This window comes from Lichenostomus cassidix, chromosome 2 (genome assembly GCF_008360975.1).
Source record: "Lichenostomus cassidix isolate B80296 chromosome 2, HeHo_3.0, whole genome shotgun sequence".
NCBI lineage: Eukaryota > Metazoa > Chordata > Aves > Passeriformes > Meliphagidae > Lichenostomus > Lichenostomus cassidix.
Window position 1 is genome coordinate 65,586,433 of NC_139482.1, and position 72,089 is coordinate 65,658,521.

Sequence of the window (72,089 nt, forward strand, 5' to 3'; positions counted from 1 at the left end):
TCTCATTGAATCTTGGAAGTGATTTTATGTGCTTTAAGCATTTGATCACATAATCAGCTTCTGCATAGCAATGCAAAGGATCCTGAGCATTGTCCTGGCAGATAGTCAAGTCAAACCTGACACAGAAACAAACATAAGGGAACAATTGTTGTCAAAACACATTGCATCACTTTGCATGCTAAAGCATTTGCTCTGGTAATCCACCATGCTGACGTGTCCCTCTGCTGATGCCATCTGAGCAGGGACTGTATCCTTAAAGTTGACATGTGCATCACATTACAGCAGTGATTTTGTTATACATCATCGGCATAATGGATATTCAGAAGAGATTCATAATCTTGGAAGGTGGCTTGAATCCACAGATCTCATCCATGTTCTGGTGACTCAGAGCATTTTGGAAACTCATTTTATAACATCTCACGCTGGCTTGGGCAAAGGCAAAGTAAACAGTCGCCTAGGGCAGCAGACTTGGGAGAGAGGCAGTCCAGGTCTCCTTTCCTACTCGCTCTCTGCTGACAACGGCAGGAATACAATCCTTTAACCTGCTTCTCCACTGTCCCTCCCAGTACCCTTTCCAATTTAATTCTTATGGAAATCTAAAGACATCTTTTGGCCTTCTCCCTGTCTCTTTTTCTTATTCACTCTCTCTAAAACTCTTGCTGGTTTCTCCTAGCTTTTCTCCTCCAGGGAGATTCTACTGCTTCCTATTCAGGCTGTTCCAGGACTGTGAGAGGATTCCTTGTACCTTCCAAGCCTCGCATTTCTTTCTGCAAACAGCTATTTATTACTTATTATTTTCCACCTTTGCTAAACAGTCTCAGCCATCCTTAGCTTCATGGTAGAATGATATACGTAATACAATCCTGTGAAAAATTATACCAGATTATTTGCCTGTTGATAGCCACTGCTATAAAAGAGATTTTTGATATTGGGGAAAAATCTGGATAGCTGTAGAAGACTTTTTTGTGTTGCTTATGACTCATGAGATTAAATGAGACAAAAGTAAGATGGTGTCAGCATGTTACTGAATCCCTGGAAAGGTGCGGCTTGCTCTGTCAGTAATGCTAGTCATGCAACATAAAACTAGATTGCAGAATTCATCGCCATGGGAAGATTCTATTTTAGATTCTATGCCATAGAAGCTAAAAGGCATAATCATCTTCAAAAGGGAATTAGGAAAATTGTTCCATCAACGACTGTCAAATGCAGTTATTTAGATGCAGCATCAAGCTCAGGAAACCCCTAAACACAGGTTGCTGGAAACTATTTGGCTAGTGCAAGGACCTCCCTCTCCATGGTTGAGAACAGTTTCTGTTCTAACTGTGTTAAGACTGAGCTTTCAGTCTGTCTCATTAATACTTGCCTCATGGTTAAGGTGAACTGCTCTGGACTTAGTCATCTGAAAGTTAACGTCATTTGAAAGTGAAGTTGAAGGAAGCCTATTCCAAGTGGCAGTTACTCCCGTCTGTGTTGAAAACACAGGATGAGATAAATTACCTAGATTAAGTGTCCTGTACTTATGACTTGTACTTTTGTCCATTGAGCTGGATGGCTTTGTGTGTAAAAATGAACAGAGTTCAGAAAGGAGTTTGTTTTTCCAAGAAAGAAAGCAAGACCTCAGATGGTCTGTGTGGGTGTTGTTTATGCCTGTACTATGTCCTTCCACATGGATTAATTTTTCCCCTGTTTCAAAGCTTTGGATTGCCTTAACTTGCTCGACTTGGCCAATTCCACCTCCTTCTGGCATTCATAATTCATAATTCATAATGCACTCATTCCTTCAACTTACACTGAAAGAAGCTCAGAGGTGTGCCACCTTTCTAAAATGACAAAACAGCAACCTTCCTTTGGGAGTAGTGCAAGGTTCTGAAATCAGTAATTTGACAATCTATGGCAATTTGACAGAAGTCTCTGGAAGCTTCTTGCACATCAGTGTATGCACAACTTCCATACATAAGAGAGCAGCAGATCCTTCACTCATTTGACTTGTTATTTTTGCCTGAGGGAGTGGAGCTCACATATGTAGGTATGTATTTGTTAGGGTGTTTTTGCTGCACTCGTTGCCTCAGATCCCTACTGGCAATGGTTGTTATCGATACAATCTTGTGAAGGGAAGCAAGGAACTGTGAGTAATTTGCCAAGTGTGAGGCCTGACATGATGTTTTTTGCTTACTGCCCTTAAAATCTTAATTAGTACAATACTTCCACTAAATGTTGGGATCTCTTCAGGAGTCAAAAAGGTGGAGCTGATGGTGCTTTGGCAGATGGTTTAGAAAGGATGGGGGAAAGCTTGCAAGGTGACAAATAAGACACTGACAGTTGGCAGTGACCATGCTCTGTGTTCTTTTGATGTTCTTCAGGTAGATCTCAAGGAGGCTCAGTAAAAGCACAAGTGTGGATGAAATTGTGCCCTGGTGTCACTGGAGTTAATAAAAGCTTGATAGTGCCTTCTAGGCACAAGGAGGATTTGGAACCACACCTGCCAGTGGGGTTCTAGCAGGACCTTTGCTTGGGGCTCAGGGCTGTTCAGCTGTTGTTCAAGGTTCAAGCAGACAAGGCTGCAGGCTACTTAAGTGGTACAAGAAAGCATTACCTATTTTTGACATCCAGAACCTAACTGTGCTCACCGTTTCTGGGAAGGATGCATTATTTTTTCTGTTCAATCTGAGACTTCAGTGGGGTTGGTACCTCACATTTTTCTTTCTTAGCCTGTTCTCTATTCAATCAAATAGAAATCAGACTTTGTTTTTATTCTTCCTTTAAGAAATGAGTATCTGTGAATATACATCTCTAAAATAGACCTCCAAACATTTGAAAGCTTATCTTTCATTAATTGTATATATATCTCTATATCTGTATCTATATATATCTATATATATATATATTATTTTTTTCTGTTGCTTTCTAATCTTTTTAAAAAATCTCATAGAAAAGTGATAGGGTTTTGCCTGATAATTCAGCAGGTAATGAACTGGACTTTCACAGAGATTCAACAAAGAGACTGTGGATGTAAAAATGAAACTGCTGATGTGAAAATATTATTGGTACTAACCACTGAAAGCAGGCTGCAAAAATCCAGGTTGCTGAGCAATGTCTATGCTGCAAAGTAAGAACATAGCCAAGGATTACAAGCCCTGTGGTCCAAGTGCCTTCTCTCCCTCTTGGAGTCTGCTAACTGCTGTAGCTGAGATTTAGATCAATTACCCTGCATATTGCTGAGATCGTGTGCTTTGCTGACAGACAGCCTTGTATCCTACTCACTCTCATCCGTCTCAGTCACATTAGCAGCTTCAAAGGTATTAAGGAGTGAGCAAGCCTGACCTTCTTCTCAGCCCCAAATGACCTTGGGGAATTTTCTACTTTTTTTTTTATTGTGTTTGTGTATGGACAACACAGACAGCAGGTGAGTCTATGTAGACACTATTAGTAAAGCTGTATGTCTCTGCAATAAGGCATTCTGAACAAGAAAGTAGAATTTCTGAGAAGGTGTTTGTAGGTGCACACTTTTCAGTCCTTAATATTGACCTGTAGAGTTAAGCTTCTCGTGAGCCAATTTAGGATTCGTGGAAACGGTAAGGCTCGAACAGCATGAATGCATCCATTCTTTATTTTCTTTTTAGGTACTTCATCTGAAACTGTTTTTTAACAAAACTTTTTGTATTACATGTAATTTTCATAATATTCTCTCCATGTAACATTTTGGTTTAACAGCTAAGGCCGAAAATTTACACACTTTTTAAAGCATTTAATGATGTTACTTCGGAAAAAAAAAATGTACTTGGCTTCTGGAAATGTCTCTACATTCATTATAAGTTGTAGAAACACCAAAAAATTATTTTTCTATCCATTTATGGCTTAGCCCCATTTCCTGAATCTTTCCTCCCTTGTATGTTGGGGGTTTTTTCCCATCTCTAACCATGCCCTGTTTATTATCCTTACAGCTTAGAGTTTTCTTCTTCCTTAGCCACCGGTTTGTCAGTTATGATCAAGTGTCAAAAATGAAAGCAAACACAAGAATCAATTACCAAAAATTACATAGTCTGTTTACGTATTCATTAGAAGAAAGGATTTTTGTCTCAATGCATACAAGATGTGAACTGTAAGTAGACACGTGAGTTGTCTACACACTCATTTTCACAGCTGAAATCTAACAGCAAGGTTGGGTAATCCAGTATTCACCTGCCAGGCATGGAGTTCTTGCAGTATATGAGCAATACCTCTAAATCTTTTAATACTGGAGGTTATTCAAAATATTTCAAGTACCATCTTTTTCTCAGGGACAAATTTTTAGTCTTTTCTCCATAGGAAGACTGTAATCTCAGGTTTTGTGAACTTCTACTTTAAATTCTTTTGGATTTTCTTCTCTCCCCCTACCTCACTTTACTTTTTCCTGAACAAAATGAAGGGCATTCTGCAGAATGAAGGTTTAAAAAATAGAAACAGGAGCATCACACCGTAGAAAGTTACTTTTAATTTTGCTACCATGAAACAAAATCTTTTCTTTATTATGGGGAAAAAATAATGAACATTTTATGATTTAGAATTTTCTTTTCACCTAACAGTTAAGGGGAATTATTTTTTGCAATTCCTAATTTTTTTCACTGTATTATCAGATTTTCCTTTTTGGTATGAAAATGAATTACAGACAAACATATACTCTCTATAAGAAGTGGAAAGAGCAAATGGGGTACACTGGCAGTTTTCAAGGTTTTTTAAGTCACTATGAAGATTTCTATTTGCACCCCCACTATTTTGTAGGGTATATGCTGCAGACATCTTTGTTGCAAAGTGTTGTTAACCCACTCTAGAAACGTGAAGTTTCCTTCATGTTGAAATGTCCTGGAATTTTTAAGAACTATATTTGAAGTGCTTCTTTTGCAGACTGTTTGGCCCATTTGATGCCAATTGGACCTGCCTAGTACAGATTGGTCTGCTGAGATGGGAGAAAAATCAAGCAAAATCCCAGATTTCCGTACCCATGGATTGTCCATTCCCACCTTGGCCTCTGTGACAATCTTCAGCTGCTTCTTGTGCCAGCTGAAGTAGATCCCTAAGTCCATCACATCTTTGTGGCTGCTTCAGCATAAAAACACAGCTCTGTGGATCTGATGGCAGGAATGTGGATTTAGACCAGTTTGGGCAATGATGCTGTTATTCTTTCACTTGGTGAGCAGTGATTGAAATCATAAACTAATGCTTTCCACATAGATGATAGGGAGAACAGCTGCCGCCTTGAGGAAAAATCAAAACATTTCACTTCTAAAATATCTTTATAGACCCATATAAATATATTTTTCATTTTGTGTCCCTGGGAATAGCTAAGCCCAAGCAGCCAGGAGTAGAGCTGCTGAAATATTGCAGTGAAAGTTGTTATCAATCCCTTCCTAATATTTGGGTCACTTTGGCACCCGCAGTCTTGAGATTCCAGAGCTTGCAAATTCAACTCATACTTAGTCTGAAGGCAGCATGAGTCTACTCCGTCAGAGATTTGCACCTCTGACAGGCAGCTCTGTTGAGACTGGCAGCAAGCCTGCTAATTTTTCCCAGTTGTGGCAGATTGTTTCCATGTCTTTACCCTTAAAAAAAAGATGGTCTGCTCAAATGCCTGTATTTTCGTGTTTAAAGCCATTGAACCTTTCCTCACTGGTGAAATCATGTATTCACTCTACTTCTCTTAAATGTTTCCAGAACACAATTGTACTGCAGCTCTGTACATATTCTGTATCTGTACATATTCCTAAATTCCTTCTGTCTGACACTCCTGGAGATGTCCTGTGATGCTTTCCCCTGCCCCTGGAATACCTAGAGCACTTCTTGATGTCATTGGTAAGCTTCACATGGAGCTGGGCTCCATTTCTTATTTTTCTGTTTGTAAAAGGATTGGAGAAACTCCTGGGTGTGGACAAGCATGAGAGCAGAAGGATTGCAATCCCTGGCTGACCACTGGCCCCTTGGAATACTGTTACCATCCAGTTTAGTGCAGAACAGCCTGTAAAAACTCCTGCCTGTTTTGGGTATGAAGGAAGAAGAAAGGGAACATATGACTTTCTTCTATGACTTACTGCCCTGTAAAAGGATTTTAAAGAATCTTTGGGGAAAAATGTAGGCCTCAGATGCACACATGTGGATCTCATTGAGTTCATAGAAGGCCATGCAAGTGTGTACATTAACAGACAAAATATGGCTATTGATCTTCAAGAGCAATTAATGCAAAATATGTAATTACACTACTGTGCAATAGGATATTTTTTACTACTTTGTTAAAAGGACTCACCAAACTGAAATACAAAATAACATAGCATCCCAGGCCATGAGCCTATCTTCACCAAAGCTTATATAACCTTTGATGCTCTTTGTAAATGTATTTGGCTGTTATGCTTTGAAATTCAGTAAAGCATTTGTACTTAATGAAATAACAAGTCCAAGCACCTTCCTGTCCTCACATCTGTCCATGCTTGAGAATGGCATTATAATTGGAAGGGAAAGGAGAAATAGTTGTTCTGTCTACCTGCAGAGACTTCCCTGTGATCAGGCCTTTTCTGCTACCACACAAGACCCACCTGTGATGGCTCAGTGCTCATTCCACTAAGCCTGCAAATGCAGAGAATTTCAGCACATGCCTACACTTATGAGCCTGTAGGTTGCCCAGCACCTTTTGTAGCTATTACCTGAAAGAGAGTGACGGATTAAAAATCTCTGCTGGCATAGATCTTGTAGGGGTGTGCAAGACTGACACTTGAAGGTGGCTCCTCAGGGACTATTGACACCTTGAAACTGCTGCAGTTGCATCAACCTGTGAGTGGGTGGTAATGAAAGGCAACGGACCTCAAACAGAGGCATCATAGCTTTCATTTTATCTACCTGAAATTCCCAGTGTGTTGGACTGACCTAAATGTTCACTGTGAATTCTGAAGCAGCTTCTGCCTGGAAAGGTTCCCACAAACAGAGAAACAAGTCCAGGGGTGAGCAAGTGGCGTTGAGCAGAGTCTGCCTAAGACAGGTTCTTAAGACCAGCAGCAAAATTCTATTTCTTCACCAAGGAAATAACACAACGTGCCTTCTGAAGAAAAAAAGTAACATAAAGTCTTTTCAGGTCTCTATTTGTCTGTCAAATTGCAAATAAAAGGGAGATAAACTGTAGGAGTCACTTTGTCAGGATAACAGTCTTGTTATATGATTGTTGTGTCATCTCAGAACAAGAATTTATATGTTTCCATTGAAATGAGCTGTGGTCTCGTTCTCTGTTCCCCAGTTTGTCAGTTACACAAGAGACCTTTCTCCTGGAAGGTTTCCTTAAATCTTCCCAGCTGTAAGACTGGTTTTGTTCCCACTTTTGTACTGGAGCATCTCTATTTTTTGGCTGAAGTGTTTAGCATATAATCACCTTCAGGCAGAAACTGAATCTAGAACCTTTCCATCTCATCCTTTAGCTGAGATTTCATGAAGTCATGAACAATGAAGGGAAGGGTAATAATATAAAGGAATGCAGCCCCAGCCATAAATGGCAATTTTATATTGCAATAAACATGTATTTTTTAAAGTATTTCTCTTTTGCTGATTCTCTAAGTCCAATGGACTGAATATTCTTTTTATATTAAGCTTCATAGATTACAGCTGAAGTAATAATACTCTATGAAAAACCATCTAGCTCAATGAGTTCTGACTGAAGTTTTATTGTTTAGTTGATTGTATCAGGTGCTATTCATTCCATCCAGATTCACATCTATAAACATTTCTTGTTATTTTTGGTGATAATAATTTGGTGTGCAAAATGACTTTTTTGTCCCCCTCCCTATCTCTTTAAACAATACTGACTATAAAATTTTACTGGAAAAGTTAAAACATCAGAGAAAAATCAAACAAAAAACCAGGACCCCCACTCAAACAAAAAATCCCAAAATCACAAAAAACACCCCGGAATACAAAACTCTGTTTTTTCATGTCTTGCAAGACTATTAGAAAATATTTATTTTGCAGCAAATTGCTACAAAGGTAGGAGTGGGGAACAGAATACTGTTGCTGATGGAAAAGTATTGACATAGCTGGAGATCAGGTACACTGCCTAGCACCCATTCCCTGTCTTCTTTGTAGTGGGAGATATGCCTGCAGTGCTTTGGAGGCAAGAGAAGCTGAAACCAATAGACTCTCTACATAATGCTATATTACAATGAACATTTTCAATGTGATAATACAGTAAAATCCCTGTTATCTGAATTCCATATTCTTCAATTACCGTAGCTTGTGATTCAGATAAATGGGAATCACCAAGATATAAACTTGCACTGTATATTAACTCACTGGATATTAATCTCTTCCCAGTATTATTTATATAATCTGCAGTATGATTTGGCACATAAACACAGCAGGTTTAGTTTATTTTACAAGTTCAGTGCAAATTATCTCTTGCACCAAAAAATGCATTCAAGTTGTACCTCGGGGTACAAATCTGAATTAATGTTAACCAGGTTTTGTGTGTTCAAGTTCTTAAGCATATCCTAGCAGATCCATCAGAAAGAAGGCTAGTCAGTGCAGAAGAAAAATAAGAAATTATTATCGTGTTGCAGCACATGTAGAAGTGGAGATAGGATGGAGATAGGATCTACTTTCATTCTTTTCCAGATGCAGAAAGATTTTAGATAGTATTTTGGGTTGCTTCTTTCTTCTATTTATATTAGAAGAATGGAGCAGAGAAAGTCTTGGGGCAACTGGAGCTCTATGGCAAATTGATTGAAGTAGATGCAGGTAGATTATTTGTGAATTTTGTTCCTGGCACTACAACAAGAGATGATGCCGAAGGTAGGTTTTCTCAACATCAGAAGTGCAGATAAAGTTTATTGTTTTGTGGGATGGTTTAGTTGGATGAAGTGCTGCTCTTTCAAGATTAGGCCAGCCTCATTAAACATGGGTGCACATTAAACACTTCGATCTACAGCTTCTGCCTCTCTTTATGTTTAACATTTGGTTGGTGCTGAATACTTGCTTAATTTTTAGGTTTAGCTTGTTCATGCAGCTAAAGTTTATCTAAGCTTATATTTTCTGTAGGAAAACATACACACTGGAGTCCAGAATGCCTCACCCTCTTTTTGGTGCTGTGCTACCTCCTTGCTGATTTTCAGGGATGGGAAGGGCCATAGGTATTGTCCCCTGTAGAATGGGTGAATCAGGCATGTTTGGTTTAGAGGTGGGAAAAAAGTGTCATCCAATCCTGGTATTCATTTTGATGCTCAAAGATGACATAAGAGCTGCATGCCAGGAAGGAATGCCCATTGAGGAGGAAGAAAGCAGCCCTGCACTCCTCTGTGATTGGGACTGACTGTGTTGTTGCTGGGTGGAACAGCATAATGCTGTTGCTGCTCCTGCTCCAGCACTGTGATGTTTCTGCTCCAGATTGTGCTGACTCACATTCAAGAAAACATGATACACAGACACAATGCACTGTAAGTCTTTTCCTTCCCCCCAGTAACCTCGGTAAGTGTTTGGTTTCTTTTTCTTCTCTTTGCCTAGAGTGGTGCTAATATAGCTTTACTGTTAGAATTAATAGGAGGGGGGAAGGCAACCTTGTAAACAACCTGGTAGCAGACACATTAATCTTGGAGAGGGCATTTAAATGCAACCTGCTCTTTGTGGTACCTCCACCTCCCTTTAAAGCTGATCAATCCTGATAACGCGCCCATCTCTACAAACTACACTTGTTAGAGCAGTGTTCTTAAATGGGAGAAGTGCTTACAATGCCCATTTACAACTGTATTCTGTTTAATTACTCAGCACAGCCAGTGCTGCAGGGATAGATCACTTGCCTTTAAAGATTTGAGAATGTTAATAGTACAGTATATCATTTTAATTATTATTGGATTAATGTTGTGTCTCGAAGAACATCTAATGCAAATCACAAGAAATGGCCTGAAGTGACCCAAGGGTTGTGCTTTATTAGAAAAGTAATAGGTCCATTGCTTAAATATAAAAAGAGGTTCTTTCTTCAAATGTCACTCTGCGCTGGGCTTCTCCCTGTGTGTATGTGGAAACGAAATCCTTTTACTTCCACTTTGTCCACAGAAAGTTTCTGTAGCTCATGCATTAAATGGCTGAGACAGCAGCTGTAATATCAAGAGATGAAGAGGAGATCCAAAATAGCAGTGATGATGAAGACCGATTTCCGACTCATGATGCTGTAACAACATCCCCTGGTTGCTCTGCCAGCCCTTTGCTCGACAGCCTTAATGAAGGCAAGGGAATCTCAGCAGTGCCAGAAAGACTGTCTGTCCTCTCCAGCAGGGCAGTGGCCCAGGTGAAAGCCCTGACTGGCCCAGAGAGGGTTAGTGGTGGCCAGGTGCAGAGGACAGCCCCTGGGCTGGCTGAGCATCCTCTGGCAGCTGTAGATGCATCGTTAGGTGGCTCCTCATCCCCCGTAGCAGCTGACAACCTGCTGCCTGAGGACATTGCCTCCCTGAGCTCCAAAAGCCCCTGCTGTGACGGCGAATTGAGCTCAGAGGAGCTGCAGGCCCCAGGGGTGCCTGGTGAGGCCAGCGAGGCTCTGCAGGCCGGGACTGACCGCGGAGGCTGCCATGCACAGCAGGCAGGGAGCAGCAGCCAGGGCAACACGGCCTCTTGCAGTTTGGGCCCTGTGATTTGGATGAAGACTACACAAGTAATGGAGACCTTAGAAAAGAAGAAAAAGGAGGAAAAGGAGAAGTACCGGCTCCAGCTAGCTATGTACCGACGGCTCCTGCTGTTGCGTTCCATCAGGAGTTTGCATAGGCAGCTGGAGCAGCAGCAGGCCAGGCTGCAGAAATGCTATGGCAGCGTGATAAATACAAAAAAAGAAGTGTTGAAACACATTTGCTCAACCTCGCCCTCACCTTCACCATAATCATGTTGCTGCCTGCAGAAATGAGCTTTACAACGCCACCAGAGCTGCCAGTAAGCTTGCGTGCCATAGGGGTGGTGTCCTCATGTGCGCCCAGAGTGCAGAGGAAACAGCAGCAGAGCAAGAAGAGAGGAGAGAAGTGCTGGCCCCTGAATTTATCTGGAGGAAAAAAAAGCAAGAGTGAACCTGTGCAAGAAGCTGAGTCCTGATGCCCTGACTCAAATCCTCAAGGTGAAAAAGGATTTTTTTGGCATATAGGTTTGTAAAAAGAAAAAATCAGCACAAACTGGGAACCTAGTCTGTCACCTGATCCTTAAAGGTGGCTAGATTAAAGCTGAATATGTGATATGGCACATCTGCCTTCTAATTTCAGTGCCAACAGCATTTGAACAGAATTAGGGTTTGTTTGGCTGCAAGAATACCTGAATCTAAAAAGCCCAGATATTTGAAACACTTAAGCTCAGGCTTGGTTATATCTACCTAGCTGTCTGTTTTTCACAAAACTGCTAAGGACACTGTACATCTGCAACCTCTACTTTCCTTTAAAATTTTCTCTGATTAACCAGAAATTATTGTGGGATGGTAGGCTAGTCAAACACATGCAAGGAAAGAGTGCAAATGCCTAAGCCTGATTTCCTCAGGAAAGTAAGCTAATAACAAAGGCCTTGTAGTCTGATGTTGCACTGTAAAGTCAGGCTGGCAGTGCCAGGGGAATGTTCAAGGTCTGCACAATTATTAATCTGCTGCTAATTCCCAGTGGCACTAGCATCTGCAAATCAAGCATATTTTGTGCCTTACTGCTGTCATTTAATGGAAGTTGGTGACAATTAACACTTTTTATCCAGGTGTATTAGACATGTGGAAAACCCTGGAGCGCTGTTTCTCCAATTGCAAGGTTAGGATGCCTGCAGGGAATTTGATGTCAGTATGCAACAAACACACAGGGAAAATGAAAACAAAAAGATGCAACTTTTTTGTATGCATTTTAAAGGCAATGTGAGTCACTATTATTGAACAGCAAATTGAATAGTAGAATGTGCTGTTTTAGGACCGGAAACAAAATATGATTCAAGAAGAAAAGGTACAGAAAAGTTTCATGTTTTAGAATTTCAAGAGATGTGGAAAAATCTTTTTTTTTCAGATTTTTTTTCTGATCATGACAGCTTTCCTTTCCCCCTGTTGTTTTTGGTTTGCTTTTCTTATATAATTGATTAACTAGATGAACAATCAAACAGGCATTGGTATGGGGTTTTGCTGCCTAAAAAGGCATGTCTGTTTTTAATCATCCCATCTTTATAAGAATAATGTGCTATATATAGGAAAATTTTGATTCTCACTTTTTTTTGTGTGCATATAGAGAGAGGGGTATGTGTGTGTTGATATATACATGCACACACACCTTCCTGGATTCAAGATATTATGAAAGGCTGGTGCTTCTTTTTCTGTAGCAGAAGCAGGAATAATCTCTCAAAATAATCTCTGCTGTCTATGAGGAGTTTGGTTGATTAGATTCACATGCACACATCTGTGAGCAAGGTATTGAAGTAATTCAACAAATGAAGTGCAGCACAACATTGTCATTATTCCGTCTTTGTATTTCTGTGCACCCAAAATTATGGAAGCCCCCTGGGTATGCACAACCTTAGATAGGTTCATTCATTTCCTTGGGCTCTTGTGTAGCCTCTCATGCAGCACGAACCAGTAACTTTGAATGCAGAATTACCATAGAAACATCCTTGGCATCAAGGAGATATTTGAAGGAGCATCCTCTACTGCCTCATTTGGGGAATTCAGGTTGCCAGAGGCCTTTAGTGGGCTACAGAAGAGAGCTGGTGGTCGCATGTGACTGGGAAACATTACTCCTGAGCTCTGATCCCATCTAGCTCTCTGCTCAGCCTTGGGAAAGCTGTTCTCTCTCAGCAGGTTTCCCAAAAAATGCATAAATACTAAACTTGCATCAAAGGTAACCTGTTCTTTCTTCATGTGCCTCTCAAGAAAGGGTCAAGGAGTTGATCATGGCCAATAGGGCTTTGTAAAGATTTTAAAATTTTTTTACCCCCTGTACTTCTTGAACTAGAAAAGCCTTTTTGTCATTGGTTAAGAGTAAGTGTTATATGAAGAAAGCACAAGCAAACCACTATGATGTCACCTCCTTTGGGGGAGAAGGGTCACACCTCAAAAATATTGCTGCATTTTGAAACCAAATGTCAAATAGGAAGACAGTCAAAATGAATATTGTTAATGTTAGCCAACTCTTCTTTTAGACTGAAAAAGAATTATCTTTTAAAGTGCATTCTGGTTGACTAACGCTATCATGTAAATTCCCACTGAAATAATATAGATCAATGAAAATATAAAACCCTGCGAACCACAAAAAACCCCTGTTAAAACAAAGTGACAGTTTTGCCTCAGTAGCTGCTGAAGTACAGCCTTGTCCTGCCTTTGCTGCAAGAGTGCCCTACATTACTGTGTAGAGCTACCTATAGTGTCATATTTGCATTTAAGAGTGATTAGAATAGGATTAAAAAATACTTCTCACATAAAAACCAGTTCAGAAATAGTCTGTCAATCTGTTCAGCTGTGAATTCTTTGTGGCAGAACAATGATAATTTTTGTTTTGTACAGCATCTTATAAAATTTCTTGATCCTAACTGGGATCAGTAGATGCTTCTACATTATGAATATTAAACACCTAAAGATTTGTGCATGAGCAATGCTGTCTGATAGCTGGCATGAAAATGAAGCCAAGAGTTATTCTATGTGTGCACCCTCTTTCCATGTAGTACTTCTATGGATACATGCAAAATACATATTAACTGAGGAAATAACATCAGTCTTAGCAAGAATTTGCTTTTTAGCTGCTTCTTGTGTGGTTATAAATAAGCAGAGTTGGAGAGACCAGTTAAAAGAAATATGATTTTTAAAATGAGTTTGTTTCAGAAGCTTGGAAAATGTGACTTAACAACTATGATTTTTTTCCTTCGATGTTTTAGTGTGTTATGGGAGTTGAAGGCCAGTGAGAAAGTGCCAGAATGCCATGGGTAACTCATGGAGGTGTTTTCAGGCATAGCAGACTGAGCAACCATCTCAGGTTTAATAAAAGTGGTTCCTCTCCTATTATTTCACCTCCTAATGTGCTTAAGAGGTTTGGTAATTTGGATGAGGTCCAATGAAATTTCTTAAAATTTGTATTTTTATCTAAACTTAACTAATGACTCTCACAGGAACTGGAGTAATGATGACAAAACAAGCAGTTTCAGTAGGGCCTTTCTCCCCATTATCTCTACTGACTTCCAGAGCTGGCCAAACTAATGATCTCCAGGAGAAATCTTCCCTGCAACCTGACAACTTGTGTACTTTTACAGCAAATGCTGAAGTTAAATGATGCTGCCTGAGCCTTAAGGTCCTGCTGCTCACCTTTTTCTGAAATGGCAGAAAATAATTATAGGCTCACTGTGAAAGAGTGGAATATTTAAAAGGTGTCATCCCTCGTGGAATAGTTGCTAGCTGTCGTGGGTTTGAGACAGGACCCTTGCCAGGAGGACGCACGAAAAAGGGCAAACAGGCTTCAAGCTTAAAGTTGCAAAAAGTTTTAATTACCTAACAGAATTGGAGGATAAATGCAAGGCAAAAATATACTTTTCATACATTATTTTGTTCACTCCCCCCCTCCCTCTTACGAACCTATAGTATTCACCCCCTTTCCTCCTCTACAATCCACAAGCCAGGTGGGGGGGGCAGGGTGTGGGGTCTCTTTTCAGTCCACAGAGCAGATTCTCAAATTTACTCATCACCACAATTCTTCTACTACAAATACTCTTTATCTCTACTTGTTTCTCTCTCTCTTCAGACAGTTTTCTGCTCTCACCCCCACCCTCTTAAGAAGCAGTCTCTGCACTCACCCCCCCCCCTTTTTTCCCTCTTTGCAAACTAGCAACACAGACAGGGGCAGGTTGAGGGGTCTTCTGGTCCGTCCAATCAGGAAAAGAGGTTCTCTACTTAGCCAGGGGTCCTTCCCACAAGAGACAGTCCTCTAGGAACTTCTTTGGCGTGGGTCCAATCTCATGAGCAACATCCCGCCCGAATTCTGCTGCAACATGAGTCTTTTGTCCATAAGGTGCTGTGCAGACTCTCCCGAGCTGAGGCCAGGCTGCTTCCATGCCAGGAGCAAGGCCTATCTCTCTCAGTCAAGGCCTTTTGCAGTTTTAACTCTTAGATGAGACTCCCACTGGTTCACAGTCTTTTCCAGGCATCCACCTCCTCCTCTGGAGAGAGCTGTGGGTGTATTTCTGCATCCTTATGGACTCCATGGGCTGCAGGAGGAATTTCTGGCTCCCCCATAGCTTCCACCACGGCTAGCAGAAAGTTTCAGCTCTGGTGCCGGAAGCACTGGAGCACCTCTTTCTCCCCCCTTCTTCACTGACCTTGGCACTCTCCATGCTGTTCTCCCTCACATATTTTCACCTGCACCTCCTCCTCCTCCAACTACAAAGTGAAAGAAGTGCGCGCCTGCTTTGTTTTGACTTTTTCTTAAATATGTTTTCACAGAGGCGTAACCAGCACCTCCAATTGGCCCAAACTTGGCCAGCAGCATGTCCATCACCTTCAGAGCCATCAGAGATTGGCTCTGCTGGACTTGATGTAAAAACTTCCAGAACTTGCACTCAGGACACACAGGAGCCATCTTTGTGCCACACCCCACCCCTCAGACACCTCCCTAGGCCTACTAGAACAGCTTCTGAGGGGCCCAAATTTCTCCTAGATGTTAAAAACACTTCGCTGATGTTTTGGGCCAATCAAAACCACCACACTAGCACTAAAAAAAATTGTAGGTTGTGCCTACCTAAAACCAAGAATATTCGAGAACAGAACGGAGTTATACACACTTAAGTGACAAAATGCATTACTGAGATGTTCTTTAACACAAGTGCTTTTCTTCTGCATCTCCAGCATTCCAGTTAGCTAAACTGCTGCCTTGGAGACTGGTCAGAACCGTGTTTTTGCTCTTTCTGTTGTTGATGGAGATGAGTCAGCCAAGATAAACAGCCCACCTTAGCATGTTCACTCACTACCTTTTTTGATGTAGCTATGAGAAGGATTTGTTCAGTTCCTCCTTCCTGAGATTTTCTTATGTGTCTATCACATTTTTTAATTAGGGCAGTGAAGATTTTATGGATTCATAGTAAATTAGTGGTGTTGTGGTAAACTTAGGAGCCATGTGCTATTAAATGCAGATCACCCTGCATTGTTCTTGGAACTGTGAAAATTATGGACTCTGGCCATAGCATAAGCATACAAAACATAGATTAAAGGTGAGGTTTTTTTAATCATCTCTGGATGATGAGTAGATGTGGAGAAACTCTTTAGAGTCCTTGTTGCAGTTTATTTCTATAAATGTTATGAATCCAGAATATAAATGCATTGGAGAGGCCCTTTTGCTTATGATTGTTGTAAGCAGTGCAGTAATGCAAAGATGGGTTTGGGATATGCTCGAGTGGGACCCTACTCTAAATGCACTGGGCAAGGAGTAAATGTTCCTCCTTTTTAAAGATCAGATATTCAAAGTGTGATAGCCAAAATCCTGGATGGTGGATGGAGAATAAGAGTGGAACTACAAGGACAAGATGTTTCAGGGTTTGATTTTTAATGCAGCATGGAGAATGTCACACTGGACAGTTTCTTTTCTCAGTTAAAGATAATCTTTTACTTCTTGCTCCTGAAAAACTCTTTTGGGTGATTAGGGTAGATGAGTGGTAAGGGTTGTTTGTGCAATGTGGGAGTTGATACCTATGACTGAAGTTGAGTGACAGTAGCTATTGTTGCCAAAATTTATACATACAGCTCACTCCCTAAACCTGGCTTCTACCAAAATTGTAATATATTGAAGTCAAGTGTCCTGAAGACTTTCAACGACATTTGAATCCATGCCAGGACTTTGAGGTATGCCTTGTTCAAGTTCTTTCTCAATTTTGATGCATTTCTATCTCCTGGTGTCTTCAAACAATATACAAATGTCTTGTATGGCACTAATCTGTTGTCTTTCTGGCTTTTCTACGTTTGGAGAAGGCCTTCCTATTAGTGCCTTGTGCTACTGAAGAAAAGGGAGGTAGTTTGCTTTTTTTTTAATTTAGTGAAAACTTGAACAGGGGAGAGGGTCCAGTGAAAACATTTTGGGAGGTTTTACTTAAATGTCTTGAAAATAACAAAGGTCCTTACAGCTGAAAATTAGTTTCCTTAATTGTATTGATCATCTTCTCACACAATTTTAGCCAAGTCTACAAAAGCAAACAATAAAGTTGCCTTTATCTCTGACAAATGAAGTCTCTAAATCCACAGACTAAAGTGACTTCTGTGTGTATGAGAGGCAAGGAATTCTTGAGAGTCTCAATAAAAGTTACATTTTCCCTTTGATGAGTGGGGGTTGGAAAGGAAAGGGAATGTGTGACCATTCATCACAGCACCATGCTCGTTAGTACCCAGGAACTTTCTGCTCTAAATGACAAAGAGTTTCACTGTCACCAAAGAGAAATTGCTGCTGACCTTAGACCTCTTTTTGGAAAGTAAAATAATGGAGCACAGGAGCAGAGTTTGATATTTGACCGAATTCTACACAATTATCATGCATGTGTATATAATAAAATTAATTCTGTGTCTCTGCATTGTAGCCTCAGGCAAGCAGCGTACAATCAGTTTTGTATGTATAATAGATCACAGAGTTGTTCATGAATAATACAAATGCATCGAGCAGATACTAGTGAGTGAGGATGTTTGTCTTTGCATGGAATCGAAGTGAACATGTAATATTGTGATAATATATATTTGATGAATTCAGGTCTGACTTGCCTTTGCCATAGCCTGCTAATTCCCCGACAAGGGTTGCCACAATAATTGAGTTTCCAATAACATTATGATTATTTCCACATGATAATTTAATTGTAGGTATTTTTTAATATTGTAATAATGTAGATTTGTGATTATTATGCATTTGCATGCAGATTTTCATGGTGTCTTGGAGCACATCCCTACATTTATAACTTAATTTCCTCTATTATTGCATATATATTTTGGGATGAACTCATTAATGCAAACTAAAAAAAAAGTACGTCTTTTTGGTCATTTTGCCTTTATTATAAATGGTTGTAAGCTTTGCTCATTTTTTTAGACCAGCCTAAACAAGTGAATAAACAAAAGACAACTGTAATTCATGGATGGATTAATTTGAAATAATAATGTAATTACAAATCATGGCAGATTTGTCTGGGGTAATTGGGATGTAGACTGGTACAAATTTTGCTTTACTGAAACAAAGCTTGTTTAAATGAATCACCAAGTTTTGTAGAAGCTGTTTTCCATTCTTCCAATTCCCCTATATAACATGATGGCAAAGTAACACTGGCTCAAAATTCAGTGGTGCCTGTACAAATGGGTAAAGCAACATAGAACCTGGAACTTCTGTACCTACCTAGATACTATTTTGGTAAACAAAAGTAAGAATAGAATTGCATATACAGAATTATGACACTAGCAGGGGTTTCAATCAGTTAATCCGTCCACTCTGGAAAGAGGCTGCTTGCTTGCCTTATAGCAACTTTCAAAGTGCACTAGAAAACCTGGCCTGAAACTTAGTGGGACCAAGGGAGGTAGAAATAAACTCTGTTCCCATTAATTGGAGCAGACATTTGTGCAATCCTGTGAGCATTCTTCTTCAAATAGGAGAGCTCTCTTCCAGGCCTATCAGAAATTCAAAGAGGAGAAAATGTCTTTAGCTAAATACTTCTGTTTTGAAAAGATATTTCCCAGAGAAAATGACACAGGTTTTAGGTGTTCAGTTTTCTGGTATGTGTAGTTGGAGGACTGTCCTCTTTTCATCTGTAAAATCTCAGCTCTGCAAGTTGAACTGGGTTCACAACAGAGTTCTTGGTCTCCTGCAGGTTATCCATAGCTGATTTGTCTATTTTCCATTGCTTGCATGGCAGGAACATGAAACATGAACTAGGAGAATAGAGTTGAACAGAAAAGCAAAACCCTGATTTAGGCCGTGAAGAGAACAGTCATGATTCTGCATGGTCTCACTAGGTTTTGCAGCAGAGCTACTTGTATGGGTAAATTAGATTCTTTCCCGAAACCCATGAAGCCTTTTGTAAACTCCACATCTCACTAGGAAGCATATTGGTAGCTGACTTTACTTGAGGTTGCAAAAGTGTCAAAACATGAAGGTCGTCCCATTGACAGAATACAAATCTGTACCCATGCCTTGTGGAGATCAAGAGACAGCTCAACATGGGATCTGGAAGGTCAGTCTTACTGTTATTTTGTTTTATGATGGGCCACCAGCATAGAATTAGGGATGTCTTTTACTCTGTGGCATTAGATCTGGAATGAGCTCAGGTGTTATTTGTCACATATGAAGTATCACGGGATATAAACATATAATTCTCTCTATACGTCTTGGATGCATTTTATAATTCCTGCTTGTTGCAAAGAAACTTGAGATTGTGTCAGATAACAAATTATTTTAAATTGGATTATTGTATTCATTACTATATGTTTCTGATGTTACTTATATAGATATGATAGGTGGGTGTACATAAAATTAAAAGAAAGCCTGCTGAAAAGCACTGATTTGTGTCATATTCATGAGTCATTTTCTCTGATGAAAGAAATTGCGACTAAAATTTTATAATGCAGAGTATGTAGCTGCCCTGGCCTCTCAACCATTTCAACATCACAGAGGTTAGGACTTGGAAGAGCTTAGTTCCTTTTCTACCTTTACCTGATGGGTTTTGAACTTAAGTCACCCATTTGCTCAGAGACGTCAGAATTGCACTAATATTTTAAATTGGGGGAAGTGGAATGGAGCCCCTCAGCCTTTCCTATTTGTGCTGCTTCTCATTGTGCAAAAAAAGTTGAATGATCTTTAAGGTCCCTTCCAGCCAAAATCATTCTATGAATCTGTGTCCCTTACTTTTCTCACAATATGTGACAAGGAAACACTTTATTTCAGGTGACTTGGAAGGAAAGCTTCTTTTGATGCAAAATCATTTGTTGTTGTTGCTTTGTTCCTTCAGTTGAATAAAGAAAAACCCAACAAAACACCTTCAGTTTCCTTGCAATAATTTTTTTCCTCTTGTAGTTATCTCTGAAGCAGTGAGACTATGTCATTTCTGCATGAGGCAGGGATATGTTTTCTTCTGCACGGACCCAGACATCCCCACTTATTGTTAAGGAAAGCATTCCTCAAAAATAAGGAGGTGTTTATGTATTGCCCATCTTCTCTAGTGCTTGAAAAATGCATGATTCATGGCCACTGGTTGTTCTTCTCATAGTGGGGAAGGTTTATTGGCCATAATCCTGGAAGCCTGAAAGTCCCTTGTGTGTCAAATGATCACTGATTGTATTGGAAAAGGATGCTTCAGTGACAGCTGGCAGCCCCTGGGCAGAAAGAGGTGTCCCTTGTCCCTAAGCAATAACCTGTATGGATGATTGAGACTTGTTGATAGACCTCCATGGAAGTCTTACCTAGTAGTCAGGGCTTAGCAGTGTCTGGCTAGTGAAGGATCCCTCAGTACAGGATGCTTGAACTTGATTTGTAACTCTCATCAAGGAGGGCATAAAGGTAGGCAAGAACTGAACATGCCTTGAGGCCCAGGCAGATGCAGTTTTACCACAGCCTCTGTCATACGGGAGAGAGAGAAAGAAAGAAAAGGCTGCTAGAATTTACAAAATATAGTTATTGACTAATTTCTTCATCAACAAGAGCAGTAAGAAATCAGTGAGGTCTCTCCTGAGAGATAGGTGGTGTCACCTCACATGTCCTCAGGGTGCCAAATGGTATGAAACACTCACTTTGAAAGTACTGCACCGTGATAAGCTTCAGCTCTCAAGGGATGCATTGTGTGTACATTTTGTTATATGTAATGACACACTGAAAGGGCAGCGAAGCTGTTAAGGGAATGCTGCATATCTAAAAAGCACTTATTTTTCTTTCAGCCAATAAAAGAAAGAAAGAGTCTTTTAAAAAAACAGCTAAAATAATATAATTTAAATGCAAGAAGTGATAAAATACTAGAGAGAATTCACCTGTCAGATGAAGAAATTTAAAACATGAGGTCTTCTGTGTAACATACACATTTCAAATTGGACCATTTTCCTGGTAAAGCATGACACCTCTGCAAAAACCTTTTAAAATAGTTGATATATATACAAAATTTTAAGGCTGAAACAACCAGCATATTGGCAACAATTATTTAAAACAGTTGACTTGAAGAATAAAGAACAAATTGGAGTAATTTCATGTAGTCATTCTAGACAATATATGAGAGGCTGCAAGTTTCAACAAGACCAAAGTTGGATGTGAGACTCTGGGAGTTTTTCAGCAAAGGTGATTTTGTGGAAAAACAGTTCAGTGCATATAAAAAATACCCCTAGAGATGACTACAATGCTAACAACAATATTTTGAAATGAAGCTAACAAAGACTTATGTTCCCTTCAACATAATTCCACTTGGACACATTCAAAAATTCTGTATCGTCTCAGTGTGCCGGGGCCCATTTTCCAGCAGAAATACTTTTGCCTACAAGATATATGGAAATGTACGTGTATGTTTTCATGTATTTCCAAGGCAAAAGTAGTTGCCCTCCTTAAACCTGACACTGAATGAAATCTGAATATTTGAAAACCCAGTCAGCAAAGTGACAGAACAATTGGGCAAATGCATTTCTGATGAACTTTACATGTGAAATTATAATTGGACAAATAATTCATTTGATATTATTCAGAAATAAACAAGGACTCGTAAAAAATAGAAGAGTGAATTGGATACAATTGTGCAGTTGTATCTACTATTACTTCTGTACTGGCCATCAATCAATGTCAGTTAATTATCATTAAGATTGCATAAAAAAAGGCCCCTGTGGGAGTTGGATAGGCTGTGAGTTTCATTCTTTCATTAAAAACAAGATAAACAATATAAGCCTTGTTTTAATTTTTGGTTTTATTTGTTTTGGTTTGGTTTGGTTTGGTTTTATTCATTTGGATCTTTTGTATTCAAGGAAATTATGTGAAAAGGTGAATCTTGAATAATTCTGAGAGTCACCACATGGATTGCAGAGACAAGGAAATAGAACAAGGGATTCAAAATAAAAATTGTTATTTGTCAGGAAAAGTTTGAAGATTTTTAATTTCTTTCTTTTTTCCTTCCTTCCAAAATCCAATTAAATTGCCCTTTCTAAATTGCAAAACTTAGTGGATTTTTAAAAGAAATGCTTGCTTTTTAATTAACTGTACAGTTCTTAAGTCTCTAGGGTTTATACACCCAGTTTGGAAACCTTCTTTTTAAAAAAAGAGTCTAAAAGCTAAAGTTATATTACTCCAAAAACTGGTTCTTCAGCAGAACACAAACCATTGTGAAACCCTATAAAGATATAACCCACACAAATTTTTGGAGCTTCTGAGCTAATCTGTGGGGCTCCTGAACACTTAGGTAAGGACAGAAACAGGAATGCGGTCGTGGGCAGGAGCATCTACTGTTATTTCCAGGGTGCATCCCTGCACTGCTGAGCAGCCATTCACACTCTTAAAAGTGTCAAGGTTTATTGATAGTGCTCACCAGCATCGCAAACAGCGGCTGGTACCTGAGCTCTGTGTAATTTCTGCCTTGGATATAAAATTGGTTCTGTCAGCTGGTGCTTGCTCAGCATGAGGATCACAAGGCTGTCCTAGCCAAGCACTCTCTCTGCAGAAGGAGGCTACAGGGATTAAACTAAGCTAAAATAACTATGATTTTATTTGTTTATATAAATTTATATAGCTGTAATCCTTAGATAACTTGTAACTTATAAATTATATATTTGTTTATAACGGTTTTATAAATTTATATAGCTATATAAATCTATACAATTTTATAAAAATTTATATAACTAAACTAAACTAAACTAAACTAACATGCATTTTTCACATCTTTAAGTAATTGCTTTTCATGGGAAAATGTTTGTATTATAGGCAGAATCTTTTGTTTGTTGGGATTTCAGTCTGTTTTTTTTTAAGTGAGGTTTCTTTGTTAACTTTTTTCCCCCTCAAATGACAGAAGTGCCTTATGAACAAGAACAATTTAAAGTCTGTAACCTTCAGGGCTGAAGGCCTCTCTGTTCAGCAAAATACCCAATCCCTTGCACTTGGAATTACGCATGTTTTGGTCAATTGCTGAAATAAACCTCAGAGCTGGAGTCTTCAATGCAAGTGTTCCCATACAGACATCAAGGAAGCAAAAGGCCTGTAAACGACACAACTTCAAACCAAAATGAAGTCTATAACACTGCTGAGCAATGGTTTCTAATGAGGACAGATGACTGACTTAAACTAGAGCAGAGTTGTCCTATTTAGGGCTCTTCAGGCTGAATGCAGCCCATCAGGACAATTCATCTGCTCCTTGTCGACCTCTTCCTCCTGGGAAAGCCTCTTTGCCCATTCCCAGACTGCAAGCAGCACTTAGGGTGTGATGGTCAGCCAGATGGTCACAAGACAAAGATCAGTGTTTGGATCAGGTCAGCTAACTCTCATTGTCCATGCATCCCATTTTGTTTTATTTGGCATATTCTGATGTGTCAGAAGAGGTTATACTTTGGATAAAACCTCATCATGTAAGTTCATTTCTATTCTCCTATCTTTGCTCCATCATGTGTGGAGTTTCTTCATTCTTATTTAGCTATTGGTGAAGGAAGATACTCCAGTGCCAATTTTATTTTGCAAGGTTGGGTCAATGTTAGCATGTCTGTAAACCAGTAGAAAGGGGAATTAGGCCATAGCAGAAAGGGACAGTGCATCTTGAAAGAAAACTAAGACGGAAACCCTAACCTCTTCTAATTTACATATGGTGACATTTTGCAGAAATATTGTAACATTAGCAGTGGCATAATGAAATTCTGCCTATCAGCCGTGGAAGGAATAATGTTACTGTAAAGGTAACCTGTCCACAGTTTGTTATCAAGAAAATATTCATGGCAAGAAACATACATTTACCAATGAGTGTTAAGAATAGTAGTTTTCCCTTATAGTTTTTCCTCATGGGCTATCCATCTTCCCCTCCAGATTTACTGCATGATCACTCCCTTTACATGCTAATTATGTGCTGCTCTGGTGAATTTGTTAGTAGTGACACTTCGGGCACCCAGTGGGACTGCAACTCATTATGTGGCAATGTCCAGATATATCAGATATTATTAGCTGTCATTAATCTGCTGTGGAAGCACTGAGTGCACAGCGAGGAGAGAAACCAGGAAATAGAGTAAAAATGAAGTCTGCAGCCACCCTGGCCCCCAGAAGGTCAGAGGGCAAATCAGCAGGGGAGAAGAATACACCTTAAAATGGCCAGTGCTTAGCAGCAGACTTTTAACCCATTATAAACCAGGAAAGGCAAAACAAGGAAAGGCAAAACGAGGAAAGGCAAAATGAAACTGTGTTATCTGTCTGACTATGCCTTACTGGAGGAAACAGGAATACATCTTCTCAAACTATCTTTTTTATAAGCTATTTTGTAAACAGAATCAAGGCAATAAAAGTATGTGAATAAGAAGAGTGAGCAACATGCAGTGCTCATCTGAATGTGGATAGCACTCTAGGAATAAAGCTTTGAAACTAGGCACATGTCACTTGGAATAGGATTAGTCCCCCTCCTCCATTTGAAGGTCGTATTTTATAGAACTGGACCTGGCAGTAAAGAAAATCCTGCAGAAATGAAGAGGTTGCTCTTGCTGTTCATCCAGTCCTGTAATTTGCCTGTGTAAAGGGTCTGCCTCTAGACTGAATGCAGCACTGATCAGACTCTGCTATGCAGCTTAAGAACACAAATCACAATAGGTTGCATTTTTGCTATTGATTCTGAAAACTAGTCACTTATAAGAGTTACGCATATCTGTGTTTGTGCAGCCTTTATTACATCTGTTTGAAGAGCAGGAATAACAGCTAAAGAAAGATTCTTCCCAGAAAGCTCCACAGTCTTTCCAGTCTCCAAGATGACTTGCAGAGTACTGTCCAGGACTGTAAGAAGAAGCATATTCTTTCTTTACATCATCTGCTAAGGCTAGAAGAAACCAGTCAGGCTTTAAGGCAAACAGGGTCTTCTCTGGTCTGAAATTAAACACAAAACACCAAAGTAGAGGTTAGGAATCTTTGAGTTTAGTGGTGATGTATTACCTAGACAATTTTCAGAGCAGGGGAAAGGTAGTAAGTCAGTTAGTCTCTGTGCATTGGTAACTTACAGGTGCTTTTGCCTACTGTCAAAGGGCAACCCAAAAACTTAGTGACCTTAAAATAAAAGTAAAGGATGAGACAGAGGGATTTAAAATAGGAAAAACATTATTGTATCAAGAAAATTAAAAATAATCTTTTGTTTCCAATGCTGCAAGACCCTACTCTCCCTTATCTAGAAGCAGCAGTGCTTCAGATAGATGGTTTATACAAAAAACAGAGGAAAGAAATCACCCCAAAATCTCTTCAACAAATGACAGCTTATACTTTTTCAGGAAGCTGGAGCGAAGTTCTTCATCTAGTTGCTTGGATATTTCCCAGTGAGCCACCCATCTAAGTTTCCTGAAGGAATTTGGGAAGTACTGGTTTTATTCCCACGTAAGGGGTCTAATCTAATGCTTCACAATTTTTCACATACTCTGACCTTTGTGTGTTCTAATCCTATCTTAATGAGGGTAATAACAGGAAGAAAAAAAAAGGCCTTATGTTTTATTTATAGAACTGTCTTCAATTAGACAGACTCTGATAAACTCCTGCATAAACAACCACCATGGGCTAAGTTTTAGATTGTCTTGAATTCTGCTCAATGCCATGAAATAGAAAGTATTTATGTTAGTATTTGATGAAATAGCTCCCATTAAGACTTCCTAAACCAACAACCATTCATGAACTCAGGTTCTGGGAAATCCTTTAAAAGTGATTTTGCTGTAATTTTGGGGTTTCAGAAATAACTTGAAATGTTGGAGAGTGCAGTGTTAGCAATGGGGCAGGTGGCAAGTACTCAGGGAAAAAACAAAGTAGTTTTATCATTGGTCTTGAACATTTGCAGTTTTGATGTTCAGGAGGATTGATTTACATTTATATGAAAACAATGAAATATGACAGTAGAGTTACAGTAAAATGGCGCTAATGTGGACAAAAAAATATTAAAACTGAGTGCTATATTTACACATTCAATAAGTCCTTCATAGTTTCATTTTAGTCTTTTTCATAAGTTTATGAAATTTTACACATATGGCATGGTTTGTCCTTTATCCAGGGAAGTGGAATAAAAATTCATTCCAGTTTCTTTTCCTTTGAGTTCTTCGAATAACTGAATATGAGGTGAATACTGTTTTAGTGGCAGGTTAATGAGTTACAGGTCAGACTTACAGTGGAAAAACTGCAGTCACCCTCCATGGTTCTGCTTGCCAAATTTGCACTGATGAAGCTATTATGGCAGGCTCACTTTTTTTTTCCCGTCATGGAGGAACATGTCTGTGATTTGCCCACCAAGATTATGCTGTCTTTTCAGTGCCTGTGTTGTTCCTTAAGATCCTGCAGGCACTTTTTTCACATTAAACATGATATGCATGAGTAACCCTCTTGCAACTCGTGGAACTAGTCAGGTGTAAAACTCTGATGAATGTACTCTTTAGCGCTGCGGCCAGAGCAAACTCCACACCACGCAAAAGTTTGTTACATTTTACAAATGTCTGCATCGTTTCATATCCCATTGTTTGTAATATGATGAATAGTTAGATGTTTGTAATAAGATGAATAAGATTAATAAGATGCATAAGATGAATAGAGAAACCTGTAGCAGCAAGGCTATTAGATATCTGCACAGCTGTCTCTGATATTTATTTTACTAAAAAAGGTAAGTTAGGTATTAAGTCTTTAAAAAGATGATCAGTATTTGTACTCTTCAACATACATGCACAGAATGGTTTCTAAAGTAAAATCCTAGGGACAGATTTTAAATTATTGGAAGTTGTAAGATAATGGCAGGAGAAGCCCATCATCTTGAATTTGGATTGTGCAGAATGCTTGAATGCTCTCTTCCTTGTGGCTCAGAAAATGAGAGTGTATTTTAAGACCCCTAGCAACAATTTTACCTTCCTGGACAAGCATGAATACTTTTAGGACTATCCCACTGCACTTAATTTTATTTTCTTGATGATCTGCTTTGTAAAAGCTAATAATAGTTAGAGATTTATAGTGTTTAAAGTGTGCAAAGTTAGTTGCAATTAAGACTATATTCATCTTTTTGAAAGTTAAAAGCAGTATCAGCTCTGAACTCACATATTGTATTTGCCCAGGCATTACTTTGTCCTGTGAGCTGTTAGACCAATGGCAAATACTCTCAGAGGCGGTCGGAGGGTCTTTCCTCCTGAATTTTAATATCATAACATGAGCATCTGATTCTGCAACTCCTCTGCAAATGTCTGCAAGTGGCAGGGCTCTGTCACAACTCTGCTCTTCTTACCTCATGCAGCATTTTATTAGCATGCAACACTGCCTGCACTGTAAGTGGTGTCATAAATTACCCCACCTCAAGTAAAGGGCAGTTGATATTTAGGGTGATTCACTGTTTTTGTGATGTTTGCTAGAAAGAAATGTAAGGAGAAATGAGTTAAAGTTTAGAGTCACTGCAGCTTGCCTGATATACCTAGTCATTTACACATTATCATTGATATACACTCATTTGGGTGACTTAGGCTCTTGCAGAATGAGGTACTGGTTAGCCTGACTGAAGAGGGGTGAATCTAACCTGAAATTACCAGGCTGTGAATTGTCATTACCATTTTCTTTTAAAGGACTCTGATACAACTGAGACAGGAATGAGAAAATGCAACCAGAGCAGTAATGCAACCACCAAAGCTCAGGGCAATGTTTCATGACTATTTCTTGAAAAATCTAAAGACTTTTACCGTATTTTCCAAAGTCACAGATGTTTTTTATAATTGCCAGTACTTTCATTTTATTAGCACAAAAATAATGGAAATCAGAGCCCTTTTGCTATTCTTCTATCTAGAAAAATGGAGTGTTTTGAATCACAGAAAAATAAAATTTAAATGGATAAAACAGTTTAAAGAGAGACTGTTTAAAGTGCATAGAATGATGAACATTTGAGAAGTCATGTTTTGCTGCCACAAATCATTGCAGAAATTTTGTTGCACATGTCTATGCATGTGTCTGTATGTTTACATGAGCTGAAAATACATATCACTGGATCAAGAGTGAATAACAATTCAATAATATCATGACTCCACCAGACAGTTGTAACTGTTCCTTTCAGATAAGAACAAATTATTTCACAACCAAATACTGAAAAACACACCTTAAATTCCCTCAAATTTCTTTTAGTGAGGAGTTACATTATGCAGTACTAAAACACAATAATTTCTTAGATTTATTGTATTATGTTTCTAAACACATCAGGTGTTTACTGAGGTTTTGTATGCTTAGAAGCTTTGTGGCTATGCATTCAACTTTTGAACCTTGTTCTGCAATGTTGTAGAATCAACTGCCTCTGGAAAAAAAATAAAGGAACAAACAAATTCCCCCAAAGCAACAGCAAACAAACACAAACCAGAAACTCCAAAACAAATAAACAAAAAACACTGCTGAAATTTTGCCAGGAGAAAAAGATTTAGAGGTTTGCAGGGAATATTTCTACTCCCCTTAACAAAGCCAAGGTTCTGCCCTGGTGGTCTGGACTTGGATGTAGCATAATGCTACATTAGATGGATGCCTCTTCTGGATGTGTTAAGGATCCTAGTGATCTCTCTCACTTTCTTCTTCCTCTATGCACCCAAACCTACCCTTGTTTTGACGGTGTCCCCTTTTGAACAGCTTTATATGATTGCTTCCATCCACAGGTTACTTTATTCAAGTCGATTTGCCACAGAACACTCGCCCATTAGCAATCTCCTCTGTAGCCTGCTTTAAAATCTGCTTATGGTTATGGCCAGATAAAAGCATGTGAGGTCAGTTTGGTAGAGCAGAGACAAAATACTTTAACATAAGGTTTTCTACTCTATGCAGGCAGCTAATAAAAGTGCCCGCAGGTGTTGAGAATTATCCTTCTCTCGGAGATTTCTTTACAATCTGAACCTAATCTTGGCGAAAGCTTTGGCAAGGATATCTGGCATATTAATTAAATGACTTTCCCTCCCCCCCAGGTCTCATGCTGTAACTTTGATTAACCACCTCTGTGCCCAGGAAACAAACTGCTGCATAGGCACTATCAGTTTTGCAGGTGTATGGATGTTAGAGATAACATGGGATTCCTCCTTTATAGATGGATAGATGCTCCTTACTCTTTCAACACTATACAGCTTTTCCCTTAGCTACGGCTACAGGGATCCTGCAGGCATATTATGAGATTTTGGTATGAAGACCTTTTTCTTCAATGTGTATCTCTGGATGGCCTCTGCTGAGAAGTTTCAGATCCTTAAGGGAAAATGCCTGACTACTCCAAAGCTCCCCCTCTATCTAAATGGCTTTTCCTTGCTGCAGTATCACAGCTGTGACACATCAAAGCTAGTAGCTGGTGTGGCAGGACATGCATTCCCAAATCAGCCTCAGTGACGAAAGGTGATTTGCAGTGACAGGTTTCATATCTTACGGTGTCATTTTCATGAATGGCTTGTTTAATTAAATTTAATGTGGAACAAGAGCTTGCTTACATTCTGCCAGGCTTAAGATGTTCTTACTCACACCTTACTTAAAGAACAATTCCTACTGTTGAATAAGGGCTCCAGGATTTAGCCCTCTGTTAGCAGTCTTCCATAAACCCTTTGTTTTCCTAACATGTTAAAAACCAAGGCTTAATGGGTTCATGATGACATCAGTTATCAAGATTTGTGTGGTGTTGGCAGATGTTGAATTTTCAGTGGAAAACCATTAAAAAGATTTGAGTCAGGGCAAGTTTCACAACATGCACGTATTATACCGGTGGTTACATGTGTTGACTTCAGCTTTATTTATTACAAAGGAAAACAGGCCTGTACTTATACAACAACAGCAATGAGAAATTAATCTTCCCAATAGGAAAATCAGTCTTGTCTTGTTAAAGGTACTCAAAGTTACTTATTGAGCATGCTGAGCTTGCAAAAACTATGTCTGCAACTTTCAGGTTTAATAAATCTAAAATTAAATATTAAAAATAAATATAAGAATAAAAGGTTATTGGATACCTGGACCTCTTTTTGGTATCAAGTGTAAAGAAGGCACTATTTCAGAGACTGTTGAATGTCCATTCTTGAAAACCTTTCTTTCCAAAATAACTTAAATTAAATACTCCTTTATTTTCCTCTCTGATTAGATTTGTTACTTTTGGATGCTCATTGCCTATCAGCTCAGCACATACCAATTCTGGACTAGTTCTAATAGTCTTCAACATTAAAAAGTTGCTTTTTGTCTTATGAGTACAAAGTTTGCCCAGTGTTATTGTCTAGACCAGTGATGGTGTCCAGGCCCACATGTGGTATGATATGGGCCTAAGAAACATATGCCAAACATTGAAACCAAACACACGAGGAGAAATGATTCTTCAAATAAAAGCAAAATCCAATGTAGAAAAAAAAAAAATCCCACAACAAACCAAGGTGATAACAGCAATAAAAAGCAAAGGAGAGCACTTTCCATTTTGTGTATATAGTAATTTGGAAGGAGAAGGATTTAGTTGCTGCAATGTTTGGTTCATACATTAATTAGGACTTCAGTTTGGGGATTTACTGGTGGAGTGTACTGAAACAAAAATGTATTGTGTATCACTTTCTATTCACCTGTAAACATGTTGAAGACTATTTTCTTGGAAAGTAAACTTCACACAGTTGTTGTGAATTACTTAATATTCTGCTTATGCATCAGGAGGCATCGAATCTTAATATTTTTGTTTTACCAGTACAGTTGCTCTTATATAATACACCTTTTTCTCACCTGAAGTATTTCTTGAGTGTGTCATGCCAAAATTCATACTGACAGTAACGTTTCGAGGGGTACATAATTTTTTTTTCAGTCTTTTGGTGCACTGCATAGAGAGTCATTAGAATGTCAAGAGGATATATTTAGTTTCTGTGTGTTTAAAAGTAAGTAATTAAAAAAGAAAAGAAGAACCTAACATTCTGTCTTCTGAAGAAGGACTTAATTTTCTATTTTTTAGACACTTTGAGGAAACTTTGCTTTTCAATATGTTGATTTATAAAAATTGAAACTCTTTCCAATATGGCTTTTATTTAGAAAATCTTAAAAATAATTTCATATTGAAATATTGCTTTGATATTGTGGGATTCAAAAGGATTTTAAATTTTTGTCACCTTTTCTGTTTATTTTCTTCCCATTCATCTTATTCAACATTATAGCTGCACAAAATAAGATCAATGTGTTTTGAACAAGTAATGGAATTTTCCTTCACTATTCTTTCCACTATTTTAGGTTTAGCTCCAGGTTGGAATCGAGTCAATTTTTTCTATCTTGCAGTCCTGTATAAAATGAAACTTTGACTTCAATGGAGGACTATTTTTCATCAGGCAAACAAACAAACACAAAAGTCTTTTATTTGGTCCATGTAAAACCATAGATTATTCATCAACACAACTTTTCCAGTATATGCAACCAGTCAACTGATAAAAAGGTTATGGTGGATAAGCTTTGAATAAGAACCTCAGTTTTCACCAGCTAAAGAACAAAGGATCATCCACATATGCGAGTATGCAAAAGAAAAACATTCTTTCCCAAACTCTTCAAGTAAAACATAAATGATTAAATGTTGGATAATTATAATTTCGTGAGTTACGTGATCTCCTATTTATTACAAATGGGTAAATAGAAAGACTCTAATTATTTACACTGGTGACCTGCCCCAGGTTTATAGCATTTATTACAGTCAGCAATGTTTATAGCAAATTTTTTCTTAGCAATAACATTTATAATATTTTAATGAGTGTGTATGGTGGGAAATAGTACATGAAAGAATTTCAATGCAAATAAACCTAGACCATTTCACCTTTGGAACTCCTCTGTGTTATCTTAGGACCCCAGTTCTCAAAACAGTTATGGTTAACTTTATTCACACAATTCCAATGGGACAACTCATATGTATAAAGCTAAATCTTCTCTTAAGTGTTTTTTTGTATCCTTTCCCATACCACCCTTTACTTCCTGATGTGCATGGAGTGGGGTAGGTATGTCTAAACAGATTCCAGAACACACTGACCTGTCTCTTCATTCTCTGGAGCATATGATTTTAATTAATTAATTAAATAAATAAATAATAGTATATATGTATTTATTAAATAAACATGTATGTGCAGATATTTGCACAAGTATTAATTAATTTATTCTGTGGGTATCACATGATTATCTCTTTCGCTGCAAGGGCAATTGCTGCCATACTAAGCAGAAGATATTCTTTTCCCAAACAAAACAAACATAGCACCACTTTCAGCTATGTGCTGAAATGTGTGATCAGTATTATAATGTGTTAAGCATGGCATCATTTTTATAAAACCAGCCACAGAGATATAAAATGCACTGTGAGACTGTAAACTGAGCACTGTTTGATTGTAGGGCACCCTGGTAGAGGGGTTTTATATTAGAATATACATTGCATTTATAATGCCTTCTTCTCGAAAATGTAATTAGTTTTTTTTATGAACTGGTAAAATATAGTAAATAAAAGACTCAGGGGATTTCCATATAGCCACATTTATTCCCACATGTCTTTCCAAATCATAAATGGTTGTCTTCCTTAGAAATGGATTAGGACAAATTGCATTAGGACACGATTGTGAATCTGATTAAGGTGGAACCATGATCAGGTTTTTTCTTTTGGGCAACCATGTTTTCTTATAACAACCAGAAGACAAAAAAGCCTTTGGCAAGACGTTTCAAAAGGCCTTTCTCATATGCACATAAAAGCAGTTTTCATGCTAATTCAAAAATTGGTCCACACCTATAATTTCTTTATATAGCCAAGACAAAGCTTTGGGCAAAATTTTTCAGTAGTATATATTTCAGATACAGACTTGTGGTTTCAGTGAAAGCTCCTAAAAAGGAATTTCCATGCATAATTTCCTTAAGAAGAACACTCTGAAGGCAAGCTGCAAGAGAGGCAGAAGATCAGGCATTGATTCCAAATTGGTTCAGGGAGAGGAATAGTGAGAACAAAACCATCCCCAGTGGAAAACTGATGTAAGATACAGAATAAACACCTTTTCAAATTAACATACTCTCAGAAAGGCTCCAGTCCCTTCTCTTCCTGTGTTAGCAAGCGATCCAAACTGAGAACACAGCTTGACATTATTTGATACAGAAGGAAACTCTCATGGATGTGTCCATTGATGCACTGAAACGCGAGTGTTTGGAAAATTCTTACCTTGGCCAAAAAAAAGGCTGTTACTTTCTTCTCCCCCCACTTTGTTTTTTTTTTTTTTAACAGTAGTCTCAACCCCATATAGCTAAAGGGAACTTAATTGCAGTGTTGCTATCTCTGTGTCATAGTCAAATCTGTTGGTGACTGGAAGAGCCTGGAGACAAAGGCATCTTTGTCCACCTCCTTGCGGCTTCATGACATATGAGCATTTTGGTCTCTCAAACCAACACGTTGGATTCAGCTGAGAGCTCCACTACAAGTCCATAAAAGTCTACATAAAGAAAGAAGTTTCCTGTTGGCAAGGACTAGTGTTTGGCATTTGAAAATCAAGAGAATAGGTGGGTCTAATGCATAAATTCTGGAAGCTAAAGGCAGTCCATAATCTTTGTGCTTAGTATTGTAAGTATTAATGATGTTGCACTGCACTTTGTGCTTAGTATTGTAAGTATCGATGATGGCTAGCCATCTGCTTCATGGCTAGCATTACTAGTTTTCACTTGTTTGGGAGTTTTTTCCAGTTTAGACCAAGATTCAGTAATGTTTATTTTATATTGTTCATGTTTGACTTGATACTAGCATAGTTTTGGCAAATGTAAGTAAGAATCTGAATTCTTCATGCGTTTCACTCAGGCAGAGACCATACAAAAAAAAACCAGACCTGCACTGTGGTACAAATTTCAGTGTACCCATCTGAACTAGATTTTTCCTGAGGCTGGAAAACATCTAGCTATGTCTTGTATGTTGTTGTTGGCAACTTGCGCTGGTTTCATCCAGAAGCTGAGGGCCTGACACGAATGTGGGTAGAAGCTGGAGCTAGTGACCCAGCAAGCAAAACCTCACCATTTTTTCAGGCTGACAATCCTTAGGTACTCCACCAGACTTTGCATGTTTATATAAACTGAGTGTCTGAAAGCAGCTTGAATCAGTAACATTAGTTCATAGTCTGGTGTAATAATGACCAGACAAATGCAAAACCCCTTTTTTTCCTTTTACTTCCCCTGGCATTTCCAAATGGATTTGCTCACAGCTGGGACTTCCAACACAGGTAGAGGAAGATCCGTTTCAGAGAGACTGAAACCAGCAGTGATGGGGCACACTTCTGGATTTCTTAACCAAGCTGGGTTTGAGTTCTGGGGGAAAAAAAAAAGCATATTCTCCCTTTGGCTCTTCAAAACAGCAGCAATTTTCAGTTGAAGGAGGGAAGGTGAAAAAACCCCTAACCTGATGATCTCCAAACCTTTGGTTTGACAATACCTTTATGAGAGAACATGTTGGCTCACGTTCATAGAGTCATGACTTGTTGTACAGTTCAGGCCTTACCAAAATTTTTAGAAAACACAAGGTCAAAAATAATTACGGTGAATTTGGAAATAATAGTGTTAAACAGAGTTAAAATAAGCTAAAATGAGAGAAAGAAAAGTCAGCCAAAACTGTCACAAAGTTTTATTATCTGTTGAAGTTTGTGTCAGGTTTGTTCCTCTAGTTTATATAAATATGTGAAAAAAGATTGAATGAGACACAGATACACACACACATATGTATGTGTATATAAAGAAGAAAATGTTGAGATGAAAAATCCAAAATCCAAAATTAAATTATTACAAGACATAACCTCTTCAGTAAATTAGTTAGATGGATAATCTGCCTATAATACCAGGTTATTATTTTCAGAAAATTTAGTCCTCTTTTTCTCAGTAATAATCGACCTCTTCAGTGGAAATTTTACCTCGTAGAATATCTACTTGCTAGAAACTTAAGCATTTCTGTGAAATGTTGAACTGGTTGGGAAGTCAGATAAATTTCCATGAAAAAAATTTGTTTACATGTATTTAGAACTATATCCAGACTTTTTCAGGATCTTCCCAGCTCAAAAGCTGACTGAGCTATGTACTGAAATGGGGAAAAATTTTGCATGGTCTTTGTTCCATTTATTTTTCTTGACCATTCAAGCTTTTGTTTTAAATTGACAATGGACCGTTCCAATAGAATCAAGCTGGGTTTTTTTATAAAATGGAATTTTATGTCTAAAATGTTAAATGAAAAGATTTCAATTACATGTCATATAAACAGTGTTCATATTTGATTTTCCCACAGATTCTCTGCTTGGAAAGTTCCTTTGAAAATTAAATAATTCATAAAATCAGAGCAGTTATCTCAATCATGCAGTTTTCTTATTTTCTCTGATTGAGTAAGGTTTTATAAACTGCTTTCCGTTCAGCCTGAAGAAAGGTTTATTTGTTTCACAAAATTATTTTCATTTCATGAATGAATTAATCTCAGCTGTAGACATAAAAATTCATTCTCTTGACACAGTGTTCACATTAATACTTGTGAGAAGTAACAAAGATTAAGCAAAATTCAATGCTTCTTAAGTGTCATGTTTGAGTATTTTTGTTGTTCATTCACTGGTACCTTGCATCTTGACCATCACTGCAAATCTGTTCCTAAATATCTCAAGAAAAAGAGGTAAATTAGTCACCAGAAGGCCCTGCAATTCAAAGTATGTATGGAAAGTGAGTGGAAAACCTGGGCTCCTGACTGTAATTATTCATATGATTTACCTCCAGTCACATTACTTTTATGACACTTAAAGATATGTTATATCTATTTATTCAGCTAATTGTTACAATCAATTTCTGTGACAAATGTACTTAAATCAAATAGGGTTGGGTGCTAGATTCTTAGCTAGCTTAAAGCTTCATGGAGTTATGTCAGATGGAAAATCTGGCCAAGGAAAAGGTAGAAATGGAATAGACCAGAATAATCCCTGGGACCTTTCTTATCTCTATATTTGTCTGTTTATATTTCAAATAATTTTAAAGAAGATATATACTGGGAAGACTATCAGAGTAATAGAATAATGGTGGCTGGAAGGAGTTTGAGGAGGTTATCCAGTCCAACTCCTGTGCAGAGCTCCAATCTTTGGCCCATCCAAATGGTCTTCAGCAAGACCCTCTCCAGTTTGTCCCTGTGTTTTCTGTACTGAAGGGCCTAAAAGTAGAGACAGTAAGAGTCCTTTTTTTACAAAATTATTATTTGCCATCTCTGACAGCTACTGTAACTTAAAGTTATTTTGGTGAAAAACATCTTGGAGCAAGGCAATTAGGATAGCAGTGTCTCTTCTGCTCAGAATGAGTGGTGGGTATGGCCTGTTCTGGCCTGATACACAGCCAATGCATAAATTCATGAATGCATCACCCACCCTTCCCTCCTGCTACCACATCAGCCTCACTGCTAAGAAATTCTTACACTCTCAGCATCTAAAGCTCTCAGTTCTGTGGCAATGTCTGAATGCATAACTGCGGATCTAGTACATCCGCTGAAATCAGGAATAAACTCAGAGAAAACATCTTGGAAAGAAAACCAAGGGCGTGACAGAAGAGCTACAGATAGTTGATCTACAGACTTTGAAAGTGACTGGGAAGAAGTCATTCTGCTAAATGACTAAGTGAAGTGACACACAAGTGCATATTAAATTGTGTGTATACATTGTGTGTATGCATGTCCATGCAGAAGTAAGACTTCTTTTTTTTCCCCGCTATTTCAGCAGTTTGTTTCAAAAACCACAGAAATTTAGATTACCGGGTACACTTTATTTAATCATCTTGCAATTACTAAGTCATATATATTAAAATGTAAAACTCACTAATGCAGGTCAGGTTGGTAACATGAATACGTGAAGGGGTTCACATGATATTTTACAGCTATGCATGGTTAGAAACGAGTTTTCTGACAATACTGTTATGGAATAATTATGGGATTAAAAAGCTGGAATAAGGTTATTTAAAAAAATGGTGTAAGGTAATGTGAGCCAGAACTCTCAAAGTCCCTTAATAGGTGTTCTTAACTCAGTGTTAATACTTTATTTAACATAATGCGCTGTGCACTCTTTAAATTGTTAGCCTGGAACAGATGATTTATGTTGCTCTTGCATCCAAACAAGAATTAATGCCCTGATCCGATTTGACTGGAATTGTTAAGCACTTTTGTTCTCAGGCTTGTATCAGAATGATAAAAAAGAAAACATAAAATCAGCAAGCTTTTTAATGAACTTGGGGTTAATTTGAAGTGCCCTGATTTACAGATATTAGAGTAATGCTCTCTTTCAAGCATTTACTGAGGTGTTAGAAAGTTTGTGTTAACATTTTTGTCAAACAGTTGGTGTACTGCAGTTTCTTTGTTTCCAAAATATTAGGAGGTTGCAGTTAAAAAAGCTATTGGAACCAAGTAACTTTTTTTTTTTTTTTTTACAAACAGTGATATTTTTCATATTTTGAGGGAATCTCATGAGAATGCCAGAGGTAATTTTTCTGATCCTATTCAAAGCTTGGTTTTGTAGGTTTCTGTTGTTTTCCACGTGTTGGGTTTTTCCCCCCTCCTATATTTTGGTTTAATTTCATGTATTTCATACCTACATCGTGGCTTACTAATCTGCTTTAATGAATTTTATTGACTAATCTTGGTACAATTGGATTTTGCAAGTGAAAAAGGTAGTCAGTGCAAGCACAGTGACTGATGCAGTTACTTGCCAGCATTTCACTACAGGTGTGCAATATTATAGTCTACTCTACAGAGGATTTTCACTCCAGTTCCTTTTGGTTTAACTATTGGAACAAATGTGTGCATTTTCCTTTCTTTGCTGATTATTGTCCCTGTGGAGTTTCCCTGTGGAGTGGGAGACAGTCCCCTGTCCTGCTGCTGGTGGTTAGAGCTGTTCAAAGAAACTAAAGAATAAGTTCATCAGAAGTTTGGTACCATTTTCAACTTTTATGAGAAAACCTTAGGACCAGAATGTTCAGAAAAGTTAAGCTATTTTTGTGATCTGGCATGTAAAGAGAGGGATATTTTCACCTTGGCATAGTTTTGACTTAACAGAACATCTAACAAGAGCTATATAGAACATTTCAGTGATAACATGCTTACATATATTCCTAAAAAAAAAAAAAAAGAAAGAAAAAGAAGGGAAGGAATATTACCTAGTAAATGCTTGATGTGCACACAAATGAAAGGCAGAAATAAAAGTTCAAGCCATGGCAATGAGAAATGACATTTCCTATGGGCACAGTAAGATGAACTTCAGTGAGAACCCTGAGTGGTATATCTGGAATTGTCCTGAGATAATAAGAGAACATCTAAAATCTGGTGGGATGAACACCAACAGAGTCTGTTGTTTTTCCAAGCCCTCTTAGAGCACTTCAACTTCCCATGCTCTCCCAGACTTGCCTGAATATTCACCAAAATGTGATTTCTGATGATTATGAAGGTTGATAGCCCACCTCAGCTTGAACATGAGCAGGAGAGAGATTGGTGACAATAAAGAGGATGTATTCACTCTAATTAAACACTCTACAATAGCTAATTTAGCAGATTAGCAGAGCTTTGGTCTGTTTGTGTTTATAGTCTGACATAGTTCTTCCTTTCTGGATTGATTTGTTCAGTCCTAAAATATGTACTACTTATTTAACACTGCAGGAGAGTGAGATTGTAGTTGCCAATTTAACCTTAATATCTGGCTTTGAGAGGATGTTTCTTATAAATCAATGCAAGTTGCCAGCAAATATACAAAGCCCTTCATACATAAAGCATATGTATAAAACATGTCACTTCCTCCAAGTATGACGGTCTTCAACTTGTTCAGTGGTTGTTGCCTTACTTCTTCTGCCTCAACCATTTAAAAATAGCTAGAGCCCTGATTTGAGAGCTGAGAAATAAGGAGGAATGAATCACCCACTTTTCAGTTTTGTGTCCTTAAGTCATGAAATGCTTCATGTCATGTGATAGGAAGAACTAAGTTGGAAAAAGATCAGATATTTTAACACTACTATGTCTCTCACTGACTTCATCTGGATGACTTAACTGTCTCAAACTGGGCTTCGAAAACTCTGGCAGTCCATAAACCCAATGTTTTCTAAGAGAAGTCCTGGAACAGCTAACAAATCATGCTGTATGTATGTTACATCAAACAGCTCTGAAGCTCTGAAAGGATCAAAATCCAGAGACTCCATAAAGTCCCTTGAGACTTTTACTTTTCCTATTGGTTGTACATGCAAAACAGTCATATACTCTGGAGATGCGAAGTAGAATGAAAGCCTGAGGAAATAGCATCCATTTCTGAAAATGTTACAATAAGTGACTTTACCAAGGTCGTGTGGAAAATGGGAGTCAGACTATATAAACCTAAACTTTTTAGTAATGGTTGTCCAAAAGCAGCCTTTCTCTTTTTTCTTTTTTCTCTTTCAACTGGAGCTGCCACAAACCACATTTATATTCGAGATGTTGTCCAAAAGAAAGGAGAAATGAGTTTTCAAATTTTCTTTCTGTTGCATTGTCTGTTTATTACGCACAATGTTGTTGTACACAATGCCAGGATGTAAAATGATTCAGGGACTAATGTCTTCAGTCATAACGTGGGAAAACAGAGAAGCAGTTGGATAGTAATTTCTCACACTGTTCTGCCATGGCAGTTCTTTCTGCTGTGATTTAAGAAAGTGCAGGCAGTGGAAAAGGTTCCCTTTGAAAGTGTTTTAAATGTCAAATATAAGATTCATTTCTATACTGCTTTAATCCAAATGCCAGAGCTCTGAGCTAATCTATCAATCTGACCAGGACTTCATGTGTTTTACCTATCCAAACAGCTATCTCTTGAACTGGAAGTCCTGCTAACACCAATGCATAATATCAGCATATTTTTTAAGAACAGACAACTTTAATTTCTTTGTGAATGTGTGCTGTGGCATTCTTAGGCTCATTTAGTAGGGCTGTTTGTGACAGGGCCTTGGATATGTAGTAGCTGCATTGTACCTGGTTGTTACACACTGGAGCAATAGGCTGGGCAGCCAAGAATATGGGAGGGAAGAAACCCCAGAATTATTCAGGCAGGGGAAGAAAATCAGTTGTGTTATGGATATTTCCTACAGAGATGCTATGTCTAGATCTGATCACTGCTGTCATCAGATAAGGCCTCTGCCACAGGGACCCTAGAGCTGGCTCTGGTGCATTATCATCTGCTGATGCTCTGCTTGAAAAGAGCAACTCTCAGAAAATTGTCCAGCTCTGCCTGTGAGAGTGAATCAGCTGTTATTGAACAGTCTCTGTTCAGTCATTGCAAAGGAATATAGGCCCTCCTTCAGCTCAAAGTACAACTATTCCCAGCTTTTAGCCAGGAGGTCCTAGTTTCCCTTTTGTACTAGATCTTTTCCTCCAGGAGAAATTTCCAGTCTTCTCCCTTTTTTTTTTGGTTTATTTTTCAGTCCTTTGGTTGTGTGATTCTTCTAAATTTTTCCAACTATTTGGCCCATTTTTTATGTATGTACATAAAGTACATTCCAGTAGCACTTTTCTTACTACCAGATGCAGAGTTAATATCACCTGCTTGTTCCTCCACCATCCTGTCTGGGCCATCAAGCTGGCACAGTTAGCCACTAAAGAACACTGAATTTCTCCTGCCCAGGGTGTTCAGCATCTTTTTTTTATGGGCCACTTTTGTCCCATATCATGTAAGATCTACCTTCTTTGATAGAAATTCCCTTAAAGAGGTTTCTGTCAATTTTTTTACTGACTTGGATTTTTTTTTCTGTTTTACAAGACAGATGATGGTGCACTTTTTTAGATTTCAATAAAGTGGAAATTTCCACTAGAGGACAAGACATTTCTGACCTGTGAAGAGATCTGGGGCAAAGAACTCAACAGCATGGCATGGCTCAACCATAGAAATTGCTGACAATTAATTCTACTAAAGCTTAAAGGCTGACCTACAGAGAGTCCATGTTTTCTAATGTAAAATAGAAAGATCTCAAATCTCCAGAAAAGCTGTTCAGACAAACAGGGATCACTTACCTGATTTTTTTTTAACCAAAAAATTACATGACCTTATAATTCACCTAAATCTTAATGAGCAGATTAAGATTATTAAGAGCTTACTGGTTTTCTGTTGCAGAAAGGTAATGAGGTTCCACAGGAACCAAATTTTGAGTCATCAGCATGGCGATGGTAAGGAAACATCTCAGCCGTATCTCACTGCACCAGCCTGCCTCAGTGCCTTTACAGTGTCTTCTGTTTCTTAGAACCCATCTTCTAGCAGGAATACCCGTGTGGGATTGTTTCCAAAATGCTGTCAGGTAACAGGTATTCTCTAAGGCTACATTTGTTAGAGCAGGCTGTGTAAAGCAAGCATTGACACTGATTTCAGAAGTGACCTCGACAGTGCTCACTTTCTCCCATTTTCTTCACAGATATGCTCTATCTCCCAAATTGTTCATCAACCCCATAAGTCTTGCAGCTGGTGTAGGGATTATTTCCACACGGGCCAGTTTGTTTCAGGTAAGCCAAGCTGTTAAGGTACTGGTTAATGAAAACTGAGGTGAATCACTCAGACTGAAATTGTGTTGACCATTAATGGGCTGTGCCTTAGTTAAATTAAAACATTTTAAAACCCAAACTAGTGAAGTTAAAGTAGCTACAATTCAAAATGGGGTCTACAGGGACTTCCACCCAAATATCAAGATCAAGTTCTCTTTTTGAAGAATACAGTGGGACCAGAGACCAAATAGCACTCTAGTCAGGAGCAGATGTGCTTTGTAGGAACCTGCAGAGGTAAAATGAAAGAACTTTTGTTTTTCTTGAACAGGACCATGCATGTAAAGCTACTCTTGGACAACTAATACCATAGGTATTTGTTGTTTTCCTCTAGTGAAATCAAATAAAAAATTAATTAAAGGTTTCCATCGTGTTCAAGCTTTTTTTAATAAGCAAACCAAGTGCTTCAGCAAAAGCTCTATGTAGACAAGGTTGGAAGAGGAAGGGAGGGATCAGATTATTGCACAAGCTGTTTGAAGTTTTCTTTTGACCACAATTAAAGTCAACAGGCCAATCTGAGTTTTATGTAGTAATTTTTCTTCATGGGAGATGTGTCATCCTTAAAAATTAGGATGTGAAATACTGATCCTGTAACATAACATGGAACATTTCAGATAACTCAAAAAGGTCAAATATTCATCTTGAGCACCTAGCTTTTTATTACATTGTCTTTAGTACAAAATTCAAGATTAGGCGTTTGTTAAAGCTCTTAATTTTTGCCAATTTAGGTTTAGCACTTGGTTTTGGAAGGGGGTGTAAGACAGAGAGTGACTTTTATGTATGTTTTGGAGTAGGAATAGGAGATCTGGGAGTTGTTTTCTTTTTGTTGTCTTTGTTATTTTTTAATCCATGTTGATTAAAGAGAACAGGGAGTTTTCAAAGTTCTGCATTCATTTTCCCTTGCTGCTAAGCAATGATCTCTTATAGAAATGCTAAGCATGATCTCTTATAGAAACGCTTACCCTCGTATGAAACAAACCCACAAGCAATCCAAAGATTCTCACTGCAGAGCAAGCAAGACAGTACATTTACGTTGCATTGAGATTTGTCTACTATCCTAGCTATCTAGTTTGAAAAGTTTCTTTTTTTACCCTATTTTAAACAGGAAGTTCTGTAAAACTAAGTTCTATAAAACTAAATAAATGTAATTCTTGTGGTGAACAGCAATTAGGACTTGAAATGTGAAACCTGGCAAGATGCAAAGTTTGGTTGCCTTGTTTTTGGTTTTTTTTTTTTTTTTGGGGGGGGGGGAGGGAGGTTCTTGTTGTTATTTTGATTTAATGTGTAGTTTATATGCACTATGATGTTTGGAGAGCCAGCTCCTCCTCTGGGAAATCCATTCAAGTAGAAGAATAGCCACATCTAAAATGGGACTTTTGGAAAAAGAAAGGTAATCCATTTCATGACTTTAGAAAGGAGAAGAAGCAATCTGAAATACTTGTTTTTTTATTTAACAGAGAAATTCTTTCAATCAAAAGCTAAACTAAATATAATGGGCAGCTTAAAGGGCCCAGGCCCTACCCTGTTGATTTTACTCACATAAATAGTTACATTGAGTAGGGCAAATATACTGTGTCTAAATGGGCTCCTTTAAGGGGAGAGGTCCTATTAGAAAGCAGTGTAATCTTTGGCAATGGCAGAAGGAGTCCAAATTTCCTTTTTAACAGACAAGCTAATCAGTAGCAATTAAGAGGCAAAGTAGCAGACCAATAAAGTACACTTGTCACCAGTTGTCATCTTAGTGATCAATTCACACCTCCACGACAGTAACATCGACCCTTCAATGCTCTAATGACCCTGAATCCCCAAAGTGACAGAAGGATTAGGGCAAAGATAATGTCCTGGAAAGGTGCTAATGAAGTGGTGGGATTACGAGATGAGTTTCATCCTTGATAGACAGCAAAAGGGAGTGTTCAGTCCCTCTCCAGCTAGGAGATTTACATGGATAAACTCTCATTGACTTCCAGTCAGGATCAGGCCCTTAATTCAATTAATTAGGGCTTTTAATTTCTTAGTTAAATCTGCAACCTGCAGCTCTGTGTTTTCTGAAAGTAGCAGATAATTCTTAGGTAATTAAGTTTACTCTCTTTTATTGTTTTTTAACTTATCTCTGCAAGTTGTATGTTGTAGACATTTGTGTTCATATAATTTTAATTTTGTGCAATTTGTTTCAGAGAGATTTAATTTTTTGCATAGAATGTACACAACTGCTTTTCCATGGACTGCTTTAAAAAATGAGAAACAGAGTATGTAATTTGAGTGTAATGTCGTGTGCTCAGCAAAAAAATGGTGTCACCTTCTTGCTCAGAATTACAAGTGTTTAGATAGATAGATAAATAGATAGATGATAGATAGATAGATAGATAGATGATAGATAGACAGATGATAGATAGATAGATAGATAGATAGATAGATAGATAGATAGATAGATGATAAATACTCTATGGCAGTAGCATTTTGAGGTGCTAATACAGAAATGGTGTTCTTGCACATGTTATTGAAAATACATATTTTAAAATATCCACTATGTTTAACATATAATCAAAATAATCCTGTTCATTAAATGCCACCTGTCTCTTGTTAAATTATACTTGAACTATACCTGTAACCCATTTCAAAAGAATGTGTTGATATTAAAGACAGGGGAAAAGGTACAACAAGCCATTTCTGCTATTTTAAGCCCTGGTCTTCATTAGATGTTACTCTGCTGCTTCATTGTAGCTAATTAACTTGTATATTGAAAACCCTTTAGAATGATTTGATACAGGGAGATGTGGGAATACATCGTGCTGGGATTAACACATTTATATTGCTGTAGCTGTAGTGTCCCTGCTGTTTGGGTGCAGGGGGAGGTAACCATTTGCAAATTTAGCTGTATTAGGATCATTTTCAAGTGGTATAAATTCTACTGCTAGCAATTCGAACAAAATCTGCTTGACTTCAATGGGAGATGTATGGATAGATAGTTTGCTGCTGCACACTCTAGTGCCAGAGTCTGCCTTGAAAGATTAGTCTTGAGAAGCTTTATTTGTTTTAGTTATTTTGTGATTTGTGTGGGGGGGGGGGAGAGAAATAAAGAGGTTTCAAAATTGCAACATTAAAAAGTTGTATTTTGAAAAAAGATATTGACACTTCTTTGAAAATCAAAATGAAATTCTAAATATGTCTGTGTCATGCCTCCTGTTTCCCTCAAGATTTTGAATTTCCTGATTTCTAACTTTACAGTTAAGCACTCAAAAAACTAGCTGACCATGCTGTACAAATTTTTCCTATTGTGTACTTTACACCATACAGTACTATTTATAATTCTGTAAAATATTGCACGTGTGCTAATTAATTAACTCTTCATAGAAAGCTTAGCTTTCTATGGAAAATTGGCTCAAAACTGGTTTTCTTCCCAATTTTAGGAGTAAAAAATTAAAACTGATTGCAATACAGAGCACAGGTGTGAACCTCCCTATGCTGAACACAAGCCAAGCAACATGGCTCAGGCATTTATGAGAAAAGTCATGACTGACATGTTTCAGCACCAGTAGTACATCATGAAGCAGCATGAACTTGAACCAGGAACGAATGAGATCTTCTAGCATGTCATATGACATTTCTTTTTAATTGCCTAAATTACATTATAATGCATTTAGGGTTATTCATGAAAGCAAAAAAGTAATTTCTGTTCCAGACTTTAACCTAACATTTTAGTATTAATTTTGAGGCAGTTGCTGTGATGTGTGATTTCTTTACACCTTGGGACAGAAACGGAGCCACAAGACCTGTTTTGTACAGGCTGCAAAAGAGTTTCAGGAGAGAATTGACTTTTTGCTGCTGCCAGCCGGGGATGGAAGAGAGCTGATGGTCCAGCCTAGAAGATGAAGGCAGTATCTCCTTGCCAGTTCCTATCCACATGTCATCCACACCCTTATGAGAGGTAAATCCTGAATCGCAACATTTACTGTGGGCTTTTTTGTTCAAAGATGAGATCAGATCCGAGTTCACTACATGCTGAATGTGAGATAGGCAGCATATAAAGGTGAATATCTTTATTGCAGAAATGTGGCCTGAATTTAATATTCTATATCCATACATGTGAACCCTGTGATTTTCCATTATAAGCCAAATTTGCTCTTTCTATACAGTTGCAGTACATTTAATTTAATGCAGTACTTCTAATTTCACTTTGATATAGCACAGTGAGCCATTTTTCAAACAATATGTTCAGGCAATCTTTTATTTATTATTTCCTTTTGTGCTTAACAGATTGCCCATTCAAAATGGAAGAGCATGAGCACTGTTGCCTCGTCAGTCACCTTGCTGTGAAGTTGCAATGTAGCAAATGGCTAATGTATGCATACATGTGGGCACTGTTTTAACCCACATTTCACACCACCATAATTGATTTGTTGGTTCTGAAGAACAAAACAAAAACAACCGCCCTTGTCCAGCTGCAGCAGGCAAGAGTTAGGACATATGCTGGTGTGAAAGAGGGAGTAGGGCTGGAGACCCCTGCCGAAAACATCAGAACAAAGGGAGCGCAATCGCCTTGGCAAGGCACGGGATGACTTAAATACCCTATTGTATGAAATATGAATAGGTTGGCATTGTGAATTGCGGCGTGGGGGGCTCCTCCACATCGCCGATTAGCCACACGATTACCCAGATTACATGGGGAAATGGTTAAGGTAAATAAGGCCAGCCTTCTGCCACCTCCTCCCTGGGGCCAGGAGCAGGCTGGTCCAACCCTTCCCTGCTACTGGGAGCTGGAAGGGAAGAGGATGGATGAGAAGAGGAGTGAAGTCATAAGCCCTGTGGATAACAAAAATAAGGATTTCAAGGGCAGCAGTGTTAAAATATTTTTCTGGTTAAGTTATGTATGGGCATTGTTCCCTGCTACCACACAATGTGCAAGTAAACTGCTCAGTCAATAAGGGACCTTGTATCCTCTCCATTGTCTCTCTTTCCTACCAAGTTAAGGGGCAATCATTGGGTGATGATCACAAAGAATGTGGTAGGTGCAACCTGTGTCTTGCTATCTTCTCTCCCCTCCATAATCTTATGCACAGATTAGTTCTCCCTCCCTCCTCACCGTGCAGTTCTTATAGCCATGGAGTAACACTGTGAAAACCATGTTTATCCAACCCAGGGCAGCTCAAGGAGAGATTATTTTGCTGTGTTGGAGTTTTAAGGCACATATAATCAACTGTAATCCCAAATAAATTCACATCTATATTATGGAAGCTCAGTCTCAAACGAGACTCAGTGTGTACATGTTCACAGTATGAGTTGTGTAATGTGAAATATATGTCTATATTTTATGGATTACTGAATCGCAGAATATGCTGAGTTGGAAGGGATCCACAAGGATCGTCGAATCCAGCTCCTGGCCCTTTACAGAAGCATCCCCAAGAATCACAGCATGTGCCCAAGAGCATTGTCCAAAATCTTCTTGAACTCTGCCAGGCTTGGTGCTGTGACCACTTCCCTGGGGAGCTGTTCCAGTGCCTAACCATTCACTGGGAGAAGAAAATTTTACTGATATACAACCTAAACGCTGCCCCCCTGAAACAATTTCAGGCCATTTCTCCTTGACATGCCACTGGTCACCACAGAGAAGAGATCAGTGTCTGCCCCTCCCCTTCCCCTCACAAGGAAGCTGTAGCCTCCAATGAGGTCTCCCCTCATTCTCCTCTTTTCCAGGCTGAAAAGACCAAGTGACCTCAGCTGCTACTCATACAGCTTCCCCTCAAGGCCTTTTACCATCTTCATGGCCCTCTTTTGGATACCCTCTAGTAGCTTAATGTCTTTTTAATATTGTGGCACCCCAAACAGCCCCCAGCACTCAAAGTGAAGCCACCCCAGTTCAGAGCAGAGCAGGACAATCCCCTCCCTTGCCCAGCTGTGATGCTGTGCCTGATGACCCCCAGGACACTCCTGGCTGCCAGGGCACTGCTGACTCATGTTCAGCTTGCCATTGACCAGGACCCCCAGGTCCCTTTCCATAGGGCTGCTCTCCAGGCTCTCAATCCCCACTCTGTCTGTACATCCAGGATTGCCCTTCCCAGCTGCAGGATCCAGCACTTTCCCTTGTTGAACTTCATATGATTGGTGATTGCCCATCTCTCTGATTTGTTGAGGTCTCCCTGCAGAGTGTCCCTGTCTTCAAGGGAGTCAACAGCTCCTCCCAGTTTTGTATCATTTGCGAACTTGCTCAGTGTCCCTTCCAGTCCTGTGTCCAAGTCATTTATGAAGATGTTGAAGAGCAGAGGGCCGAGGATGGGACCCTGTGGAACCCCACTAGTGACAGGTGACCAGTCTGATGTCATCTTATTCACTGTAATGTGTTGTACCTCACCTGTGAGCCAGTCACTACACATGTAGACTTAAGTGCTCTCAAAAGGAAAGACATTTTTGTCTCAAAGAAGCTGTAATTTACTCTAGCTTTTCACTTGAAAAGGCTTCTAATGTTTGTATGTTTTGTAGCACCTTTTACAACAGTAATCTCCATCTCTTTTCCAGAATCATTGCTAAGGCTGGAAAAGATTATCAAGTCCAATACCCAGCATCACCATGTTTGCTACTAAACCATATATCCAAGTGCCACATCCACATAACTTTTGAACACTTCCAAGGATGGTAATACCACCACTTCTCTGGGCAGCCTGTTTCAGTGCCTGACCACCCCTTCAGTGAAAAAAAAAGTACATAATATCCAATCTAAGCCTCACTTGTTGAATCTTGAGGCCATTTCATCTCATCATGTCACTTGTTACCTCAGAGAAGAAACCGACCCACCCACACCTTGTTACAACCGTCTTTTGGGTAGCTGTAGAGAGCAATAAGGTTCCCCCTATCCTGCAGAGGGTTTCACTGGAGGTGTTGTGGGATGTCCCACCTCATTGCAAAGGTTGGTGCATAAATGAAGACACAACATCCTTGCAGGGAGGAGTCCTTGCAACAGGAGCTCTTTGACGCAAATGATGTTCCCAGCTACAAGGCACTCAAAAAACAGCTGGGATCCCAAAGGAGACCACAGCTCCCTGGGTGTTTTTAGGGAAATTTTGGCATCTATAAGTTACAGCTGCTTAGAAAATATTTAAGTGGGTTAAGTTGAAACCTGGTTTTGCCTAGAATGGAAAAGAATCTGTTTAAGGCAATAACTGGAAATATTGCTTAAAATGAGGGGAAAGCGGCAGTTTGACTTTTGCAATTTTCTTTCTTTTCAGTTTCAGGTGACCTACTAACAAAATTCAGCACGAGTTTATGAATAGTTTGTCTTGTCCCAAATTTGCATTCTTCCCTAAAAAAAATACTCAGCTGGAAATTTTTACCCAAAATTAACTTGGACTACTACATCGAGGTTATCGGTTAATGGGAAAACAGATAAAAAACCCAGCTATTGAATGAGAATGGTAACTCTTTAGTATTTAATGGATTTTTATTCATAAATATTCAGATAGCACTCTAGTTATAAAAATACTCACAAATCCTAATAGATCACAGAGGAAAAGGGGTAACTTTCCCTTTTACTTTGATACACAGTTGGTAATATAATATGCCATATCCTGCCTCACTGCTAGACAGAGCAAACAATTGAAGTGGGAATAAAAACCCCAAACCTAAAGTAAAAAAAACACTCAGCAGAACTTAAAAAAAAATGTTGGGAAGACCCATTGCTTTTAGCAGTTCATATTTTAAATATTTATATTTCTAATTGTTGGAGAACCCCCCCTAAATATAATCTCACAAAATTTATTCCCTGATCATCAGATAGACTGCTTGTTATAGTTTGCCAAAACTTCTGGGGACTGCGAACTCCTTGCCCTTTCTGTGCTACAAGCACTGATACCAGCATCCTAACCAATTTAGCTAATTACATTATTTAATATAATTTAACAATCTCATATTTTTTACTTAATGCCATAATCTGCTGAGCATTGTGACTTTTGTCTAGTTATATGGTATTTGTGTTTCACTCAGGGTTGGGTTGGTACCTGTGTATGTGCTTTGTGGAGAAGGTGCAACCTCTCAAAGAAGTTGTGTTTTTATAATGTCTTGTTTCCTTACACTTTGGATTTGAAAAGATATCTTGAATGTACTGAACTTTATTGATGGTTCTGGTGAAGTCAAATGAAAAATGCCTGGTTTACAGTCATTTTTTACTTGATGACTATTTTTTCCTTTCTGCATAGCTGTCTCTATTTGCAATCTATGGATGTCTAGAGTTTTGGGTATGGGCATTTCTAGTTACTTTTATCAAACTCAATCAGAATAGTTCAGTGGGATAGAATGGTTTGTAAAAGCTTTATATTGCCTAAAATTGGTGTAGTTTGTCATTGCATTGTCAATTTTTAATTTTATTTTTATATTGTGAAATTTTGAATGCACTTCTGTTTTAACATATAATTCCACCAGTTATCCAAACAGCTTCACTGTTATTGGAAATATAAGCTCAGTTCAGATATTTCTGTTGTCTTAGAATCCAATTCTCTACAGTATTGTTTTGAGTGTTTGCCATGCTTGTGTGCTCAGGAAGGGCCTGGCAAGCCAACCATATGTAGGTAGCATGCCAAAAATTAGGAAAGAAACTTCCTAGGCAGGTTTATTTCCAGTAACCTGTTTGTTGTTTAGGAATTGCAGAGATTATTGATTGAGCAGCAAGAAGGCAGGGTGAATTGATCTGATAGTGAAATGATGCATTTTTTGCTGAGCAAGGGATTTTCTGATGGAAAAGGAACAAATTGATTTATTGGTTAATTGAAGGAGAGAATTGACTTGGAGAGGCAGTGAGATTTTGATGAATGTCAACTGCATTCAAAAGAAGGGTTCTTCAAGTATATACATATGGATAAACATTTCTTTATTTTGCTACTTGTCTGACTCTTACTTAATGTGTAATAGAGATGGGTGGCTTTGCTTTGACTCTTTTTGGCAAGATGGGTAGGCTGGCTTTGTGTGAAACTTTTTCTCTTTTAAAATATGATTGGAAATGTTCCTGCATTGAAGTCAGCAAAAGTTTGTTGCTTTTTTTTCCTAAAGCTGTTCCTTCTGTTTCAATTTATTAAGTCTGCCAGTGTATGTGTATGTTAGTTGCCATTAGTTGCAGTAGCCTAAATCTGGCCTGGGTTTTAATGCATATTAGGCACCTAACTTCCATGAGAAACCATATTAATTAATAATTTTTTCCTTTAAATAATCTTCCAGATTTCACTAGGCCACTCTTTGTATTGCTGGGACCAGAAATGCTTCCCTAAGTACAGCCAGTGGTCTTCCACCCTTTGGAAAGGAGACCCTGATTTGTTCTATTTTGATGGTGCAACAGTGGTTTTGTCTGTGGTGAGGGCTTCTAAGTGTTACAGTAATGTAAAAAAAAAATCAATAGTAAAAGTGATACCAACAACACTCGTATGAGTAGTAATAAATAGTTACAAATTGGTGCCACATAAATATTAATTACTCCAATGCTTAATTTAAATTCTAATTAATTTAGAATTAATTTCCTAATTTCTGTCTGGATGAGGTTGCCATAATCTTCACATGGTGCCTTTAGGAGACCAGAAATGCTTTCATTCCCCTTTTATGGGAATGGCATTGGAGGTATCCAGAACTGTCTTTTGGGGACTCTTAGAGTGTCCTCAAAGAAGTTTCTGTCCCTGGCTTGGGAAAACTGTGTTCTTCATGGGGTTAGGGAAGGAGCCTATTCGGGAAATTTTCCATGTTGTGGGGCAGCAAATGGCAGGCCCCAGGGAGCAGTGTGATTTTTGGAGCTCAGTGTTGCAATGTTACAATAATTTCCCTCTTGCAACAACATTACCATAGGGGTTGTGGGGGACTGAATGCTAGGGACTTATTTGAGTAGTGAAGAAACTGTGTCTGTCCTTCTTCTCTCTTTACCCTTCCAGGCTGCTCAGATGGCCTTATTTTTATCATCATTAGGAAAGATTCAGCTCCATTTACAGCAGGGATATTGTAGAAGTGAGCTCTGTGAAGAAATAACAGTAGAGATTTTAAACTCCCAAGAGGAGAAGGAAGGACCTTTAATTAGCAAATAGTAGGTTTAGCCCATAAACTACTCACACACACAAAAAAAAAAAAAAAAGAAAAAAAAAAAGAAGAAGAAAAAGTCACCAGGCATCAGAAAGGAAAGGGATAAGGAAAAAGTCTTCAAATAATTTACACATAAAAAACATTCCTTGTTTGTGTCTGGGGCATTGCTTTATTTTGAAATATATTTGGTATTTTAAAAATATAGGAACAGCTTTGCTGGAACTCACTTATCCCAGACAGTGACACTAAACACCTGTATGTTGTAGAAGCAATACCAGAGGTAGTTGACTTGGGGGGAAGGATATTTGGGGAAGTTTGTGCAGCTGGAAAATATCTTCAAATTTGAATTCCTAGTGGAAAACTTATAAACACACCAGAGCTGAACAAATATTTCACTGTGAATAATTTATATGACAATACCCCTCATAACAGCAGGCGACTGCAGTTCTATGGGATGGCTGACACAGTTTGGCTGACAGAGGAGGAGAGGTGTCACCATCACATGATAACCCTTGCTCTGTCTTGCACCAACTGGGATATCACCTTGAACTGAGCCAATCCATCATCCTGCTAAAGAAAAGATAACAGCTGGCTTTTTCCGTAAAACAAAAGAGTTTGATTGAAGGATGCTTTTCTCCATTTTCCTCCCTAATAACTTCACAAGATTTCCCTTGTAGAAAGTAGAACCTGAGAAATTTTCCCGCAAAATCAAAAGCTTGCCCACAGATTGACTGTTAAATGTGCACTGTGTGTTTTTCAGGCATGCCCTAAGTGGTACTGAAGCTGACAGAATACAAGCAGGAGCTGACAGCTTCACTCCAGTTACAGCTGATTAAAGGCCACAGGGGCCTGGGGGCCCCATCTCAGAAAGAGGACTTCTGCAAATTCACCAGAGCAATTCCAGCCTGCACATTTTGCATGGGCTGGCTTAGAGTACTCTAGGTATTGCACTTGGAATTAATTTCTGTCTCTAATTTTGGAGTGTTTGAAAACAGATACAGAAAAAGTTAAAAATGCAAATGGGGATTACCTTACATTATCTATATACATTATACTATGTGGGACAAATGGCAGTGTAAAATGTAAGAATTGCATATGTGTGTACATTTAGAACCATTTGTGGTTCTAAAGCATGACTTAAACCTTGAGATTATGTCCTCTCACAGCCTCCTCCCCAGTCCCATACCTATCATGCATATGGAGCTCTTGCAGGCTGAGCATGCTGGCTGCTCATTTTGGGAGCTCCTCCCAAGGCCCTGTAGCCAAGGTGCTCAAGTATAGCCAGGTGTCCAGCATGACCTAACCAGAACCATTTAAAAAAAAAAAAAAAAGAAATTATCAGAATCAAAGAGTGCTTGGCACTGTCTGGAAACAGGAGAGACATCACATCTCCTGCTTTTCTGAATATTTTCCTTTATAATTTCCAACTCCTAGCAAGTGTGCAGTGCTTGTGTGCACTGTATATACCCTGTGCTTTAGCCTGAATGAACATCTAATTGGGGAAACCTTTGCCTCTCTGTTCTTTCACAGCTCAGTTTTACATAGTGGTTTTTTTTCCTTCATTCCTTCACTAATGCAAAGAGAATGTCCCAGACAAATATCCCCTCACAAACATGGATAATAAAATACCACTTTTTAAAATTTTATTTTACCAAAACAATTAGAGAATTTTTCCTTGCATTATTTCTTCCACGACATTTCTGTTAAGCAAGACAACTGTATTTCCCCCTTCTTCCCTAAACTTAAATTTCAGTCTTGCTTTATTAGTACCAGAAGTCAGATTCTTAAAATTGCAGATTAAAAGATTCATGCAATCTTTAGAACACTTTGGCAAGGTACTTGTTAAAACACTTGAAAATAAATCAGAGCTTGTGGCTTAATAATCAGAACTGTAGGCACAAAATATAGTAAGTCAAGTAACAGACATTTGTTAGCTTTTTTACATTAATCCATTAATATATTTTTAGAAATGCTAAATATTTAAAGCTCCAGACCGAGAGCTATTCTTAGGGTGATTTCTTCCCTTAAGTTGAGCTCAGGTAATGCTTTTGATCTCCATTCCATTCACCTAACTGGAAATTAATTTTTCACAAGTGGATATTTCCTGAGAGGAAGACACAGAAGATATGCCTCCAAATAAAAGGTATTTAGGAAATATATTTGTCTTGATCCCTTAGTTGTTTATAATAATTTAGACAAACTGTTGAACAATGTACCAGTATATCAACAGAACCTTTCCATAGTCTGAGTCCTCTTGTATTGATTTTTAAAAGGGAGCCAGAAAGACCTGGGGGCTTTTAAACTTCAGAACTCGAGGAATTTGTTAATTTCCCCACACTGAGCAATAAGAACCCTATACAGGCATATTTCAGTGTGTATGTATGTGGATTGTAGGTATGTGTCTGCATGTATTCTTTTAAATACATTCATACACTTATTATTTAAGTATCTATACATGTGTGTGTAACTATGTGTATGTGCTTATGCATATATAAAATACATGCCATTCATACAATATGCATACACATATGTGCATTCCCTTAGTCTACTTTCCTCCTAGTCTTCTTTGAGCCTATCTTTATATGTTTTAAATCACTATTTTGCTCATTTAAGGCTCTGCTGGACCTATTAAATTCTGCCTCAGATTGTATATCAGACTTGCTTTAAATTAAAAAGAATACAAAAAAATAATTTTGAGATAATAGAGAAGACAGATAATAGAAAGATAATACAAAGCAATAACAAGAGAACATAATTTCCATTACTGGAATAGTTTATTAAAAACAAAATAAAACAAAGCAAAACAAAATACAAATAAGAGATATAAATCAGAATCCTCACATTAAAAATGTGTCCACTTCTGAAGGGATATTCTGATGTTTTGACTGGGATTTGGACTGCCAAAAAAAGAGAATAAATTGTGTGCTTGTGAGGGAGACCGGGAAAGACAGCTTAGGAAAGCAAATGCGCTCTGCAGAACTAGTTCAGTTTGCATAATTTATTTTAAATATGGATCCTCTCTGGTGTGTGAGCACTCCCTCCCTCATCACCCCCACCCCCCTCTTTTCTTTTAAAAATAGGAATTTCTGTGCTGCTTGTGTTCCAATATTCCAGTTCAAATGGGGTGCCTGGTAGTAGCTCAGCACCTGTGTACTTGACTACTTACTGCTGAGGAGCCTTGCTTGCCGGTAATCTAGATTTATGGTAAGTCTACCCTTTCCCTTCATCTACAAGGTCCAGGGACATTCGGGTAGCCAATCTGCCCTTAAATATGTCTCTGAGGAAATGGTGCTAATTAGTATTGGAATTTACAGCCTTTCATTTTATTGACTTGTCCTACTTTCTTCGATAATTAACTAATGAGTAAAGTAATGAGCTATGTTAGTCAGTCATGATGTTCAATTAAACAGCAAATCAATTATTGAAAATAGTTTCGGACAGCTCGGGTGTCGTCACGGGGAGTGTGTGTGCGTGTGCATGTGTGTGCACATGTGCTTTAAATCTGTGCCCTAGATGTGGCAGTGTCCCTCCCTGGAGGGCACCTGGCTCCTGGAGGGTTCTGTGGTCACAGCCAAACCAGAGCAGTGGTCCCTCTTGCTGTCCTTGCCCACGCTCTGCTCAGCTGTGCTACACAGCACCCTGACGCTGCACCTTGCCAGGCTGAGCTTATCTGCAGGGGGTTCCCAACGCCTGAGAAAGACAAGATTGCTGTAAATTAGGGACCACTTTTCCCTAAGGGGAGACTGGATGTTACAAAGCAGGTGTGCCTGTTCACTGGTGCGAGCCCTCTGTCTCTTGGCAGATGCAATCTTTCCCACTGGTCAGCAGGGTCCTTGGTTCCCTGTCCCAGCACTCAGCATTACAGCAGCAGGGACTAATACACAAATATGTGTCCTCAAAGCTTTACCTCAAATATGTGTCCTCAAAGCTTCTGGCCACAGCACTACCTATGAACAACAGAGAGGCTGGCAGGGAGTTCAGGACTTTTCCCCATTGAAGGCTTTGCATACCAGCCTGAGCAGCAGCTGTCTATGGGAAGAGGCTTCTAGGAACATCACATCAGGAGTCCCCTGCAGGAAACCTAGGGAACACTGCAAACACACTCTTGTGTGGCCAGTGGCAGGTCAGGTCACAGTTTACTGGGGCAAAGCCATGACACTGGGCCTGGTACAGCTGTCTGTCCATAGAGTACAGACAACTTCATTTGGCATGGGCAGGACAAAGATCTCTGTTGGCAGAATGAGAAAGTCATTCATTATCCCCCTGATGCGGTGAGTACAGTTTTGCCTAGGAAATGTAAAGGGCAGTTCCAGCAAAGAAAGATGTAGCTGACAGCATCATTCAGTAACTTGCTAGCTCTTTAGGTTTAATTATTCTTCCGCTGGAACTTTTTACCCTTCCTGTTTCCTTCGAGGCTTTTACTTCATCTTGTCTTCCACAGGAGCTGGGCACAGTTGCACCTGCTGCCCGTGGCTCTTCAGGCTTTCACACTCACCTTCCTGGCACCCACCTTGGCTCTGTGTTTGGTGTTAGAGTGTACCACAGCAGCATTCCCACATCCAGCGAGCAAACCCATCCTGAAACTTCAGAAGTTCAGGAAGAATTTTAACTGTCCTGTGCTTACTCACACAAATAAATTTTGATTTGCCCTGTCAACAGACCACTTCGTTTTGCACAGCAGCAGTTTTTAGAAAGGACAGTAATATTGCATTAAGCAAAAAAATAGTTATTAGATGGAAAGTTTGGGTCAGGATTAAAATGTTAACCAAATATTATCAGATATGTTACCAAAACCAACATTTTGCTCAGCTCTGTTTGAGTAACAAAGCAGCACAAATAGTGCCATGCCATGCTCGTAGGCTCTGTAGTCATAAAAATATTATTTATTAATAATAATAGTCAGCTTGTGATTTTTTTTCAGAGATAGTGAGCATGCAGAAAGCTCCCCTCTGCCTTCCTAATTTAGAAGGAAAAGCAGGGCAGTGATCAAGCTGCAGAAATACAGAGAGAGAAGACTAAATGCATTGGCCTTAGCCATCCAATTGAATCATGATTCATTAGAGAAACAGCAAGCCAAAAGAAATCAAAGACAGTTCAAAAAAGACAACATAAAGTTTTCATTTCCAAACAGTTTTAATTCACTGTTTGTGCTCTTTACTGAGAATATGCAAGGAACACAAACATTCCCATATGATTTAAATTACAATTTACATATGAATTACATTAGAAATATGAGCTACACTAAAGAGATAATTAGTGCTGTCCTGGGTTATGTGAGCACAAACAAAATTAAATAAGAACAATTTCAAAGCCAAGTTTTGCTTTGCCTTTTCAACTAAGCTGGTTTAATCAGTGATAATGACTGAAATAAATCCACTACATATAAAACAACACACAACATATCATACTGTGTGAAATGTCATTACTGCATACTGCCTTGGTAAATCTCACAGTCAAAAAGGAATACAACGTCCCTGGTAGGATGCTACACAAAATTTGCCACCGCTGGGTGCCCAGCACTGGAGGTGATGGTCCCTAGGGCTTGCAAGGAAGCAGGACCTACAGCAGGCCAGCATCCCTGCACTGCTCCAAAGAGAGTAACAGGGAGGGGAGGGCTGTGAGGGTGTGTGCCAGGGATTTTTTTTTTTTTTTTTTAACATGACATATGAATGAGAAAGAGCTGCCACAGGAAAAAAATGCCAGTGTTAGCAGAGAGCAATGAGAAGGAGGGGAGCTGGAGAATCGGGGGGAAGAGGAGGGGGACAGGGGAAGAAGAGGAGAAAGTGAGAAGGATAAAAAATACCAAGCAGAAGCAAACTACCTGAGCATCAGTGCCTCAGCCCCTAAATAGAGCTATGGTTTATGACTACCTTGCCTAATGAGCTAAACTCTGGTGACCATAAAACTGAAATATAATTATGACATTAAAGATGCCTATATTTGAACTTAATTATTAATTAATTTAATGAGAGAATAGGAGGTTGTAAAATTGCTAATTAAACGGCTCTGTAAAACTGCAGACGGCAGAGGATTTACCAAATGATGAATCCCACAACAGTATTTGGGCTATATCAATATTCTATTAATATACAGTATGCCAGAGGTACTGGCTAGTACGCTACTCACAGTTAAGACGATGTGACAGGCATACAGAGTGAAAGAAAATGAAGGACATAAAATTCCGGATGACAGCAACCTTGAAGATGATCTCTGCCCCCACCTCTGTGGCAGTTTCTGAAATCAGTTAAATAAACTCAGAAATGCAGGATAAAAATCAATCTTACCATCGCAAATGTGAATAAATTGGCTTGAAGCAAAGGACCCACCTACAGTCTTTAGGCACCGTGGTGCTGTGTTGCTCTCTGCTTGTGAGCGGGAATGGTCAGAGCGAATCTGGACTTAAGTGCAACAGAAAGGGAGGGAAGCAGCATGAGTGAGAGTGTGTGTGTGTGTGTGTGTGCGCGCTCACAAGTGAAAGAGAAGCTGAGCAAGAGCAAAAAATAACTGTCCCTGTGTGATTAGTGAAATTAAACTCAAGTGAACCTTCAGGGGCTGAATTCGAACCTACGGGGGACAATTTTAGAGATTCCCACATTGCACTATCAGCATGTGAGGAATTTCACTGTACGATTTGAGTGGCAATGCCATTTGGATAACATTCATTTAAAAATGCAGGGGAGGGGTGCAGGGAAATGTTTTCTTTTAGCACTGAGCCTAATTCAAGGAGCGTCAAAAGAAAATGCATCGGGGTATCTCGCCTTGCATATCTCCAAATGTCAGTCATGACTAATTACTGGGATAAAAGCAAAAGAAAAAATTGAAATACCCCTTTTGTAGGAAACAATGAAACACCTCTGAGCAGTGTAACAGAAAACATGAATAACACTAGGTTAACTGTAGGAGGTGCATTTTAATATTTGCATGAATCCTTAGAACTGTTGCTTTTTATATCTACCATGTGGTATTGCTTTTCCTTTATACATTTTGGGTTTTAAATGCCCTGTCGACAGCCACAAGAAGCAATTTAACAAACAATATCAAGAAAATCATGTGGGAGGGGACTTGCCTTTCACTCTAAGGGAAACAATATAGTCATTACAGTAACGTCTCCCACGTCTGGGAGAATGAATGGAGCATCTTGAGACCAAGGGCAGGAGCTGTACTCACAAGTCCTTTGTTGGTTTTGAAGAAACTACATAAACTTTCAGTGCCTGGTTTCTGTTTCTAAGCTAGGAATAAGAACAGTTTTGTGCCATATATCATTCATATTCCAGAACAGTAAATGGAAGCTTGCACATAATTTCTGAGGAAGTGATCTCTAGAAGTTGCTTTTTATTGACTGATTTGAGAAAATACTTTAGAAGTGTCACTTCTTTCTTTTTTTTTTTTTTAATGTTCATCTTTGGCTATATGAGCGAGGTAATTTAAAGAAGCTATGCACTCCACATGATGATCTTACCTTGTCTCAAATATTAACACAATTTTCAGTCTCTTGTTGCTCAGAAACTTCACTGGTGGATTTTATATGAGGAAGTGCAGCTGAAAGAGCTGCTGCTTTAAAAAAATCTTGATCCCAATTTAGAAAACTACTCTGGCTGGTTTCTATCTTATAATATGTGCAATTAATAAATATGAAAGCTTCTAGGCATTTATTATCGTTGTATCATGCCCTGCAGTTTTATAGATCCAATTTCTCAAAAAGTGACTTCATCTACCAGAAATAAAACCAGACAGACTTCTTCTATTGTATAGTCAGATATTAAACCTGCCCCTTGACTAGAGGCTTTTGTGAGACCTGAATTGTGCTCTTACTCAGTTTTCAGGCCCAGCAAGACAGACGATGACTTAAAAGTGGTGGGTTTATAGTAAAAAGGAAATACCAAATGGCTCATCATCACCACATTGGAGGTTACACACCTAGAGTATCAAAGAAATCGCCTCTTTATCTCCACCAGAACTACCCCATGGTAAATCTTATTACAGTTGGGTCTCCCTCTTTGCAGGAGAAATTCAACCTGCAGCAGAGTGGCTGGTTTGATACAGAAGAGAAAGAAAGGCACAAAATTTGGGGATGCCTTTACCTCCAAGTTCCCTCAATGCAGCAGTTGTAGCAGCTCCCCATGAGACAGAAATACTTGAGAAATGCTAAATACTGGTTGGAGTTATTGTCCCACGAAAAGCCTGTGGATGTTTTCTGTGATACTTGCTGCCTTCCAGCTATGAGGAGATCCTGGGCAGTAAAGGGCAGGGACTGCCTCATTGCAAGGAGCGTGAAAGGTCCAGCCAACAGCTCTCAACCTGAAGTTCATAGTCATCTCTGCAAGACTGGTCACTACAGACCCTGGGAGAAACTCATTTTATCTCCTTTCTCTGCTCTGAGGGCTGGGGGCTGGTCACTCTCAGCTGACAGGGATTTTAGGGGTGAGCAGGGGCAGGTGTCTCTCTGGGTACCAGCAGCCACGGTAGCAGTGCTGCTGCCAGCCTTGTGTCACCTATCACCCCTAAGTGGGTTACAGCTTGAAAAGCTCTGGGATTGCACATTCCTTAATGCTATGGGTGAAATCCAGCTGTGGCCCAGAGCTAAACCATGTGCCTGACAGGGATACCTGTCAAGCTTGATTACCAGGAGGGAGCTCCAAAGTAAGAGCAGTTGTGATTAACCATCACTGCCACTGCAGGTGGATGTCAGGGTCTCACTGTGAGACTTGTGAAAAGTTTACAAACCCAAAGCTTTCATTGATCTGATTTAATTCCTGAGGATTTAAATTGTTTGTTTTAATTATGATTTAAATCTTCAAGGAGGTTAACTTGGTTTAAGTTATCTTCTGCTTTTGTTTGCATTTGTCCTTTTTGTGCCCCATTGTTCCCTTTTCTGACAGGTTGGTAAGCTGTAAAATATATGACTAAATACATCCTACTAAGTAAGCTGCTCACTTTGTGTATTTGTTGCTGATCAGAAAGATATTTTACGTCTTTGCCTGTTAAATTAGCCATGTTTTTAGTTTAATATAATTTAACTTCTTCATTTTTTACGTTACAGAAAGTTAGGATATGGCGAGTGTTGTAAGTCTTTTTCATTAGTTGAATACCATTTTTGTTTTGGTATTTGTGTTAGAAGATATTTATAAACACCTCACAGTATCTTTACAAATGAAGGAAAAAAACCCACTTTAAAATAGCTCTCACTAAGTAAAAAAATCTGTCTTAAACTCAATAGATGTGTAGAACGGAAAAAATATATTTACTTAAACAGATATTGTTTTCACTTAATTTCATATCTATTGTATGCATTATAACTTACAGACAAAACCAAGATTTTTTTAATCTTCCAATTGGTTTATAATGCTGATTGAATTATTCATTGAGAAGAACTATTTCAATACTTTGAAATCAGGATAAAACCTTTTACAATTCCTGAAAACAAAATTTCTGCAGTCAGAAATTCTAAACTGAAGTAAAAACTTGCTGACTTTATTTTTTATTTCTTTACTAGTGATTTCACATGATCAGTGTTTTGAATTTTTTTAAAAGTTCAGTCTGAGACTAGCACTTCTTACAACCATTGCAGCATTGTAGAGATAAAAAACATGGGGAAAACACATAAACAAAAATAATAAAAAAATAAATTTCTTACTCAAGCATGAAGTCCGCAGATCTGAATGTTGTAGTTTGAAAATAGGGAATTACTGTATTTATCAAAAGGCAAAAGAATTTGCATTAGCTCCTGTTACTGCAAACTTTCTTTAAATTAAAAGAAATGGCACAGAATGAACAAGATAGGAAATACATGGATTCAGCTTTTCCATGTCAGGAAAATAGGTCAATTACTACACTTGGTGTGAAATCTGAAACCAATGTATGCACATTGGCAGTGTGGCAAAAAGTTTGGAGTGGGATTAAATTAGCAGCTCTGTTTTTCTACCAGGAAATAATCCTGCTGGCTCTGCAAACTAACTGAAAGAGGTTAGCAGCAGTAAAATACATAAGCATTTTAAAAGCACAAGGACCAAGTAGATCTGTGCAGCATTGAGGTGACAGGTATGCTTGTAGGACATTGAGAGAAAGAACAGTTATTTTTTTATTACTTTTCCATGAGGTCACAAGTTCTTCTGGAAGAAAGATAAAGGAGAACTTTGGGGTCTGCAATCTGTGGAAAACTCTTGCCTCTCATTTTGCCACCAGATCACACCTTTGGATTAATCTCTGTACCCAGATGTCCTCACTGCTTGTCTGTGAAGAGCCTGTGAACTTTTCCATACCTCATTTCAGTATTATCAAAACCTCTGCTTCTAAATGTAAGTGTTTAGAGGACAGCAAGCAGGTTTCGGCTGTTGAATTGAATTCCTGTGACCTCTGTGAATATTTTTCTTCAAGGAATTACACAGACTTTCATATAATGCCATGAGGAAGGTTGAAGCCTGGCAACCCTTCATGCTTGGCATGTCCTTGAAAAATCTTGCTGGATACCTCTCTTGTTTTCCAAATCACAAACCAGGCAGGCATCATAAACAAGAATGAGTCAGTCTTTCTGCTCCCAAGCTCCAAATGTGTTAATCTTTTCCTGACTCTGTGAATTTTGATCTAACTCTGGAGGAAAAGGAAGGTAAGAAATCCAAGTCACTGAGGCTGGCTGCACCAAGGTCTCAAGCTTAGTGGCCAGCAAGGTGTCTCACAGCAGCCTTCTGCTGCAGTAGTGTGTTTTGACTAAAGTTTGTACAGCTGAGAGAAGGCATCAGGAATAAAATCACTCTGCAGACAACCCAGGATAGTTCTTTAGCCTTTTTTCTTCTTTACCCATGGTTGTTACTCGTGTTTTGCTTGAGCGCAAAACTTGTTACAACCCCTGTTGGTCACAGCAGCGCTTGCAAACTGTTCTCAATACAATTCCCATGCCCAAGATTTCAGTGGGACTATTCATACAGCTAAAACTATGTGTCTGTATAAGTGTTAGACTGCATTTATAGGCAAAGTTTAGACTTTGGGCCTACCTGAATATTTTGGGGTTTTTTTCTCTTTTGTTCTGTGAAATTAGCTAATTCTTATTTGTTGTATAATAAGCTTCCTTTATATATTGAAAGCTTACAGAGGAATCCACAGCCATGCATGAAAAATATGTTAAAAAACTTTTAAAAAAGAAACTGAAGTATAAAAACAATGTGGAAAGATGTAGAAATAGGTATAGAAAAAGTTCTAGCTATAGATAAAATAAATAATCTAAATACAAAGACACTTTACGTACATGTAGATACATACTGAGGCAATACTTTCTTCTGAAAGAAAAATCTAAATGTAGACTATATGACATAATTTAAGTAAATATTGCCTGAAAAAATAACAGCTGTCTGTTTTCAACAGATCCACTTGACAAATTAAGGATAAAAAGGAAAACCTTAGCAAAGAATCTCAGAAATGCAGGTGTTGCAGCATTAAAAAAAAATAATTCTGATGAACTAGAGGAAGGGATCATAATGCCACCTATTTTCCTAAAATGTAGAAATGCCTTGAAGGAGGATAGAAAGGTAAATGTGTACATGTCATCTGTGAAAGACTTTTAACACCCAGAATATGATTGATCTGTGGCTTCATCTTTGTGCTTGTGAAAGAAGTTGTAAGAATAAGGAGATAAGCCAGCCTGTGTTCTGGGATGGGGTGGTAAACCCTCAAATTCTTCAGCTCCTACCATTAGCAACAGAAGAGATGTCTGACACAGTAAATCAATTTGGAAGGATTAAATAACAATTTGGTCTTTGCATGATGAAAACTAAGATCCCATCTGGTGTGAGTTTTCTTCTTGTTTAAAAATGCCTTAATTTGAATGAAGAATAGAAAAAAGTTATTGCTCATAGGAAACCCAGCTGATGATGGTCCTCCATCACAGGCAGGTCAGCAGGATGTCATTTGTAGATGGCCATGGATATTTCTTCAGGAATGTATATACATGTACTTGGCCATGCCTAAGCTTTTCTGGTGACATCATCTGCCTATTTCTCTTCCTTTTGATGCATCCTGTCACAGTAACATGTTCTTTCACAGCATCATCAAATTATATTAGGACGCATAAGAGAAGCCACCCAACTGGATGACCTCACTCTAGCCCTACTTTGATCTAGCTCAGTCATTTCTGGTGACTCAGGTGTATAAAACAATTCCCAGGAAATGGCTGAAAAAACCTGCTGTTCACATGGGCTGCATGTGCATTTGGGAACACCAACTGCAGTGAACAATTCGGCAGCACAAGTTCAAGTTACTCAAAGGATTTAAGTAACATGCTGGAAAATCCTCCAACCGCAAGTTGAAAGGCCTCCTTTTTTCCATGCTGTCTTCTTGAAAGGTCAAATTTGAAAATGCAGCACAGTCAAAACTTTAAAGATAATAATGGGTCAATCTAACACTCTTTTTGTTGTAATCAAAGAGATGGAAAAGCTTCATGTGTACACGTGATGAACAAAAATAAATACCTTCATTATAGCAATGTTAACACATTGTCCTGTTCCAGCTGTGCTCCTGTGATGTCAATACATTTACACACACATTTATACTCATAAATGAGAGGAAAATTTATTAAAGCAGACAGTAAATTAAGAGTATCAATTTCACAGTCTCTAAGCCACCTTCAGGAGTAGTTTAAGAGCAAAAGGTCTGATTCTTGCTTACACTAATAACATTGCAATGTAAAATAAACTTGAACAAGGGTTCAAATTGCATTTAATCTGCCCAGCCTGATACAAGATGGAGAGTAGTATAAATGAGAAAGTGTCTTAGAAACTGTCCCTTTGCAAATTGTTTCATATATCAGCATTAGCCACAACTTAGTTATCCTCTCAACAAAAATTACCTGGTGTTGCACAGGAATGAAAGTTTTTTTAAAACTGCTTGACTTGAATACAAGGAAAACCAGAACACCTTTGTTTTCTCTTCTTTGTTTTTTCCCGCTTATATCAGTTGCTCTAATGAGAGACATTGCCTTTCTCGACACGCCTTCTCTTCTCTTTACACCAGCATGGCAACAAGAACATTACTGCCATAAAAGTATGTGTTACATTTCAAAAACGAAGCAGGAGAGAAAATTTTAAAATTCATTTTTCCTCCCCCTCTCTCCCCATGCTCCTCAAGCTCTTTTGTATTGACACTTTTTTCTGCCCTGCTTATAGTGAGGTTTATTTCTTCTCCAGCAATACATTTCAGGGGTGAGTGGACCACAGTTGTGTGTTAAATCATGAACAAAACCAATCTCTCTCCTTCTCCCTCTCCCTCTCTCCCCCTTTCTTGTTGTCTGTCCTTTTTACTTAAACATAGCTTCTAGGTTAATGATTCATTCTTCTAAAAGGCTGCTGTGCCTAACAGATTATACTGTAAAATCTGCCATTCTGTTTACGTTTAAAATACAAGATTAAAGCAGTGGTCATGCTGAGGGAAATGGTTCTCACACAGAACAAGAAAGGATCAATCCACATCTGCCGAATCCAGGCTGTTTTAGCAGAGTCTGCCGTTTTGGTGTGCTGCCAGACCCCAAAGAAATGCCGGTGAGCCTTGAAACTTCGTAGCCATTCTTAAACTGAGCACAGCAAGGACCTAAAATAAAGCTTATCACACACTAATGTACCACTGAAAGTTACAGCAGCCTAGCTGTCTCTAAATTGCAGGGAAAACACTTGAGAAATAAATTATTCAGTCCTAATCAGAAGTTAAAAGGTAAAAGATTTTAATAAAAATAGCCTGTATGGTACCTTTAAAAGTATATGGGGCTAGAATTTGCCCCTGATACTGTGGAATCAATATCCAGGTCATATATAGTTAAATTATCAGTGACAGTAATGCTCTTTTTTTATTATGACATGCATTAATATAAAGGCAAATCAGAGCCAAAGTTACTTTTTTTTGTTCCTGCAGTGTGACTTACTCACCAGATCAAATAGGTTGATCCATAAAAACTAGTTGGGCATGTAATGCCAGCCAGATATTAGATTGGAGACTTGTATACACTTGAAATTTACAAAAATAGCTCATTTGAAATAATTGCTCTGAAACAGCTATTTGGGCAGAAAAGCTGTAGGGATATTTCTCAACCATTTCAGATTAGTTATCTCAGTAAATTTCTAAGTATAGACAAGCCCTCGTGATGTGTCCTGCCAAATGACGATTGTTCTATTCAATTAGCTCTCATTAAGGAAGGCAGAGAGGGGTAAAAGTAGATTCTCATTAAATATAAATTTCATATTTATTAAGCAGAAGTGAGAATACACAAATTTAAATTCACATAGATTTTGTACTCATTAAGTGAAGCAGACCTTCTAAAGAAGCCATGAACCTACTCACTGGAGACTTAAAATGTGTCTGGAGAAGGTTGTTTGGTGTATGAGGAACCTGAGTGATGAGGACACTGCCTTTTGGGTGAGGGTCTGAATTATGGTTATGAATCATGATTACATATCACAGTTTTGTAATAATTACAAATTACAAGAAAAAGTCATTCTGGAAACACCTTGTGGTTTGTTGGAGATTTTTTTCTCCCCAGAATTTTTTAGCTCGATTTTTAAAGAGGACAGGGGATAGTTTTAAATAAAAGGCAGTACTTTCAGGGCCAGGGAATGAAAACACTGTGTCAGGTGTCAGCTTCTCCATAAAAGACAAAGTCATCCATAAAAAGATGACATCTTTTCTAACTGTGGGGTTTAAAACAGAAGTGAATTTAAGCACTGTGGAAGCAGGGATTTAATAGGAAATCCAGACTTTCACCCATTATGTCTGCAAGTAGAAAATGCTGCTACTATTTGGTACTCAGAAAGGTCCTTGGCAGTGCTGTGTTGAAGCTGCTTTCCATGTTTGCACTGCAGGCCATGACCTTCCCCTGTTCCACGAAATGTCTTAAAGAAAAAACACCTAAATTTTTTTAAAAACCTCATGACTAAAGAAATTGCTATATGCATATGGATTAAAAGCTAGACTGTTTATTTTATATATTCAGATCTGAATTGGACATAGATTACTATCCAGGCCAGACTAAACACTTTTAATCTAACAAACCAGTGCTGGCTATAAAGAGGGGGTGAAATAAATGTTTAATATATCCTATGTCATCTTTCCCCAAATGGTTTCTATTTATCATCCAAGTACCAAATCAATGTAACTACATATAAAATCCACAGATTTTATAGTCCAGTAATAAGTACATGCAAATTATATTGTCATATAAACATACTGGCTCAAAAAGATGTATAATACCTATCAGACTAGTTAGCCATTATCTTAATTATGAAAGGATTATCCCTGTAAAGGCAAGGCCATAATATAATAGGAGTTCTGAAATATGAACAATCTCTAGCTATGTTTACCATTAATTCAGACTGCACTTATACTTCCATTTCCCTTTTTCTTCTGTTTATTTTTGCTAATGTTTATGTGTCCCTTTGTAAGCAGCAATATGGTACAGCATCCCATCAAATTCACCGTGAAAGCTCCGAAGAGCCATCCTAAGTATATTAATCCTCCATAAAAATAAATAAGCTATATGAGAGAGAGCATTTCTATAAGTCTCGAGTGTTAGTACTGGCAGCTGGACCATGAGGTGACGAGAATGTGTGTGCCAACTTTGAGATTCATGCATGAAAAAGCATTTTGCATTTTTTTTTCTTTTCTGAGATGGGTTTTGTCGGTGAATTTTATTTTCCCTCTTAGTAAAGAGGCTTCTGTAATAATGGCACTGTCTTTATCCCTCTTTCTGTGGAAGTCAAAAATGTTTTCTGAAGAGCAGGCAAAAGATAGGGTAATCTGAAAGATATCAGGTCACACAAGAAAAATGTTTCACAGTTGGGACTTTGCAAATACAATATAGAAAAAACAACAAATATAAGTTAAACTTCATCTCTTCCTAACATTACATTTGCTCTGATGTATTTTCTGAAAGCTGCCCAAGTATAACTATTTATTTTAACTAAAGTAATCAAGATTAATGTCAGCAGTTATGACACACGCTGTTTGCTAAAGAACACATAGAACAATTGCTCAAGGCAAGCTTCATTAAGAAATCAGATAAAATTAGTAAAACTGATTATATTTCAAAACTCAGCAGCGGCAGCAGCTCAAATTGCCATTCAGGAGCCTCCAATTAACACAATTGGTCTTGTTCACAATCAGCTTTGTAATCTCATTAGCCTATTATATTTTAATCATTGGGATAACTGCACAACAAAACTTATTTTATTTTTGCTCTGACTGCTGATAGCATAAGTGAATGGACAACATACTTTTTCATTCTCTTTTTCTTTCTTTTCCTTTCCCCCCCCATCCAGAGAACAATGCAGACTCCTTAGAGCATTATCCTGGTTACAGATTATTACCACACACTCTGTCAGAGTTAGGGAATGCTGACAGCAGGCATCTAATTTGGCATTAATTGGCAGGGGACTAATTACATAACTGACATTGCAAGTGAAACTTAGAGAATGTAAGGTAGCAATGGTGCAAAGCACCAGAAGAGAGAGAGAAAGAGAGGGGAGAAAGAGCAAACAAACGCCTGCAGACAGCTCTGTGGACACACGCATATAACTCATTTGCCTCCTTGGTGTGCTGCCTTGTTTCATAAATGTGTTCCAGAGATATTGGCCCTTGTAAAAACACAAAGTCTTTCTGTCCTTTAGGTACTGGCAGTCTGCAAATGCCTACAATACCAGTGTTTCATTGATATTGAGTATTGCCTGCTGCAATGAGATTATGTTCTATTGATGGGAACTGGGGTGTAACATAGCCATCTACAGAAAGCAATAGGTTGCCCTATTTTCAAGCTGAAAATGCTATGTATTTTATGAACTGCCTCTATCTTGCACACCAGGGATGTCTCTGTGGCTAAAGCCATAATAGGATTTTCCTAAATGATACAGAAATACAAATATTCTGACTGAGCACTTTTCTGGGCTCGTCTTATTTACCAGCAAGCTTTGATACAGTATTTTGCTTCCATCTTTTAAAGGACATTTTCAATTTCCCATTTCCCTTATGAGTGCTTCCTGTAAAGGTGTCAATAACCACTAATTGCGTTCTGCTTGGCCAGTCTGCAAATCAAAACAGCAGAGGCAGCAAGCCAATATGCATTCAAATCCCGTTACTTGGCTGCCTCATTCTCAACTGGAAAGATATGAGAAGGCAAACATTCGCACAATTGTATGCCAGGAAATTTGGAGTTGCTCCTGTGATCTCCAAAGATACCTATGCGGCTGCTGTTATTTCTCAGACTTTTATTTTAAGAGGGTTACTGCTGGGGGTATTTCAGTATTGGTGCTTTTATCTTCAGTCCAGAAAATGGCATGTCTTAGATCAGAGCAAATGTAAAAGGAAATAGCTCTGCAGTAAGAGTGGAGTGTATGCAATAACTAAATGAGGAGCTTGCTCCCACAGGCAGGCAGGCCAGAGACAGAACATGGAGGTTTTACTGTATTGGCGACCTAAGCAAATGATGGGTGGGATTTAGCTGTGCTGAATATCATACAGGGAAAGAAGCCATTGATTTGATTACTTTTGCTCTTCTTTCATGACTTATATGTCAGCAGAGTGTTGATTTTCTTAAATCAATTCATCATGCCAAAGTGCTAGCTGCCTAATTTCTGCTTGTAATATTCAGCCTGGAGTTTGGTTGAGAGCAGTCTGTTGTCAGCATTTGATACTGCAGTTCAAACTGCTTTGATTTCACTGTTATGAGGGTCAATTTCCTTTCCTGGTTTGAGAAATGAGCTTTCCAGGGTGGCTGCCCACCAACAGAGGTTCCAGAAACACTTTCCACAGATGCTTTTTTCCAATTTCACTTAAAATCTCCATCTTAGGCAAAAACTTCCACCAGAGAAATGCATACACAGAGAAATCCCTTACAGGAAGGATGTCCAGAGATACCAAGAGAGCCAGCTCAAGCTGACTGAAAACACCAAGCACCTGTGTATGGGTCAATCTATTTCCAAGCCCATTTTATTCTGTTCTGACATGGAGCAGAAGCAGAGGTGATATTTCTTGTGTGTCTCCCCACCACGGCCCTTTCTGAACCACACTTAACTTGGCTGCTATTGGGCCACAGGTTGGATATTTCTGGTGACCTCCTGATGATGCCGCAGGATTGTTGAGTCACAGGCTTTTTCTCTTGTGCCTATGGATCCAAAAGCAGAAATCTGTCCCTCTTCTACAAAGCATGTGAGCAGATGCTAGGAAGGAAGATAAATTGGCACTGAGAGAGCATGGGAGGATTGGAGATCTTTCCTTTCATCTGCTATCTAGCATATATGACTGTGTTTATAACAATCAGATGTTTAGCAAAGCTGAAAAGGTTATTCCACTGTCTTTTTGGGGGGCAATACTTTGAATAGGTGATGGATTTTGTAATCACTTTGCCTGAGAAACTTCCACTGCTAATTACTTTTAGTGTGTTAACCAACTTGTCACCTTCTACCCTATTCTGCTAGTTTTCTATTGAAGACATAAAATACACTTAAGAAACTAGACAAATTAGTGATATGATGCTCATCTTCAAACTGAAAAACACTTGGAGGGGAGAATTAAGATACTAACTCAAACTGCTGCTTCACACTAGATGTCCTACAGTGGTACAAATGGCTAAGGCAAGTCAAGTCTGGCACAACGTTGTTGCTGCGAGACATTCAGTGATTCTTGTGTTGTTACAACAGACTTAAGAGTTGCTGTTGTCTCCTTTCTTCACACTGTGTTTCACCTAGGTCCTTGAATCAAAGCAGGCTCCAAAGGGCACTGATCTCTAGACTGATGTACCAATCTCTAGATTGATGTATCTGTTGCCAGTCCCCTGCTCATTCCCTGAGTGTTCTGCATTATCTCTTCATTGCACAAGTAGGCTGGTGAGGATTTATAATTCCCTGTAAAGGTTTGCTGGGGTGGGAGCTGAGGCCAGCTCATTCTTGGTATCAAGTGGTGCTGTGGCACATAGATATTGCAGAGTGCCAGCCAAACCAAACTGATGCTGTATAATGCTATAAGTCATGGTTTCTGACAACTGCTGGCTTACTGGTGTATTTTGTTCACCAAGCATATTTTGCATGAGATGCAAAGGTGATGCTATCAGTGGTAGTAAGTGGAATCATGATGGCAGAAATGTACAGGCAGCAGCAGAGCATCAGCACACCAGAAAGGGGTGAGGGGTGAAAATTGCTCTGATGTTTAAATGGAGTTGAATTCTGCTTCAGAATCTGTGATTGAGCATTTCTGACCTGTAAAGAAGAGCTTCGGCTGCTGTCATTCATGCCGACTGTTCCTTTATCTCTTCCTTTGCTGCTGAGGCTTTACCCTGTTGACTTCAGTGCACTGTGGAGAAAGCTGCTTGTCATCAGCTGCAGTCAGAGTCTGCGTGAATATTCTTCCTCAGTGCGCCTGCAAAGTGTATTGGAATGAGGTTAAGCTGCTACCTCTCACACCCATGAGGCAAGCAAGTTACTTCCAGGCAGCACCTCAAAGGATTCAAAGCCATGGTAGTGCCTCCATACAAACATACACTGCTGGCCAGCTGGAAGAGACCTGTACAATCCTGATGGGAAACACCATTATGATGTGATGCCACCAGTCACTGTGGGTTTGAGAGTTAAAATGGACTCAGTACTTAGGTATTTTCTTAAGAAAATAGTTGTGAAAATTGTGAAAGGGTGGTGTGGCTTTATAAATAATTCTAAAGACAATAATTTGTGACTCTACTGAAAGAAATGGCTTTTTCCTTTACAATTGAGACTGAAATACACTAATTTACTCTGTTGTCCTTTACTAAGGTGGTTCACATTTTCTTTATATCAGGTTCTTTGCAGCACTAGCCAGCCATTTTAAGTCTGGGAACACAGTTAGCACATTGTATGGCCAAGCTGGCTTTTAAAATGCCTACACCTTGGTAGAATCATCAGGTTTCTCCTTTACAGAGCAGCTTCTCTGCTCAGACCCGGGCTTGTTGGGTACTGTGTGCCCTGCAGCCATGTGTGTCATCTCCTCTGCATGCCTCGTTTTCCCCTTGCTGTTCTTTGTGTCTGCCATTTCCCAGTCTTTTTCACTACTGGTCTGGGCACACAATGACTCTGGAAGACCATAAGCAAAGCAAATTAAAATGATGTGCCTTGGATTTTGCACCAGTGGGCCTCAGTTCAGTTTCAGAAGTTCATTGTTAGTCTTCTGGTATGATAGTGACTCCCTCAGCAGCTCAGACAGCAGCAGCAGATGGGCCTAAGAGTTATGTTTCTGAGCCTGCCTGCCCCTCCTTGCTCTTCCTGTCTGTCTGAGTGCTCACATTTTGTGTTGTAAAATCACACAGCATGTATCCCGACACCACCCCCAGCAGCAACAACAGAGAAACCCTGGGACTCACAGAAAATGTATCTGTGGGACCAAAAGATATCTCAGGATCCCAGGATCCTGCTTTCTGTGGTCCCAGGTTGCATTCCCTAGCTAAGCACCATCAA

General features: G+C 38.7%; 1 protein-coding gene across 2 annotated transcripts; it reads left to right on the top strand.

Moving 5' to 3' along the window:
* Positions 1-9,282: 9,282 nt before the first annotated feature.
* On the top strand, positions 9,283-42,565 carry LOC146441537 (uncharacterized). 2 transcript variants are annotated; one of them, XR_014849955.1, is made up of 3 exons: positions 9,283-9,468; positions 10,054-11,095; positions 41,484-42,565. XR_014849955.1 is itself a non-coding variant. In XM_085051936.1 (2 exons), exon 2 carries the CDS (start codon positions 10,079-10,081, stop codon positions 10,865-10,867), a length of 789 nt encoding a protein of 262 aa, XP_084908062.1. In that variant the 5' UTR covers positions 9,283-9,468; positions 10,054-10,078; the 3' UTR covers positions 10,868-13,692. The 2 variants fall into 2 exon arrangements, 1 of the variants encoding a protein (XP_084908062.1); XM_085051936.1 differs by lacking the exon at positions 41,484-42,565 and having other exon boundaries at positions 10,054-13,692.
* The last annotated feature ends 29,524 nt before the right edge of the window (positions 42,566-72,089 follow it).

Coding starts and splice junctions, on each gene's coding strand:
- LOC146441537 (XM_085051936.1), top strand. CDS start 10,079: ATGGCTGAGACAGCAGCTGTAATATCAAGAGATGAAGAGGAGATCCAA.